The sequence below is a fragment of the Eschscholzia californica genome, unplaced genomic scaffold (assembly GCF_041429995.1).
Source record: "Eschscholzia californica isolate CP2 unplaced genomic scaffold, dmEscCali1.0.p SCAF_2, whole genome shotgun sequence".
Classification (NCBI taxonomy): Eukaryota; Viridiplantae; Streptophyta; class Magnoliopsida; order Ranunculales; family Papaveraceae; genus Eschscholzia; species Eschscholzia californica.
The window spans coordinates 38,751,522-38,823,610 of NW_028238309.1; the positions used below are offsets into that span (position 1 = coordinate 38,751,522).

Genomic DNA, 72,089 nt, shown 5'->3' on the forward strand with positions numbered 1-72,089 from the left:
TTTTAAGATGGTACTTCTATATTCTGAAAGCGGGCGAACCTTCTTAAATAATATGAGCTCTTGGACTGATGCGATTTGATCTTCTAGACGTTTTAACATTACAAATCACTCAAAACTTCTTTCTTCCTTTTTCTAGATATACTAGAATACTCCCCAATCAAATTTGTATTCTAGACACACGAGAATACTGATTGTTAGAAGAGAAGAAGAGAATGACTTGGATCTTCTAGACGCTTTAAGGTTATAACTTCACTCGAAACTTTTTTCTTCCTTTTTGTTAGATATACTAGAATACTTCCCAATCAGATTTATATTGCAGACACACCAGAATACTGATTGTTAGAAGAGAAGAAGGGAATGAATTGATGAGAATTGGAATGGTTTTGGGTTGTTTATATAGGAGTTGAATGGGTACATATGTTTGTTGGGTTTAAGGGACACAACTGTTCAAAAGTAAGGACTAAATATGAAGAGTAACTGATTATTGAAGTCCGTTGTTGATGAGACATGAAAATGCTTAATCTAGATCTCTTAATTTGGACTAGTTAGTCCATTTAGAGCAGTTACTCTGATGAATTACGTGTTTCTCTTGTCTAGGTGTTTTCTATAGAATTGAGCACGAAAAATAGTTACAAGATGGAGAAAGGCGCACAAAAGGGCAGTTTGGTTATTTGGGGATTCTGGTAATTTGGTCGATATTGATGATCGAGTGAAAAGTACAGTCCAATACGAGGCCTTGGGTGAAAACGGAGGTGAAATCGAAGTCCGGTAGAGGGAATTAGCAAGTCAAATTTTTGGTAATGAGTTAGTTGACCAGAATCAAAGAATGCCACATGTTGGCAGATGGACGGTCCTGATGTGCGCGAGGGATGATTTCAGGATAAGAGGGATGACGCTCCGGAATTTTCATTGAAATATGATCTAGTGCATCTCAAGTACAATATTCAGTGGACCCGCACAAATCTGAAGGACGCAATGCACTGTGCACGTGGACCGAGCGTAGGGATGGCCATCTTATCTAACCTTGATGCACCTGCCAAATTTCGCCATCCCAACAGTACACACGTGAAGGGTGGCAATCAGTTCTCATCCTTCCTTGGATTAATTTCAAATCTCTTTCTTTTAATTTCAAATATCTTTCAAATCTCATTGCCTCCTTAGATTATTTCTATCTTCAGGAATATATGATAGAGATTAGAGCATCTCCAATGCAAATCTCAATCTTAGAAACTCAGGGTGCCACGTAGGACTTTTAGAGTTTTTATCTTAAAATTCATCTCCAATGCAAAACTCAATTCAAATCTCCAACATGACGTGTCGAGGGTGGAATTGACATATCTCAAGAGGACACTCCATTTCTGGTCTTGAGATATCTCTAAATGCCAACTCAACATGTTCATATATTTTAATGAAAAATAAAATGCCACATAAGCAATTTTTTGAGTTTTAGAGTGTTGCATTGGAGAAGTCATTCAAATAGAGGATCTCAATCTTGACAAATAGGAAAGAGAAAAATTAGAGATTGACATTTGAATCTCGACACATAAGATTTTTTAGAGCTTCTTTTGAGTTTTGCATTGGAGATGCTCTTACAGACAGAAATGTTCAAAGAGGATTCGATTAATATTTGGTAAATAGAGAAAGAGGATCATCAAAAAAGAGAAACTATAAAAAAGAAGAAGAAAGGGCCAGATTAGTGGAGATTATCTTTCCTTCTTCATCTCTCTGTTGAGTTGTAACAGTAGAGAGAGGGAGGGAGAGAGCGGGACAGCCTACTATTATTTTCTTTCTCTCATCTCTCTAAAGAATTTTAAGAAACAATCTAGAGAGAATGAAGAAGGTGTTGTGCTCGGTTATAAATATATATATATATATATATTCAAAAATATATATATATATATATATTCTAGAGAGAGATAAGTTGAAGATTGAGTTAGAGCTGGATATTTCTGTAGATTGAGAAGGTTTTCAAATAAGGAATTTTAGAGAAGGTTAGAGATTTATCTTCTAAACAGTGAACAATATTCTTAGAAAGAGAATCGTGTTGAACAGGAGAATAAGAGAGACAAGAGTTATTTTCGTCCAGGAACTGAAAGTTTTCAACTGATTTGATTTTCTATCTACATAAAGGAAGAATTGGGACTTGAGGAGAGGATTCTCTTCTATAAGAAGAACAAAAGGAATAGCTGCAGGGGTATCTTCTCTTTGGAGGAGCCTCTCTGGCGCTTCAATGATACAACATTTATAGAGAGAGAGAGTGGAGTAGAACAGAGTTTTTAAAACAGTTTTCTTTTACTTTTTTTTTTAGAGTGTGTTAGAAACAGAGAGAGAGAAAAATTGAAAGAAACAGAGAGAGAGGGAGAGAGAGGGAAAGAGAAATTTGTTAAGAAAGAGAGAGAAAACAGAGAAATTGTAGAGAGAGAGAGAAAGAGAGCAATTTGTAGATAGGATTATCTATTTTGTTATCTAATATAATTTCCTTCAAGTTTTGATTCTCTGATTGAAATTAAATTCAATAATAGAGAGAGAGAGAGAGAGAGTAAGCAAGATTTTGTTGGAGAAGAAGGCATTGTTTGGTTAGAATATTCTGCAAGAAAATAATTTTCCACTTGACGCTGGAAAATTGTTTTCTCCAAAGGAGCGTTTGGTTACTGTGGGAAAATCAGCGAGAAAATTTCATTCTTCTTCCATTTTCTATTTTATTTTTTCATATTTATTATTGTTAAACTCCTTGATAATGATTAGCTAAGACTCTCCATCTAGGATTTTATGATGAAACTCATTTTTGATCTTTTAGAGATATATTTTTTGATTGATTATGCTTCATAGTTTAATTTGTTTTAGTTTGTTAAATAGATTTTCTATTCATTATCTATACTTTTAATTTGATGCATCATACTTAGGTTGAATCCTTTGATGATGTATACATACAGACTGATGGATAATAGTTTAGAGATTTATATTTCAAAATAAACACAATTACATTGTTATGATTTATCGGTTTTAACGAAAACATCTCCCGGAATTAGGTTAGTTCATTATCCAAAATTCTGAGTTATAAAAAGGAGAATTAATCATTTTAAATATTTGTTTGAAAAAGTGATTTTATTATGTAGATTCTAAAATCTTAGAGTTCTCCCCCATTGATTCCTTTACCGTTTTTATTCGTTTTAATATTTTTTTATCACCAAAAACCAATTTTGAAAAGAAAAACCGTGATACTTCCAAGTCTTATAATAGGGTTGACTAGTCTCTGCGGATCGACCCCGGTCTTACCGGGTTTTACAACTTGACGCCCGTATACTTGCGAGTGGTGACCTTTTAGGGTGACCTTTTAGGCCCATCAGTTGTAATCTGGACCGTCGGATTTCTCTCAAAACCTCGGGCTAAACGCGAACCGTTAGATGGATATTGACATAGCCCGAAATCTGCCCAACGATTAAGCGTGACAGCCGTTAGATTTAAATCTGGCGGAATCCCACTGTTGTCCCATCGCGGGGTTAACTCACGCCGTTGGATATCTCAGATCCAACGCTTCTGGACGCATCCCGAAGTCGTCCTGAGGACCTAAACACGCGACCGTCAGATCGTGCAAAATCCCGCATGTCGAACGCGAGCCGTCAAGATCTGGACGTGCTCGCTTCGCATAAATTCCCCCTAAACTAACTTGTCCAAATTAACGTTTTAGTCCCTGTTCCAATCGATCTTCATTCCCGACTTTAAACTTGAATTTCTCATTCATCCGGAATCGGATTTGAGTGATTCTTGGCTCTAAATTTAAAAGTTCAATGAGACGAACACAATCGTGCATTCCATTTATGAGTTTGACGAGTTGAGCCAAAATCGGCTCCGAGTCCTACAATCCCCCACATGAATGAAATTCGAGATTTACTATGATATATATAAACATACTATACTGACATATTGACACTGTAAGATCTCATATGCGGAACTTCGCTCCATCGGAAGAAGGTAGCCTTTCGACTTTGAACCTTTCCTAGTGAATAACTATAAGGTCACAAAGACGACAGTGAACTTTTCGTCTCGAACTAGGTTCTGGGAATTATAAATCAAAATAGTTATCACGCGACAAATCCCTTACTTAGGTTCTCGGTTTTGTTCATTTCAGCCTTGAACAATCCCGATTTCGTGTTTGTTTTAGAGAAGTCGGCATAGGCGACCTTCCCATAGAACCGACATCAATTCACACACATATAGGTTATTCGTAATAAGGTCTCCTGGTATACCTCACGAATCAAGTTCTAAGTTTACGAATTCATTAAAAGCGTAATGCATAGCCTCTCATTGCAGGCAACATTATTTTCATCCTAGGAATGGGTAAGAGATAGAAATCTCTTACAGTATTACTGCCGAGTCAGGACATAGCTTCAGTTGTTCTTTGAACCTAGATCGTGGGATCTACAGTCATCTAGGTAGGGTTTCACCATACCTATTGATGTAGACGCAGCGGAATAATTAAAGAACAATAAAATAAACTAAGAACAATTAAAGAAAACTGTAAGAAACGATAAAATAAACTTAAATTCTTAATAACTTCAATGGTTTTTCTCTTCAAGGTGAATAATAACATAGACAAGATCCCCTTTTATAAGATAATAAACCTTCCTAGATAGACTCAAACTAGGATTCCTAAAATAATAAACTACTCAAACATAGAAACTTTAAAATAAAGAAATATCAAATTAAAGTAACTTCTCTTCTACTAAATAAACTACTATTATGACTTAACAGGGTGTGGGCACGCGTGGACGTGGGCCCACACGCCTATGCGCCTGCATCAGCACCCTGTTCCCCAGAAGGTTCGTCCCGAACCGATTTCGATGAAGAAAACAAGTTGATGCACCCGCAGACGATGAACCTTGTCATGGCAATCCGTAATTCCCACTTCGAACGAAGTTTGCACTGGAATGGAAGGATACTAATGTGCAAGTAATCGTCAACCTCGTACCCAAACTTATATGCCAATGATTCTCGCAAAATTAACCTTAGTGAATAAATAATGTTCATCTCGCCATCTTCCCACGGTAGGCTCAACCACTTAATCTTCAAGAAAGTGTGAAGTACTATGAGCAAGTGTGAAGTAAGAGTAATTGTAACAAATTTCCAAAATACTTCATCAATAGCCAAAGTATAAGCATAACCATCGCTAACTAAGTGATCGATATGGAACCATGTAGTGTAGATATGCCACGCAAAATTGACTTTTCCACGTTCATCTTCATGAAGTTTATGAACTCTAACGTGATCAATACCTGGAGCCCACTGTTTGTTTTCTTCAATTGATATGTGAAACCTAGATGGAAGTTGTTCAATTGGTATGTGATCTTTGACCATTGAGTATAGGTTCATTGTAAGAATTGGGAAATTGATCCTCTTTTTCTTAATTGTTTGAAGAAAATTTTGTAGGAAGAGATTTGATAGAGAAAGCGGCGATGTGGGACATAATTGATTCAGAAAATTTTTATGATTCGAACCATCATAAGTAGGCACTTCCATGCGAATACGGTAGGAAGAAGATGAAGAAGAACCATCATAAGGTGGCAAAGCCTGATTTGAACCAGATGGAACTATCAAATCATCAAATTTAACAATATTTGACACATCCCAGTCACATGAATCCGAAAATCCATCATGAATCCCTCCACCGAATACTAAAGACTGATCATTCACATCATCAAACTTAGTGTGTGTAGTGACTAATGGGTGTTTCTCTTGTTGTTCTTCTTCTTGGTTTTGATGGGTTTTGATAATTTCTTTTTGTTCTTCTTTTCCTTCACTAAATTCTGGGTTTTGATTACTTGGGTGTGTTGATAACTGAGTTTCAACTTGATGAGAAGATTCAAAATTTTGTGGTAGAAGTGTTGGGGATATGGAATAATAAGGAGAGGTTTGTTGTGTTGGTGATGGTGTTTGACACCAAAAGATTGGGAGGGAACCAGGAACATGTTGGTGATATTGGGGTAGGGTTATTTTGGTGGTGGCTATAGATGGGATTTGAATATTATGTATAGGGAAACTAGGGGTGCCTATAGAATCCGGGTTGTAGCCTAGGTTTGGGTTACCTGAATCATGGAAAAATAAGGGAGTTGTAGTTGGTTGATTTGTGATTTGTGGTTGTAGTTGTAGTTGGTTGATTTGTGGTATGTGGCTGCCTAGGTTTGGGTTACCTGAATCATGGAAAAATAAGGGAGTTGTAGTTGGGTGGTGAGTGAGGTTTTCAATGATGATTGGTGGTGTAGTTGAAGTTGTATAAGGGGGTGAAGTAATGTGTATTGGTAGTCGGCTATTTTGTTGGTTTGTACCTGTTGAGGGTAGTGTGGTGGTGGAGAAGGTGATGTGAGATGGTGGTGTCACGGGACAAGGGTGGGAAATAGTATGGCCGAATAATGGTATCGTGGTGGATGTGGTGTTGGTTACGAAAGGTTGTTGTGGTTCGGTGGTGGTAGGGTTATGACCGAATATGGGTTTTGGGATTGGTGTGGTAATGCCAACGGTTGTGTTGGTGGTATTTGGAGGTGGTTGTTGTGATGAGGTGGTTGTTGTGTTTGGAAGTGATAATGATGCTTGAATGGAAGTAGGAGAAGAAGGAGTAGTGGTAAAAGAGGGAGACTTACATATGCCTTCGAGTTGTTTAGATAGCTTCATGATCGAATCATTGACTTGATCGAATTTGTCCATGGTTTCCTTCTTGTGATTGTCGAATTTTTCCATAGTTTCCTTCTTGTGATTTTCGAATTTTTCCATAGTTTCCTTCTTGTAATTTTCGAAAGCTTCTTCCAATTTTGTAACCGAGGATAACTTCTTGTTGATGTTGTCCCATTCGGAGGCAAAAGTTGGTGTCTTCTCTTTGATTGTTGGAGTAGGAACGGTAGGATTAACCATTGTGATTGGTTAAAAAAATGGCTCTGGTACCACTTGATGTAGACGCAGCGGAATAATTAAAGAACAATAAAATAAACTAAGAACAATTAAAGAAAACTGTAAGAAACGATAAAATAAACTTAAATTCTTAATAACTTCAATGGTTTTTCTCTTCAAGGTGAATAATAACATAGACTAGATCCCCTTTTATAAGATAATAAACCTTCCTAGATAGACTCAAACTAGGATTCCTAAAATAATAAACTACTCAAACATAGAAACTTTAAAATAAAGAAATATCAAATTAAAGTAACTTCTCTTCTACTAAATAAACTACTATTATGTTCTTCTTAAATTTTTCGATGCAAAGTCACTAATAATCGTCGAATAATCAAGACTGTTAGCCATATCCTTCTCAACAGATAATGTAGCTAACCCGTTTAACCCTTCTTCTAACATAGTAGATCGAATATAAGTTTTAATCAACTTCAACTTAGAAAAACTTCTTTCTGCAGAGGCAACAATAACGGGTATCTTTAACATAATTCTATATGAAACCCATGTGTCCGGTTAACAACCTTTCTTATCTTTCAAAAATCTAGCACTTCAGTTGGTCTTTTGATCTTATTTGGTAAAAGACGCTTCAACACTTTCAGTTCAGAAAATAAGTCTAGTCCGTCTATGTCATATGACTCATTATGCTTGAAAAAGGTTTCAAGGCGAACACATGAATATCTCAAATCACCATCATCTTGGGAGTTTAACATTTTTTACTCAAACAGAAAACTATATATTTCTTTGTATTTCTAGTTTGCTCGAATCTGCTCTTAAATGAAGAAAGAGCCTGATCTAATATATATGTAATAATTAACTCTAAATGCTTCTTAGGGTGACATTGATGGATCTTCACACGCATTCTCGTCAAACTGTTTCTTTCTTCGAATAATGCGGTTTTCCTGAAATGTTGTTTCAACTCCCATTCTAATAGCAATCTCTTTAGCTTCAATCATGCCTTCTTCAAATCTCACTTCTCTATAATCTTCAAGATAACGATTGAGTCCATTCAATTTTTCTAATGCAACATCAATATCTAAATCTTCAGTTTGAAGTGTTTTGCTAACAAAGTTTACCGCAAACAATATACTATGCCAAATAACCATGCTCAAAAGGAATTCAAAATTTTCAAAGTCTTGTTTTAATACATTTTCGGCATCATAAATTGTTTTTGAATCATCAATTGTCTCCACCAATTCTTCTAAAGCTTCTCGTAATTGTGGAGGTTGAAACCTAATGTCTTGGTGGCCCATTTTACTTAACATTTTTTAAATGGCTTAAGCTTGTCGTAATCATCACTTGTCTCCACCAGTTTTTGAATCAACACTTGCTACTCTACTTTCCCATAAATCAAACAAACTGTTGGACTCACCATTCATTTAAAGATCATCAAATTTTGTGGCCCTTTTTACTTAACATTTTTTAAATGGGGCCCTTGTAATTTTCTTAGAGTTGGACTTCTTATATACTTCTTACAGAAATAATGTCTCGGTGGCCCGTAAAAGCTGGTGGCCTGATTCGACACTTTGTTCGCTTTGGCCCAGGGGCACCCCTTTGAGGATTTTTGTGATATTGTAGCCACTACAAGAAAAATGAAGTTTAGCGACCAAATTTTTGGCGATAATATGAAATTCGTCGGTAAAAGTGAATTTTAGTGACAAAGTAGCAACTAATCGCGAATATTATTTTTTTTGCTACAACTTCAAAATTTCGTCGCCCCAATTTGTCACTAAAACTAAGGATGAAAATGTATAATTCCTTCCCTGTCCTAGAAACAAATTTATGACGTAATTTAGAGAGAAAATTGACGTTCGTTGCAATTAGATATGTTTGCGACAAAACAATTTCTCGCAGAAAAATATTTTCTGTGGCGAAATTAATAATTGATGCTAATAATACATTTTGCCACAAATTTTACTTCTGTCACCAAAAAATTTCTTTGCGAACAATAATATTTGGTCGATAACAATATTTTCCACGACAGTTGTAATAGTTGTCACTAAATTATTTTCGAAATTAAGGATTGGTCGCTGCCAGCAAAATTATAATTGTCACCGATAATAATTTTTGCAGACAACGGCTTTATTTGTCTCTGAAAATATTTTTTTGCGAAAAGATATATTTTTTTGCTAAACAATAAACCAAAATTAAATTGTCTAATCCAAAATAACTAAAATCGAACATGTCAAAATAGCCATATTATTACTATAATTGAGTCGCAGTTTTTATTTTATTAGGTGGTAATTGTTGTGGAAAGTGTTACTTGGAACATATTCAATCAAGTCTTAAGTATTTTTCTTCAACTTCAAATAATTATTAAGTTCAATTTCGAATTTCAATCTTGACATCCTCGAATTAATTATATAATTGAATATAAATTAATACTTTTCTTTCAAAGTCACTTATGTTATCCATTGTCTATCTGAACATCGAAATCCACTAGTACGTATATATTTAAAGCCGGTTAAGTAGATTTAAATGTATGATGACAATCGTCTGCATCATCTCTCTAATTATCATACTAGCGTAAATTCACTCGAATTTAAATAACTAAATTTTCGTCCATAAACTATGTACGCAATGGATTAGACATTTGTCACCTTAAAATATGCATTTTTATTAGACTCTTTCAAGAAACCAAATTCATACACATAGTTTTACAAACTAAATAAGATAACGTTATAAGAAGTATCATGATAATAAGGTATAGATGAGAATTATAGGAATCGACTGTAATTTCCCAATGGACCTCTAGCTTGATAAAGAAATTTTGTACAAACAAAATATATATATACATATATATATATATACACATTTGTATGTCATTGAGGAAAATAATTATTTTTCTTCAACTTAAAATAATTATTAAGTTCAATTTCGAATTTCAATCTTGACATCCTCGAATTAATTACTATATAATTGAATATAAATTAATACTTTTCTTTCAAAGTCACTTATGTTATCCATTGTCTATCTGAACATCGAAATCCACTAGTACGTATATATTTAAAGCCGGTTAAGTAGATTTAAATGTATGATGACAATCGTCTTCATCATCTCTCTAATTATCATACTAGGGTAAATTCACTCGAATTTAAATAACTAAATTTTCGTCCATAAACTATGTATGCAATGGATTAGACCTTTGTCACCTTAAAATATGCATTTTTATTAGACTCCTTTAAGAAACCAAATTCATACACATAGTTTTACAAACTAAATACGATAACGTTATAAGAAGTATCATGATAATAAGGTATACGAGAATTATAGGAATCGACTGTAATTTCCCAATGGACCTCTAGCTTGATAAAGAAATTTTGTACAAACAAAATATATATATACATACACATTTGTATGTCATTGAGGAAAATAACAAGGTCGCGGCTTTGGGGAATAAAGAAAAATCTCCGGGGAATAAAGACTTATTCAAACCAGATTGACTTATGGGGCATACTTATTTTTAGTCCAAAAATTTAGTAGATTGACTTTTGCTCCCTAATCATCATCATCCTCCATTCACCTCCACCACCACTACATTGCCATTCCGGATCACCACAATCAAACCACCATTTCATTTCTTTTTTCTCTTTATCTTCTTATTCTTCACTCTTTCTATTCCTACCATATCTTCCTCTCTCCCTCTAAAAATAAACATAGTGAAGAAGATAAAGGGAAAGGACTTCTTCCTGTCCTCTCTTGCTCTAAACATCAACACATCCAAGAAGATCGAAAGGGAAAGGGCTTCTTCTTCGTTCTTTAGGGAATATTAGGATTAGCAAAACAATCATCTTCTCTTATTGATGTTGTAGGAAATCTTATGGAATTCAGATGGTCCTCCTCAAGTCACACACTTGCCAGTTACCAAGAGATTTTTCTAGGTTTCACATAAACTTTCTGGTTTGAATAATTATTAGAGAGAAGAAGAAGCAGTAATGTTGGTTAAAAAGCAGAGAAAAACTATGCTCTATTAGATGATGATGACCACCACGACTAGGAGAATCAAATGATTGTTCTAGGATTTCACATAAACTTTCTAGGGTTTTGTTGTAATCTATCATCAGATTCCTTCTTCACCTAGTTCCAAAGCGACTTCCTGCAAAAAAAAAACGTTTTAGAAAGAAGATTGGAATCAAGAAGACGATGATGAAGAGAGATTTGTTGAACCAGAAAAGGGAAAACTAGTTCGCCAACATACTTCGACCCCAAGAGAAGTTTTTAGGCAACAGTATTTATAGAAAAGGGAGAAGAAGAATTAGAGGAAATCAAGGATGATATATACTAATCTGGTTGTTTATGTAGTACTCAATTTGAATTTGAATTGCCAATTTGTTTGTTCATCTAGAGAGAGAAACAACAGGAGATAGGAGATGAAGGATACGGGGTAAAAATCAATAGATTTAATTTTTGGACTCAAAATAAAATTGTTCTCTAGGTCATATCGAATTGACTGAAGTCTTTATTCCCCGGAGATTTTTCTTTATTCCCCAAAGCCGCAGCCAATAACAAATATATTGATGACTAGACATTTTTTTTTTATTTGTATTCGACTATATTTTACATTTTTTTTTATCAAATTCAAGTGTTTGCACGACTTGATTTACTTTCAATTTGAAAAAAAATCCAATAAAAACTGGTTAAGGGGCTCGAACTCATGACTTTTGAAGTACAAACAAGCAATCTCTCCATTGAGCTACAAAGCCATTCATGTTACTTTATTGTGTTTCATTGCAATTAATGCAGTTAGGAGTTGTTCTAAATTAGGGCACTAATGAAAGCAAACCCACTTCCCACTTTTCTTTTCTGAACTAAACCGTGAGAAATGGAGAGAGCTTCTCCAACACGATCAAGGCATCCCCACGTCGCACTTATCTTGGTTCCATTAACAAGGTGTCCATTTAATAACCCCAAATCTTCATCAAATCTCCATTCTATGAAGTTTAATCTTGGCATGGACAGATCAGCCCTGGGGTCTTCAAAGGAGTAAAGGGGGGTCCGCACAGGTTCGGCCAGTGTCTTACGCCCAGAATTGGGGAGGCAACAGCGCCAAGCGACCTACCGACTTAATCCCGAAACTTCTAGAAAGATCACAGTCGGCTACACATCTCGAAGTGTTTAAGCCAATTGGACTCCACGTATCTAAAGGAGGAAACTTCTCCTTTAGATTCTATCCCACTGGCAAGATATTTACGGAGAATCCCTGAACTTAGGAACTTCCACTTATCAAAGATCCGGGATAGACTCTGAGAGAAACCCTAGATACTCAAGAGAGGAAACTTTCCCTTCGGTTTGACGACAACCGCCTCACCACCACCACTAATCACAGTCGGCCTGACATCGCCTATAAAAGACCCCCCACATCGCCCTTCACAGGACACGATCTCTTTACCCCGAAAAAAATCCCAAGAAACTCAGAGTTCTCATAACTCGCCCCCCAAAAGGATCAATCAATATTCATTCTTTTACTGCAAAGAACACCCTGACTGGCTTGAGCGTCGGAGCAGTTTTCGAACCCTTTGCAGGTTTTTCCCCTCGGGAACAGACGAACAAAAGCAAAGGCAAGAAGCTGGAGCAAGGAGGAAGGAGCAGGAACAAGAAGCAGGAGCGAGGAGCTGGAATAAAGAGAAGTAGAGCAGGAAGCAGAGCTGGAAGCAGGAACAGTAGGTTGAATAACACCCAACATAACGGAGGAATCATACATAACGGAGGTTGTCATGCATCAACTCCCTTTTTCATGCTGATCTAACGGAAGGCCAATTCTCGACATCAGCAAAATCCCTCTTGTCTTGTAAACGAAATGCCCCATTTCTTTCGCAACATATATCTAACCGGGGTTTCTCTTCACCTTTCCTATTATCTGATTTGCCAATCAATACTAATAACTTATGCTTTCACTTAATTTGTTTAGCCCAACCGATTAACTCGTCTCGAGTTTGAAAAACATCTTCAGTCAAAAAATACTCACCAACATCTATATAATAAAACAGAAGGGAATGTTGACTGGGACAAACATCTTTTTTTAATAAAGGATATTGTCTAGCAACCCTTATTCATTCGCAATATGGTCCTTTTCTATTTTAACGATCCAGATTGAGATATGTTACTTTATCTTTTTATTTTAACCGTCAGATCTATAATTAAATATTTATTTCCTCATTAAATTTACATTAATCCTAACACTAAACCGTGATTTACATATAAAAGTAATTAATGAAGGAGTTGAAGGAGATGTCCTTCGACCAAGGTGACAATGCGAACAATTTGTCGGATAGGACAATTGATGTGGAAGATCATCAAGTCCGATTGATTTAGGGATCGTAGAGTTGTAGCTAGAGACCAACTACGATCGTCGAATTACGAAGTAATTCGCGGCTAACTTCGATCGGATCCTACAACGGGTTACACATAAGAGTGACAAATTGATCTAGGATATGACTAGTGGGAGTGAGATATAATCATGGGAGTGTCCCATAAACATATCTCATAGGCCTAAAAAGGAATTAGGCAAAGATAGTACAAAAAGGCCAAAAACAGGGTTTTTGGGCCTAGACCGGTTCGGGTACTTCTAGGACTCGGATTGGGCTGAATTTTGGAGGGTTAGTTGCTGATAAAATAAACATTATATCTGCCAATTTTCGTGGTGTTTGGACACCTCCTCCTGAGGGAATTGAGAAAATACCAATAGTTGCTATTTTCGACTATTTCCCTAAATCTTATTCTAAAGGGTGTTTTAGGAAACCTAAAAGGAGGTGGATTCTTATTAGGGTTCTATATAAACACTCTTAGGGCAGAGAATAAAGTGTGGAATTTCTCTCTAAGCTTTCTTACTCTACCACATCAAGTAGAGAGGAGAAAGTGAGCTAATTCCCATTAACTATCAATCTAGTCAAAGAAGAAGGTGTTCTTCTTTTCCAACCACCATTGGTGTGCTAGCTATACAACAAGGTGGGAGATCAAATTGATTGCTCGTGTCTCAAGTAGAGGAGCTACACTTGAAGCTCTTGGTCTTCTTCAATCAATTCAACTAGTTCGAGGGAAAAGCGATTAAGGTAATCTACTATCTCCATTAGATTAATTACTAGTTTTGCATGTGATCCTGGGAATACTAGTGTAGACATTAGATGTCATATTTCCGCTATAAACACTAGTAGAAGGGTATAAATCCCTACAGTGGCGTCAGAGCCTCTTGCCATTAACTAGTTTTTGCTAAGAATCGAACTAATTAATATGCTTAATAGTTTGAAAATTGAGTTTATAAAAGTATTTTAAAAGGTGTTTTAAAAGGTATTTTTAACTCATAATTTGATAGGATTCAATAAATTTTCAAATTGAGAATCACATTGATGATTAAAAGTGTTTTAAAAGTCTCAATTTGATTGAATTTCAAACTAATCCATGCTTGATTAAATTGATAGTTATGTTTAAAAAGATTTTAAAACATAAAATTTGATTAATTTTGAATTGGATTCAAAGATTTTTCAAAATTGATTTCAAAATTGTTCTTTGAAAAAATTTCAAAAACCTAGATTTTGATCCAAAATTGGTTTGATTAAGAGTTGTTTTTAAGTTTTGGAAACTTTTGAAAAACAAAATTTTGGAATTTTAGAATTTTAGAAGTGTTTTAAAAAGAGTAGTTTTGACTTAGGAAGCTCTCAAAACAAATTTGGAAAAATTTAAAAGTTTCTAAAAGTTTTAAAAAATTTTTTAGAAGTGTTCTAAAAGGAATTTCAAAAATTTAAGAAAAGTTTTAAAATTGGAAAATAGCAACTTAGAGTTGCATAAGAAAAAAAAAAAAAAAAAATTTCTTTTTGGAAACTAGGGTTTTGAAAAACCCTAGTGTCCGGCCAGGAAGCTTCCTGGCCGGACCAGAAGCTCCTGGATGCGTCCTCTGGACGCGTCCAGAGCAGCTGCTGAGACGCGTCTTGAAGACGCGACCAGCAGCTGCGACAGAAGCTTCTGGACGCGTCTTTGAGACGCGTCCAGAGCAGCTACTAAGGACGCGTCTTGAAGACGCGTCCAGGTCGCGTCTTGAATACGCGTCCAGGTCGCGTCTAAGACGCGACCAGCAGCTGCGAAGGAGCTTCCTGGACGCGTCCAGAGCACTCGACCAGACGCGTCTTGGAGACGCGTCTGGGAGGTTCTGGGTGTCTCGGACTAGTCCGAGACACCTAGTGCTGGTCCGGTCCAGTACCAGACACGTCTAGGACGCGTCTGGTACATGGACTAGCGTCCTGACTCCGGCCAGGACATGCCGGCCCTATGGGCCGTGCTATGTCCGGGCCTTGTCCGAGCCCTTTTTGGGCTTGGGCCGGGACTTGTCTAGGACTTGTCCCGGGCTTTTTCGAGGCTTTTCGGACCACGAAAAGGGACCATCATTCGAGTGGGAGTTTTTGCCAAAATTTTTTTCCGATTCCAACCAAATAATTCCAAAATCAATCCGGGCCATCCAATAGCCCAAAACTGATTTCTCTTTAAATTGATTTATGAAATCATTAAGAATCGAACCAATATTTTTTCCGAAATTGACCCGGGCTTTCTCGAGCCCAAAACGGAGTTTTTCTTAAAGATGATTTTAGAAATCATAAAAGATAAAACCGGAAAGCACCACTAGTAGAATTCTTCGAATTTAGACTTAAGGTCCGTAATGTGACATGTGATGTCAACAAAAGTATCTCCCAAGATAATCATGCATATATAATTCTTAGCCTTGATATATTATATGATTGCATGTGATGTGAATGCGGGAAACTAGTATGGCCATAGATTTATTTCTTTATTCTTGTTTTAAGCACGGATGGGTGCATGCTTTGTAATTAATTTTAATTTCAAGTTTATACGATCTGCGAATCGTTAGAGTCTTGTAATTAGAGTTTAGGGTCTATGAGTCCATTGAAGAAACTCGAGGATGAAATCCAAAGGCGAGTGGGAGAAATCAATGGAGGTTCAAAGATGGCAATCTAAGACGAACCAAAAGGCGAAACAAGAAGAAAACCAAGGGTGATTAGATCTTCTAGGTCAGGGGCCATACTAGGATCCATGTCTGCTTGATTTACTTTCTCGCGCGCATTTACTTACTTATTTACGCTTTATGTCGTGGATGTTAGTTAGGCTAAATAGTTCACTATAACAAACGCCAGACTAGTAAAAGTCCCCAAAAGTAATCTTGAGTAATCGCCTATCCAGATTAAGACACTCGTTGCGCCCTTGTTCGAGGAAGGTGGGTCGGCCTTCGCAGAGTACCTCCTCTACCTTGGGACAATGCGGGTAGGTCTATAGAAGAGGCCTACACGTCTAAATGGTTCTACTCAACGAGATCAGCAAGAGAGTCTTGGATACTCGAGGCAAAAGGATAGATTAGTCATTCATTAATGAAATCTATCAACCAAGAGTCATAAGGTATGATCAGTGAAGAAGTTCGCTCACCCGGAACGACGGAGTCAAAGGGTAGGGCCTTCGTCCGCTTTACTTCGAAGAACTGGGGTCTTGGAATCACTTATTCAATCGGGGACGATTTTATATTGAATAATGTGGGAAAACTAATGTTTTTCAAAAACGATAACGAGTTTTAAAATTTTGCCATTTCTTTTATGTAGTTCAAAGATGACAAAAGATATTTTCAACTTCCGCTCACTTCTCGACAAGGAGAAGCTGAATGAGCACAACTTCCTTTACTGGGAAAGGAACCTAGGAATAGTTCTCAGGATGGAAGGAAAGCAACATGTACTAGAAACTCCAATTCCTGTATTGGATGATAATTCGACTAAAGAAGAGATAGATGAAGAAAGGAGTGTGCGGAAAAAGGCAGAGCCCGTAACTTGCTTAATGCTAGCAACCATGGAACCGACTCTGCAAGAGCAGTTCATAGACATGGATGCTTACTCCATGATGCGACAACTTCGGGAAATGTTCCAGAAACAGTCGAGATTGGAGAGGTTTGAAACCTCTAAAGCAATTATGGACATGCGCCTTGAAAAGGGAAAACCAGTTGGGCCTCATGTTCGCCAAATGATCAGGCTCATAGGCAAGCTGGCTAAACTAGGTTTCCCTTATAGCCAACAAACGGCTACCGACACTATCCTTCACTCCCTCTATAGTGGTTTTAATCAGTTTAAGATGAACTACAACATGAATGGATGGGATAAAACGTTGGAGGAACTTCATTCTATGCTTCTAACAGCCGAAAAGGACGTCGCTATAGTGGAAACTAAGAAGGACGTTCTTATGGTACAAAAGGACAAAGGGTTCAAGAAAGGTGGAAAACAGAAGAAGAAAACCGCGTTAAAAGGTAAAAGCAAACGAATTGCCAAACCTAAAGACAAAGGTCCTCCTCCTGACACCAAATGTTTCTACTGTGATGGCAAGGGCCACTGGAAAAGAAACTGCCCTAAGTTCTTGGAAGACAAAAAGAATGGAACAGTAGCTTCCAATTCAGGTATAAACAGTTAACTTATCAAATACTGTAAAATTCCCAAATTATGGTATGTAATACCTAAAATTGCCCTTTCATTGTGAATGAACAGGTGCAGCTGGGAACTGAGTATTTGGCTAAGGAAGACAAGATCCAAGAGGGAGCAGAAGCCTCGACTGCTAAGGATGCTGAAAGGGATCGAAGTCTACTTTAGGCACTATTCTAGATTAATCGTTTTTCTAGTTTTTTAACATCATCTCTGTACTAAGTATTATGGAGAATCAATAAAGAATTTTATTTCTAAATTGAGATGTTAATAAGTGCTAAGTTTAACAAACTATACCAAAAGATTCTAAACTTGGTCAAAAACCTATAAGATAGGTTCATCCCAATCGAAAGGGATGAGGACAACAAGTCCACTATAACCAAAACATGAATCAAACTGACAAGAAAGAAAGCCTTGAGTCAAAAACAGAGATTGATCTTCAAACGTACTTCTAACCTATCCATATTTGGAGTGTCCAAAAGGATTAAGATGAAGAACACGAATCAAACTCTATCCTCCAAAATCCATTTAGTCTAGACATAGCTTCTCACAAAACTACCAAAATTCCGTCTAACAGCTAAGCTTGTAAAAGCATTACAAAACTAGCTAATATCTGACGCAATTTCTTTTAAAAGAAATTTGGGCTTCTTCCATAACTAATCAAGAGAACAAAGTGTTTGTTGCTCATGATAGTATTCTTCTAATAATTAGCACACCTAGTAGTCTGGGAGAAAACACTAATTATTAAAAGAATAAGTGGGAGAAAAGTACAAGTCGATTTAATTCGATCATGAGAAAAATCATGGAGGGTCATGAAGAACAATCATGAAACTTGTACAAGACGATTAAAGTCGACCAAGAGCAACAAACTGCAGCTCCTCGGAAAAGGAAAGGTTAAAGACATGATCTTATAAACCCACCGCACAAAAGCGAATGTCATTCGCCGGAGAACTCTCAAAACAAGTGAAAGTATCTCTAAAGGAATATCTTAAAGTAATTGAGAAAATTCCAAATTGTTGTTCAAAAGCCCTAAAAGGTCAAATCTCAAAGACACAGAAAATAAAGGTTATTTCTGAAGAGATAAAAGACCTGCGCAGAAACGGAAACTGACTCTAGATTTTGGCTAGAACCCAAAATCATCGTGGAATCCATATCTCGTCAAGACATGAAGCTTGATAATTTAAGTCAACAAAAGACCTAAATTGGTTTTCCAAAATAGAAAACTGAGAAGGATGGAAACATTCGTGTTTCCCGAAACGAGACAAGAAGAATAAAGATTCTTCCAATCAAGTTATGTCCACAAGCATGCTTCAGAAATCTATCGACGGATTAAAAGCACGCAAGAGTTAGAATCTTCGATTCAAAAGGCAATCAGAGAAATTTGATTCCTGGAGAATGAAGAAAATCTTAAATCACGAGTTTCAAGAAGGTAAGTGGGAGTAAACAAACCTTCCGGGTCCGTATGCAGAGTACATACAAAAGATTGAGTACGACATAAGGTGTTGTATAACAGTAACGAACTGACTCAATAAAGGACCACACACAAAAGGATAAAATGCCATTTTGGGCATCTGAAGATCTATAAGCATAGATCAAAAGGATGATAGGATTAGAGAGACTCAGTACGCTGAGATGCTTGAGATCCGAAACAGAAAATCTAAGACTCGGAAAGTCTAAAAGAATTTCGACCCAAAAACTCATGACAGAGGGCGTTGCAAAACTCGGAGTCTAAAAGACACCGATGAGCTAGCACGCATGAGAGAGACATTTATGTTCGAAAACATAAAGTCAATCATGTTGGACATGATTAGCATTTAAACATCCGAATTCGGATTGGAAAACCGAAACACTACTTAGTACATCCTAGAAGGCTAAAGGATGAAGTAGTACAAAGTTGAACATGTCATCGTAGCAAACTTCCAGACATGGAAGGAAAGTAGGCTAAAAGTGTTTTAAGCCGGGAACTGTTGCAAATACTACACAAAGAATTAAAGGCCTTAACTCTAGTAAAGATTACTAGATATTATCAAGGTTGAAGATAGTAATCTTCAAATTAATTGATAATAAGCAAAATTTAAAACCGACTACCACGGTAGTCAAACTAAACTGTCACCTAAGACATAGTATGAGATTCATACACAGTCTAAGGCATGAGGTATAAATTTTAAACCTCGACAAGTAAAACTGAGTGGGTAAAAGGAGTTTTACGGAAGAGGCTCAGATTTACAACTCTCGTTATCAGAAATAATAAGAATTATTTCACCAGTCGTCTAAACTTGGTTTAGTGTTTAAACGACAGTCCATCGATAATAAAACGTTCCGAATAGGTTTGTCAGATACGTGATCTGATGAATGAAACCCTATTAAGTGAACTTGGAATATTTATTATCAAAAATCCCTGGTCCAGGTCATTGCATGGACAACAATGACTCACGAAGACTAGCACGGGAGTCGATGGGTTAGCGCAGTTTCATGGGCTATAGGAATAGTATATTCTATTCGACTACGTGGGTGTATAAAAGGTTTATACACTGGATAACCCTCAAATGAGAAGTACATCATTCGTGATGAACGTCAATACTTCTCATAAAGACAATTGGAGAGATTCCTCAAAACATGAGTGCTCCACTCATCTTATGTAAGGAATGTCCGACTTTGGTTCCGTTAAACGCCGCGCCGTAAAAGGAGGTTATAAAGACGGATACTGGGAAGGACAGGATAGACATGAAGTTAAGTGGGAGCGCAAGAATGGATTGTGTCACCCTAATCACATTAGGTACAAAGTGTCTCAAGGCCACTTGATGAGTAGCAACTGAAAATGCGTGGCCGCGCTCAAACGGATTAAAGTTAATCGTTTGTCTTTTACAGTTGTACTCGGATATCAAGAAAGTCTGAATGACGTGACGTATCAGATGGGATACTAAATTGACACGGGAATCGAGGCATTGCACTTGTTCTAAGTCCAAGTGGGAGTCTGAAGGAGTTGAAGGAGATGTCCTTCGACCAAGGTGACAATGCGAACAATTTGTCGGATAGGACAATTGATGTGGAAGATCATCAAGTCCGATTGATTTAGGGATCGTAGAGTTGTAGCTAGAGACCAACTACGATCGTCGAATTACGAAGTAATTCGCGGCTAACTTCGATCGGATCCTACAACGGGTTACACATAAGAGTGACAAATTGATCTAGGATATGACTAGTGGGAGTGAGATATAATCATGGGAGTGTCCCATAAACATACCTCATAGGCCTAAAAAGGAATTAGGCAAAGATAGTACAAAAAGGCCAAAAACAGGGTTTTTGGGCCTAGACCGGTTCGGGTACTTCTAGGACTCGGATTGGGCTGAATTTTGGAGGGTTAGTTGATGATATAATAAACATTATATCTGCCAATTTTCGTGGTGTTTGGACACCTCCTCCTTAGGGAATTGAGAAAATACCAATAGTTGCTATTTCGACTATATCCCTAAATCTTATTCTAAAGGGTGTTTTAGGAAACCTAAAAGGAGGTGGATTCTTATTAGGGTTCTATATAAACACTCTTAGGACAGAGAATAAGGTGTGGAATTTCTCTCTAAGCTTTCTTACTCTACCACATCAAGTAGAGAGGAGAAAGTGAGCTAATTCCCATTAACTATCAATCTAGTCAAAGAAGAAGGTGTTCTTCTTTTCCAACCACCATTGGTGTGCTAGCTATACAACAAGGTGGGAGATCAAATTGATTGCTCGTGTCCCAAGTAGAGGAGCTACACTTGAAGCTCTTGGTCTTCTTCAATCAATTCAACTAGTTCGAGGGAAAAGCGATTAAGGTAATCTACTATCTCCATTAGATTAATTACTAGTTTTGCATGTGATCCTGGGAATACTAGTGTAGACATTAGATGTCATATTTCCGCTATAAACACTAGTAGAAGGGTATAAATCCCTACAATTAATAGCCTATATCCGTTTTTTAATAAGGTTTTATTTCCTAACAATTTAATTTTTATTTATTTGATTCTCTCTCTAATAGGGTTTCAGTTGCCCTTTATTGAGCCGTTCGCATCCTCTCACTCCATTGGATCATGAGAGTTTCTTCTTCTCAATGTTTTTTTTTTGAAGATCTACTTTCAGTTTCAATTGTGATTTTTCATCTAGATTACTGATATAGATTTTCTCTTCTCAATTAGATATTTAATTCTTAATTTGATTTTCAAAAAATTTCTTATTTTTATTTTCAATTGGAGCATTTACTCTACCTGACAGTGTAGCTTAGACAAGGATGAAGATAAATGTGGTTGCTTTTCTTCTACAGCCTTTCAAGCTTCTTCATCTTAGTAAGTTTCATCACTTTTTTATTTTCCTCCACCCAAGTTATCTAAGTTCACCCACCAATTCTTTACGTTTTTTGATTTGTTTGGTTCCTTTGATTTTCAGTCACACTTTTTTTATTTGTAATCTGACTTAACGAGTACTCTTCCATGAGCTTAACTCCTCTAAAAGACCTTCGTGTTTCTTCATCTCCATGTTTTAATCCAACCTTATTCATCTTTAACTTTAAGATGAGGTAAGTAATTTGATCTACCACTTTTAACATCTTCTTATTGCTCCTTGTATGTCCCACCGAATTTTATTTAGGTAGGAATTGAATTGAAATTATGGTTGCATTTTAGGTTCTTTTTAAGTTCATGTTCATTTTGTAATCCTTCTTGGAATATTAGTAATCAAATTAGGTTAGGTTGTTTTTATCTAAAGAAAACAAGTATTTGGACTAATAAAAAAAAAAAATACTTTTTTTTTTTGTTGAAAAGCAAATACATTAACTTAAGAGTATTACAATATCCAAATTAAAAAACAAAATATAACAGTAAATAAAGTAATACAACAAAATACAGAATTGAAGAATTGCGTAAAATAGCTTCTAGTAGTGGAGCTTCTAGTAGTGGAGCTTCCTTCATTCTGTAGCGTATACGTCTGACAGCTCTTCAAAAGGTTGATGTGAAAGTTGGTCTTGAGATTCCCTTCGATAGAATGAGAAATGAAACTAGTACCTGCCTTCCTGTAACATTGTAGATGGATTAAACAAACACCCGAAGTTCCAGAACGAAACAAGGGTGTCTGTAAGGTGGAACCAAAAAACGGATCCGAGTTATCCCGCCAGTATTCTCCATATGCAGAGACCATATCCGTTCGAGTTCCACAAAGTAGAATCTGATCAGACACCTGGAAATTGGGATCGCCATCATAGCCCGAGTATGGATACTCTGCTAATCCGACATAAGATCGCAAATAAGTTGCGAAGAGGGGTGGAAGTGAGCATGTTAAGGACCTAGGATAACTTGTTAAATCTATTCGAACATCAAAGACGAAAGAATTCGACAGAGATTGAGCTGAAACGTATGAAACAAAAGATGGGGTATCAAGATGGACATAACTATTTGAATCAACGGGTCTACCTGGGTCGAAAGGTAAGTTAATACTAATGTTAAATCTCTTATAAGACAGACGATATGAGCTCATGATCCATAAGGTTAAGCGATGGATCCAAATTAACATGAATTGATCCCATACATTAAAAACTTTCTGGGTGATGAAATGTAAGATGATAGAAGACGGACTGAGGTTCAAGTTATATTCAGTCAAAATAGAAGCGATATTTGAACCTAAAGAATAATCATCGGTTAACCGGAGGGGGATGAAAACAACCAAACGTTGTTGAGATGCACATCTAAAAGCTAGGAGATGCAGAAAAATAGCCATGTCTGTGCATGTACTGTTACCGACAGATCTAAAGATCATAAAATTCAACCAGAAAATGCAATAAACCATTCAAGACACTAAATAAGGGTGAGAAGAAATTAAAACCAATCTAGTAGACTCTAGGTTAAGGGTATGGGTTGGTTGATCTTGGTGTTATACGTTGTGTGGGTGAGAAAGGGGTGAAAGGTACAAAGTATATCAAAGGTTATTGGGATCTAAGTTGCTATACGAGGACATGCAAAAAATGAATCAGAGAGAAACCAAAGCTGAAGCATAATCCAGCAGCCTATATCAGTAGTAAAAAGCTAAAATAAGATCAGGAGATAGAATAAAGATAAAGGGAGTAGATGATCTTCCCTGATTTCGCTATTCTTCAATGAGTACTATCTCGATGGGTTGCCCTCACTATTTCTCTGCAACTTTCTGATCATGATGAAGCAGACGAACTATCTGAGCATGATGAAGATTATCCCCCTAATCCAAGCCGAGATTTCTCTTTTTGCGCCAAAAAAAGAGAAAACAACCTAAATCTAGGGTTATGAAAATAAGTTATGGAACAACAACTTCTAAATCTAGGGTATGAGTAGTGAGTTGTTCGTTATTAGTATAAGAAAGATTGTTAGATAAGGAAGGAAACTCTGATTCAAAGATGTTTCAAGTGGATTGTTGTTCAAAAAAAAAAAAATACTTAGTTTCTCATTTTCAACTTCAATGTAAAGTTATCTTAAGTTTCTTGAACTTCATTATTTTATGTTATATTTTGTTACAGGTTGAATACCGTGATAACTTATTCAATTTGAAGTGTTTCTAAAGTAAACATTCTTCATAGTCGTTTGTTTATAGTTTCATTTCTTATTTTTGTAGCTTTAAGTCTTGAAAATAAGAATTTCTTCTACATAATTTTTACGGTATTAGGTTAAGAGCAGATTTGCGACTATGGTTATGATTGCTGTGTTTGGATGTTCTACTGGAAAGACCCTACCACTACAAATAGCACGGTACGTTATTCTTAGTTTCTAGAGTTTATATTTGTGTTTTTTTTGTAAACTAGCAGTGACGACATTGATTATATTGATATCATCACGTGGTTGTATACTGTAATGAGCTTACAAGATAGTGAGATACATACGTAAAATATTTTAATTGCAAATTTCGCATAGAAATGAACATGTTATTTTTATGTCAGTTGCTACCATTTTTTCTTTCATGGAGTTAATATCAATTTTGTAACAGGTGAAAAACGAGTTTCGAATTGAGAGTTGAAAAATAGTGATTTACTTTTAATGGTAGTACAATGAAAGCATTTCATATGTTGTTCACAATAAAATAGCTTAATTATCCTGCTTAATTAGCTAGACTTACCACATCATAGATTACAGTTTCTAACGTAATCTCATATTTAATGATGATTACAGTTTCTCTTCCATTGGATTGTTCATACGCTAGGTAAGATTAAACAAGTATGTGGCTCTTACTAATTTCTTATCTTTTTAACTAACATAAGGGTCTCTTCTCTTCCTTTGTATTGTACAAATGCCAAGTTAAGATTTTATTAGTTGGGTTTTTTCAACTAATTATAATTGTTTTGAGATTTAAAGTCATAGTTTGAATAATGTTTATCACAAGTTTAGGATTTGGTAACATATCGTAAGTTTAAATTGTTAGATCAGATGAATTCAGTTATCATTCTTGCCTACTCTTTTGGTAATTACGTAGGTTTAACGAAGTTGATTAAAAGAATAGAGATAAAAGCGTGGAGTCAAGAAGTGATAATAAACACGCACAATTAATGTCAACTTCTACCTTTTGTTTTCTCCATTACGGTGCTTCTAACACAAAATAAACTGCACTTGGATCCTAAATATACAAATTTCTTATGAAAACATATGGATGATGGGAAGTAAACACACAACATATATTAAAGATAAATATCAATTAAGAAAAAATATTACATGAGAAAAAGAGATTGAACACTTTTAAAAGAAACCAAAAGAAATAACTTGAGCGGGAGTCATTCATTCATTTCAAAGACGACGAAAACATAGAACTTTACAGAAAGAGAATTAATTTACAGATCATAAAACTTTGAAAAAATCGTTTCAGACAAAAATAATTTACAATGGGGTGTTAGTTTAAATAGTTGGCACTTGGAGAGAGATATTGGTTTAAGCGTAAAGGAACAAAAACAAATAACCTTAGAGAAAGATATAAATTTAATCTTAAAAAACAGACAACAAATAACTTTACATAGAAGGTGACGCTCTAAAAAGAAAATATGTGAGAAAGTGATTAATTCAAGTATTCAACTAAAAAATTACATGAAATAAATAAGTAGTACAAAAACTATAGAAAAAAATTGTAATTAAATTGTATTATTCTTTCCATATCGAAATGTCAAAATATAAACTACAAAAGGAATATTTCTTTTGTCGATATCTGTTCCTTTGAAATTATAATACCTGTAAAACGAAATGAAAATTAATTAATAGAAGAAACTTTCATAATATTCAAGCATATTGAAGAAAAATGAACCTATCAAAATATAGGAAGAAATTGCTAAAGAGAGAAATAGAGTTAGTTTTGGACCAAAAGGAAAGATAAACAGTGCCTCTCCATCCCTTTCATAACATACAAACCCAACAAAAAGAAAGAAAATTATCATGGAAGCTAGATAGAAACTTATATGAATAGAAATAAACCAAAAAAAGAGTTACAGAATGAGTGAAGTGGAGAGCTTTTTACCGGGTTGATGTTTGTTAAAACTTCAGTAATAAATGGTAGATAATAAAAGAAAATTAAACAACAATAAGAAGCAAACTTCAGATGAAATGGTCATATATAATGGAGATTAACATGGAGAAAAAGAGATAAAGAGAGATCTAAAAATTACATCAACTTCAACTTCTCTGAATAGGAGAAAACCTACCTTGAATATCGAAGTTTTTCAATTTGTTGATTCAATAGGAGCAAACTATTAACATGTTCACTGAGAGAAACATAAAATCACCCCAATACATGAAGAAAACTATTAACATGTACACCCACAGAAACATAAAATCGAAGTTTTTTCAATTTGTTGATTTAATAGGAGCAAACAGGTAATGTACAAAAACTACTAAAACGTAGAATCTTCTCTCCTCTTCTCCATTAAATCAGTTGAAACATAAAATCACCCCAGTACAGGAAGATAAAAAAAAGTTCAAACATAAAATAGAATGTCATGAAGACCTTTTGGCAAACAGGTAATGTACAAAAACTACTAAAATGTAAAATCTTCTCTCCTCTTCTCCATTAAATCAGTTTTCTTTAATGTAGAATCTTCTCTCCTCTTCTCCCTAGGAAAAACATGAGAAAATTTTAAATTATTCAAAAACCAAATAAATTATTATCATTCAATCACATAGTACAAAAACAAAAAAGACAAACTTCAGATCAAGGGGTGAGATATAATGGAGATTAACATGGAGCAAAAGAGATAAAGAGAGATCTAAAAATTACATCCACTTCAACTTCTCTGAATTCTGAAGATAACAAACCAAACAAAAGAAAACAATTTATTAGCAAAAAACCTTTGAGTATTAGTTCCCTCGCATTTACTATGTCAATTGTAAACCTTTGAGTATTAGTTCCAAAAGAAAAAATCTTAAATGGTTGAGATTTTTAGGGTAGTTTTTTTACATGAATTAGGATATGGGTAGTTTTTTAAACTTGGAATGTGTCTTACCAGATTCGTGGGGTATAGTTTTTTTAGGGAGACTTAACCGAATATTCAAAAAAAATTATTTGTTGACACTAATATCCTTCTTTTTTTTAGCCTATTTACAAAAAAAATATTTTATATCATCCGTTGGATGTGATCCCAATCAAATCTCTAAAATAAAATGGACGATCAGACTTATCTCCTAGATAACTGACTGAGCTGTTTTAATATAATAGATTGTGCGATTACAAACATTTATAATATGGTTGATACATTTCTCATAATGTTTTGCACATAAATAGAAATGCAATACACATAGAATTAAATGCATATTGCATTTAACGTACGAAATAACATATTTATTACGTTGCAGTTATGAACATTTTATATTATGTTTGGACACATTCTTCATAATGCTTTGCTACTAAACAACAAGGGTGCTTCTAAAAACACCGGGTCAAACAGCTGTTAGCATCCATCTCTGTTAGCACCAGTCCCAACCGCTCTATTATCTGTTAGCACCAATCAACTATGTAGGCACCGGCCTTTATCTGTTGACCCTAACCCCTCCATCTATCTCTCACAAAATCCATCTAAAATTGGGAATTTGAAACTTTCTCTCTCTAAGCTCTTAAAAAACCGAATTCTACTCTCACCAAATCGCTCATAATCTCACGAATCTCCCTCAAATTTTGCTGAGAATAAGTCATTCGACTCTCTAAGTCTTAGAATCAAGCATCATTTGGTGGAGACGAAGTTGAAATCAAGCTACAATTGCTCCTTCAAGGTTGGTTTTAAAACCCTAACTTTTTTAATTTTTTTGAATAAATTTGTTGTTTGATTGATTGGGGATGTTAATAGTGTGTTGTAACATGTTTAGATTTTTGTATTATATCATTTCGAACATATTTACAGACATTTGTGTGAGTGTTTGATGTCCAAAGAAACTGCCCTAGATTTATACCTAAGCTGCTGGAACGACTCGGACGGCCTGGTCCAGTCCGTCCGTGTCTTCCTAGTCACGGATCAGCTAATCCGTGGGTTAGTACAAAGAAACAGACTCATCTTCTAGTCCGTGACGAACTGGGTAATCCGTTTCCGACTGAAAGGCTCCGGATTACCTGATCCGGGACCTGAGGTTTTTTTTTTTTTAATCTTTCATATTTTTCCTTCTTTATTTTTCTCATCATTTTTCCTTCATTATTTGAATGACCTTTTATGTAGCGATACGTGCCTATAAAAAGTTATTATTTGAATGACTTTTTTTGTAGCGATACGCCCGATTTTTCCTTCATTAATTTAGAGTAGGAAAACATATTTTGATTATTTATTGTTTGTGCATCACGTATCCGCGTATTATTCAAAAGTTATTATGGAACCACGTAAGCAACGACGAACGCAAGGAGATGAGAACGAAACAGAGCCTCCTATTTCGACAGGAGAAACAGAAGTAGGGGGTCATCTTCATTTTCAGCCCCGTACTCTGGAGGTCCGATAGATCGTGCGCTTCTACCTTGTTTCAAGAATCATGTTGCTTATACGATTTGGAACAAACCGGTAAGCAAATATTATTTTCTAATTTTAGTAGTTATGATAAAATTTTGTTAATCATCAATCTAAAACAATATCTTTTTTATTTTCAGAAGAGGTCGGTGTTAAAGTTACACAACCATGCGTCTGCCGTAGTTGTGGATACTGTTTTGGAGAAGAAGAATGGGTGGGACCTGGAAACTGAGTGTCAAATTGTTCGAGAGAGAGTCCGGAACACGGGATTGGCCCACATCGCCAAATATTCATACATCAAACTAGATCGTGTTCTACTCTCGGCATTTACAGAGCGGTGGTACGAGGACACAAATACTTTCCACATGCCGTTCGGGGAGATGACAATCACGTTAGAGGATGTGCATCGCATATGTGGTCTTCCAATTGAAGGTAAACCCGTTGTTCTGTCCAAGACAGATGATGAAGATGTGAACGATGATGATGATGATGACGACGACGATGATACAAAAGATCCAGATGCATTACTAGTCTCTCGTTATTTACAATTAGATTACGAAGGTGTAAAACTGCACTTAGGTAAATCTAAGTCTGTGGAGCTTAAGTGGTTGAGGAAGCAATGCAGAGGGTCGGAAGAGGATGACACCGACCTTGTCAAAGATGCTGTTGCACGGGCATACCTCTTGCATCTTTTTGGTTGTACTTTTTTTGCTGATAAGAGTGCAACTAAGGTTCCTATTGTCTATCTACGTTATCTGAAGAACTTAGATGATATTTCGACTTACTCGTGGGGAACAACGGTGCTTGCCTATCTTTATCGGTAGATTGATTTTGCTTCGAGGGGAGGAAATCAATTGGCTGGTTATCTTACTTTATTTCAGGTAATTTCATATTTATTTCTGTCTCTCAATTATTTCTTTATTATGTTAGAGTAGGGAATAATAAATGTGTATTTAACATTACATTTGTAGGTGTGGATTGATGAACACTTCAACCTTGGGGTGTATGTTCACAACCCAAAATATGATCCTACATCTAACGTGCCCCGGATGTATAGATGGGAGGAACACATTTTGAAAGGAAACAAGGCATGTGCTCTAGGAAGCACTCGTGAGCAATTGGACGGTCTGACCGAGAGAGATGTATGTATTTTATTTATTAATTTTTTCTTGTGTTCTATAATACCTGACGTATGTTATAGGAATCACTCGTTAAACGTCTGTATCATGTAGGTCATTTGGGACCCATATCGTCCCTTATTGTCTGGTGTTGCACTACCACTTCCTGAATACTCTTTTTACACTGGTTGCATCGCGGTTAACGATATTGCCGAGCCCTATCACCCTGATAGGGTGTTAAGGCAACTTGGGTTGGTTCAAGTCATCCCTAAAGAACCGATTCGACCAAAAAAGGTGTCGAAGGATGGAGATTCTAAAAACTTTGGTAATGTGGCTTCTTATTGGGGGCGTTGGGAAGATCACCTACTAAACATGAGTGATAGACCAAAGGAGGTATCTTTGGCTCCGTGGGAGGCAAGCGCTCAGTATAACAATTGGTTCAAGAGAGTATCTCACCCGTTTGTACAAAACCCTGCTTTACACAAATCCAATAGCCCAGAACAGTACTTAGGTTCGGTATCGTACTACGTGAGTATTCGATTTATCATTCTTTTGTTTTTTTACTTTTGAATTTGTAGCTCTAATTTGTTACCTAATTTTTTATTAATCCATTGTTGTTTTTTTTAGAGAGATGGAATTGATCGTGCAATTGTAGTAATTCAAGCGTATGACGTTCCGTTAGGGCTTGAAATCCTAATTAATGCGAGGGTTGAAATGCCGCTTCCCGAATGTCCTCATCAACCTCAACCAGAACCCGAACCAAGAAGATCGTCTAGAAAAACTACGGTGAAGAAATCGAGGAAATCACAAAGGGAATGAAGTAATATAGTATGGTTTAGAATCTCAAGGGTAGTCTCCCTATTTTGAATTGCTTTTGTGAACAACGGTTACTTTTTTTTAACTTCTTTTGTGAACGATGTGTATCGTACATTTTGATCGATGTTTGAACATCGTTACTCTAGTTTTAACAAGTTTTAATATCTATCGTACATTTTGATCGATGTTTGAACATCGTTACTCTTGTTTTAACAAGTTTTAATATCTATCGAACTGTAATGACTCTAAGATCTACCGAAACGAAAGGTTTAGAAAACGCCACCTTAAGTACCAAGGTTTGGAAAAAAAAAAGTCCGTACGGATCGGATCCGTGCCTTCCCTCCTCTGGTCTCGGATTTCTGGATCCGTTCTATGCAACAAAGTGACGGATCTATAGATCTGTCACTTTCTAACAGGAAAACAGTAACCCCTGTTAGAAAGTAACGGATCTCTGGATCCGTGACATTGTTATAAGAAACGGATCCATAGATCCGTTTCTTTCAAACAGGGGTTCCTGTTAGAAATTGACGGATCGCCGGATCCGTAACTGTGTGAAGAAAAACGGATTCAAGGATCCGTGACCTGTATGAAATTCCTGTTTTTCTGTTTCTTTTCGATTATAAACCCAAAGAAAAAAAAGTTAAATAACGAAGACAATTAATCATCTAAATTTATTCAAATATTAAATAAAAAAGTTTGTAACTCGGTATTTCAGTACACCTTAATCATCACTAAATTTATCACATTACTACTTGGCTCATTCGAATTATCATGAGAATAAAATTTCTTTCCATCCTCGATTCTATCTCTAACAAGTTCAAGCCAACCCGTTGCCTCTAGCGATGCATACCTAGACCATTACGCTGCAATAGGAGGGAGTATAAAATCTTTTTTGAGTTTAACTTTCATAAAGTGACCACCACTATATGTAATGCATGCAGTTTTATAACCCTCAGAAGGTGGACCACTAAGTAATGGGTAAGAAAGTTGTCGAACAACCGTAAGACAAATGAACTAATATGCAGTTGAAGCTACTCGCCACAACTATACTAGTGTACGGGTGAATGTAGAACCAATCTTCCGGACATGTAAAATTGAAGTTGTTCGCGGCACTTAATGTGTGAGTGTATTCTCTTGGTCCAAACATCTCTTTGTAGAGTGTGTTACGTATCTCAAGTTCTTTTATGACATTTTTGCGAACTTGTTTCCAACCATCTTCTAGTGAAAACCCAAGTCCTTTACCAACGACATGAACCCACAATGACCATCGCCTGACACATCTATAATGTCATCCAAGAATGGATCCATAACTGACGGAATCTGTCATTTGTATCTTTCAAAATTGGGTATGGTTGCTTTCGGTGCTTTGATTTCTTTGTTAACTTTAGGTACTGTCTGAGTGGAGGGAACACAATCATCAACACACTTTGCATATTCGAAAGCAGATGGGTTCCTCTTAGTAGATTTTGCAGCTTCTTTTTCTTTTTTGCTCATTCTTCTTTGTTTCGGAGCCCCTTTGGTCTTTGTTTGCAATGGCTCACACAAGTTTGTGATGACCATAAAAGAAATTTATCTCAACTTCTCAAGTATTGAGGTCCTCTCAGGATCACTGGATTTATCCCACATTAAATAAAGGTGCTCCATCTCATGTGATGCATCAAGATCATTATGAATCGGCGGAGTCAGGTTAATGGATAGCTTGGTCCACTGAGGGTGAAGGATGTCCTTTGGACATACCTTATCTTGATTCATCAAAGATACCATCTCATGAGCACAAGGGAGACCATAGACATACCTTAGAACACATCTGCAAATTTGAACGTTAATATCAATCCCATTTGCACGGTCGATCTCATCTACCATAAGATCTAATGCCGCGTGCGAGACATAACCACGTAGCTCCTTAAAAAACTTGGTTTGATGCCCTTCCTTCACCTTAATACGACTGTGCTCAAAAGATGCAATAATTTCACATGTCTCGGTTTCCGTCATGATATGAATAAATTCCCAGCACGTAACATAGTTACCTTCGAAGCTACATAGATATCTCTTCAATTTGGAATGAGCACCTTCCACACGATTTGTTGTAGTATTTCCCATGTGAATAACCCCGTTAGTACATGCAATCACAAATCTCTCTTTCAATCCCAACCAGGTATCTTGAACATAACTAACATCTTTATGATGTGTGTTTGACCAAAACTTCACAAAAGTTTCCACCGCCTCATTATAACCACTTTCAGTCTCAGCATACATGATAGCTCGAAACATTGTCATAAACACATTGAATTGTTCTTGTTTGAAATGACCTTTGACTTTGGCTACCACACACTTGTCGATGTGAAAAGTACATAGCAACCTTTGAGCATTTGGAAAGACTTCGTCAATGGCGTTAATCAATGCAAGTTCACGATCGGTTATAAACACGATTGGCATTGAGTTGGGAGGAAACAACGTCCGCAAACGATTAAGGGCCCATGTGTACTGATTAGTTGTCTCCCCATCCATAAATGTAAAGGCCGCGGTGAAGGATTTCAACGTAGAAGTTACCCCGACAATCTCAAGCAATGGCTTGTTAAATAGGTTAGTTTTATACGTACAATCGAGCAATAACACGGTATGGGAACTCTGTAATAATAGAATACAATCAGGATGTGCCCAAAATAGATTTGTTACCTCAACAGTGTCTTCGTTCTTTGAAAAATGGTAGACGTAATGGTGTTCCACCAACAACTTAATGAGTTGTTGCATCGGACTCCTTCCTTCTTGTTTTTCCATACGTATGTTCGCACGTGCATTGTAAATGGTTTTCAACGTTGATGTGTTATCCTTGAATTATTCATGAATTTGAGAAAGAATTTCAGCTGGCTTCGAACCAATTTCTAATAGATGTTTCATAACAGCTTTTTCATCGGGTTTCAACCTATTCACATATGCGTGATCTAGAAGACTTTCAGCTAACTCGTGGTTATGGATTCCAGACACAACTGACACTTTCCACGTGTCATTAACCCCCGGTATTCCTTTGAGCTTGAACGGACATTGACATTTTTTGGTACTCGATTTCCTTTTCTTTATAGGTGGTTGATGGGATTTTGGAACTAAATCCTTCTTCTCATGTGAACGAAATACTCCACTTCTTTCGCAACATAATTCTAACCGGGGTTTCTCTCCACCTCTTCTATTACCTGACCTGGAGGTCAGTACTACAAACTTATGTTTTCTCCCAATTTCTTTAGCCCAACCGATTAACTCCTCTTTAGTTTGAAAAACATCTTCAGTCACAAAATACTGACCAACATCAATACTAATAAATTGACACCCATCATTTGAAGGTCGATTTTCTTCTTCGGCATGGTACTCCCCTTCAATAGGAACAATATTAAGGTCCGGAATCTGTCAAAAGGTGAAAAAATCATAAAAATAACTTGAAGAAAAAAATATCTTCAAGATGGAACGGACTGAAAGAGTCCGGGATTTATCAGCTAAGGACGGATCCGTATGTCCATCTCAATCTACAAGGTCACTGACTGTCTAGTCCATGACATTTCATTACTAAACGGATAGTCTGATCCGTTAAAGGCTAAAAAGTCCCGGATTGGTTCAGTCCGTTCACGTCACCAAAGTTTCACTTTTGTTTTTTCAAAAACTCACACAACACGTATTGAAACATATAAAAAAGGGTCGGGGAATGGTTGTATACCTCATGAGAAACTTCTCCTTGTTCGGAAATAGGTGAAAGAGTTGGAATTGATGTAGTTGTAAAAATTTTAGAACTCTCTTCTTCTTCAATGGTCAACTTCCTAATTTCTTTTGAAAAGATGATATAAAGAAGCTATAAATGAGATGTAACACAGTTTAATGATGAACAAATCACCCGGATTGATTGTTTTGAATAAAAGAATAGTCGCCGGTAGGTGCCGGAGACGTTGCCGTCGCCGGAGAATGTTGCACTCTTTTCTAGGGTTTTGTTTTGGAAGAAAAATTGATTAGGATTCCTTTTTTGTTGGAAGAAGAAGATGGAAGAAGTAAACTAAGGTGAACGTCACCCACATTAAAAACCGGTGCTTATAGAGACCTTGGGTAAAAAAACCATTGACTCGAGTCAACAATATTTCTGGATGCTAACAGCTGTTTGGCCAGGTGCCTTTAGAAGCACCCAAACAACAATGTATTATACATATAATTAAATGGTAATTACATTTAACGTAAGAAATATCATAAATGTTATGGTGAATTTATGATTATTTTTCTTATGTTTGATATAATGCTAGTAAGAGTATCAAAAATAATTATATTTAGTATACGTAGAAGAAAATACTCGTTGCAGGTAGAATTTAAAATAGTATAAAAGTATACCATACAGGGTTTGCTCTAGAAAAAGAATCAAATTTAATCTTCCTCTGAAGTGTGGTCATTATCATTTCTTCTTGTTCGTTGTTGCTTACGACCCCTTTCACTCGCGGTTGGAGGAACACGTCATGCCATAATATCTGTTGAATAATATGCGATGCAACGACTAAACGTTAAATAATCAATATGCTTTCTTAGTCTAAATACATCACAATCTAATGTCCGAGCAATCATATAAATTTAGATTCCAATAAATGCATGTGTCACTCGTAAAGGTTATTTGAAATAAAAAAGAAAATATATGTCATAGATAGGGTAATCCGTGACTTTTCAGTCAGTCACAGATTACCCAATCTGTGACGGACTGGAAAACTAATTTGTTACTGTCTTAAAGGTAACTGATAACCCTACCCGTGACCATGAAGACTCGGACGGACTGGACCCGATCTGTCCGAGTCGTAAGAACAACATTTAGGGCAGACTCATGGGGGTCAATTCATCATACAAAACTATCTAAATGTGTTCGAAATTATAGTAAGCAACATTCTGAACATGTTATAAGATGCTATTGACGACCCCAATCATTCAAACAACAAATCAATTAAAAACATCATAAAAGTTTAGGGTTTTTTAACCAACCTTACAGGAGCAAATCTAACTTGATTTCTACTTCGTCTTCATCAAATGATTGTTGATTCTGACTCTTAGAGAGTGTAAAGACTGATTGAGAGAAAGATTTAAGAAAAACGAGTGAGATTATGAGAGATTTAGTGAGGAGAAGTTCGATTCTTCCCAAACTTAGAGAGAGAAAATCTCGATTTGATCTGGTGAGTGAGAAATAGACGGAGGAGTTAGGATTAAGTCGAGTAAGCCGGGTGCTTACAGATTGGCCTGATGCTTATAGAGAAAATAGTTGTTGGGCCCGGAGCTTATAGAGCCACCCGCATACAACCAGCCATTTGACCCGGTGCCTATAGAAGCACCCTCAAATAAATTGTAGAGTCAGACAAGAGAGAGGTAAGTAAATTTGCTTTTTATTGTTCACCAGGCCAAATTCCAAGAAAAAAGAGAAAGAAACCTCAGTTTTTCCCAAAATCGTTTTTCCCTTGGGTTGTTTTTTGTTGTTCTTCTTCTTCTTCTTCTCTGTGTATATTTCTTTACTGCCGCCACTGCTCCGACCCTCTTCCTCCGGCTCTCTTAATCTCTTCAGCGACTCAGATGAGTTTAGTATTTCTGAATGTTATTCCGACCTGAATTGATTGGTAACCCTTTTCCCTTTTCACCAAACCAGCTTAAGTTATACTTCCCGATCCTAATTCTAACAAGGAAAAATTCTCGTTCCTCATCTTGATATTATTTTATTTGGTTATTTATGGTAACGAAATTAGGTCAAGTTTGAACCTTTTTTTGGGGAAGAAGGTTTTATGGCATTAGGTGATCTAATGGCCTCTAGATTCTCACAATCTTCAGCTTCTGTTTCTAATCTAGAGGAGTTTCCTAGTTCTGAAAATGGTCATTTCAGGAGAGATTCTGAGACCGCAAGTAGCAGCGGTGCTGCCAATGGGCACCCAACTGCTACAACTAGTATGGCTTATTTGCCCCAAACTATTGTATTATGTGAACTTCGGCACGAGGCTTTCGAAGCTTGTGTTCCTTCTGGTCCATCCGAAAGTGGTCTCGTTTCCAAGTGGCGCCCGAAGGACCGTGTAAGTACTCTTGAGCTTCTCTTTTTTGCTTATGAATTTGACACATTCTTTTGGAAAATGAAATGTTTGAGACTTGTTCGTGCTTATTAGTTCTTCATTATAGCACATATGTAACATAAATGACTATATCAACACCAATTAATAGGGGTAGCATATGCTAGATCAGGTAGTTGGATTGATTGACTTATTAGTTGCTTTATCTTGTAGCCGTATTCAACGAGTAGTTTCGGCTAGTTGTTTCATTGCATCAAAACTGGGATGCTAGTCAATGATCATTTAAATGTGCACCTAGATGCTTGTAATCACAAATGAAACATCAATTCTTCCCTCAATAGAAAGAGATGTAAAAGATCTTTTTTTTTGTTGAAATGCCGAGTAGTCATGATTGGAAGTTGAGACTTTTTATAGAATCTGAAGTGTTCTTTAGTTTGCCAGGTCTGTCACGATAAGCTTTCTCCTTTAGAAATAATTTAAATGTCCGAGTAGTTTAGCCACGACAAATATTCGGTTCTGCAAGGAATAATGGTGCTCTTATTAACAATGCTGGAAAAAATCGGAAACCGGGACTAGGCGGCCAACCGGGGCCTAGCGACCAGTCGGATTTCATTGGGACCAGTCGGATTTAATCGGATAATAAAATTATGTATGATATTAAATATATATATATATAGATATATAATATAATATATATAAATACATGTATAACATTCATTTGTAGTGCTAAAAATAATAAATTGGAGAGGTTACTTAAAATTCAATCATAAACATTATTGAACTTAAAAATTTCTATTATGAAACTATCGATAAAGATTAGATACTTCGTCATAAATCATAATGTTAAATAAAAAGTATAAACAAAAGTGAGCAACTAAGCAAAAAATATTTATGAATAACATAAAAATATCAGTGACGTGTAAAAGAATAAAGATCTAGTAGGAAGAAGAAGAGGAAGAAAGATTATCAAGTGTGATGTAACTTAGGACTTTTAAGATCTATAGTGAGAAAACCGAGTGAGAAGATCTAGAGAGAGAAAACCGAGTGGGACTGTCGGCTGAGAAGATCTAGAGAGAGAACAGCGAGTGGGTGAAAAGGGGTAGAGAGAGAAAACAAGTGGAGCTCCAATGGTGGCAACACTCCTTCCTTCTTCAGCTGCTCTTGGAGTTCGATGGGAGAATAAGGGGATAAAACCCTAAAAAACACGGGTTGCTGAAAAAAAAGGTCAGTTCTGCTGAACCGAGTTAGTCGGCGCCTAGCTTGACTCGGTCCAGTCTGCTCTCTAGGCGCCGGCTAACTTGTTTCCAGAACCGACTACAGCTCCTGTTGGTAGGCCCATCGGCTCAGCTGCGCCTAGCGATTTAATAGCGCCTACGCCCGACTAGTCGGCGATTTTTACTGCATAGCTTATTAAACAGAAGCTGTTTCAGATTCTTTTATTGAAATGACAATATGTGATTTAGTCTTATTTACGCGATTACTGCAAAGATGTAGCTACCTACTTACATCTTTTGTGGCTTTTGTGATCATTCAGTATCTACGTCAGTTGCTATATTCCTTTCTGGTCAAATTATTCTTGCATGTTGCTCTTTTTTTCATGCTATTTTAAAGTCTTTTTGTGGGTAACTTATGGCGTAGCTTATGTTTCGTGACTGTTATATTATTATGTTTGTTTGACAAGAAATGTTAGTGCAGATGAAGACTGGTTGTGTAGCATTGGTATTATGTTTAAACATTAGTGTTGATCCACCAGATGTAATCAAAATCTCTCCTTGTGCCAGAATGGAGTGCTGGATAGGTAAACACTGTTTGGTACTTCTCTTATTACTATCATTTCATTGGCGTGCTCATTCCAAGGAATGAAATTTCGGATTTGGTGAAAATTTTGGTAGGCATGGAAATGGAAATATTGCTGTCATTTTGGACGAAATATTTCGAATCTTAATTCCTTGATCACGCATTGTTAAGAGAAAGTAATTAAATTTCGGTTTCGGTAGACACGAAATGGAAATATTTCGGTCATTTCGGGTTAAATATTTCGACATTTAATTCCTTATCACGTTCTTTGTTTCTCGTATACCTACATTCTCTGATCTTTTAATATTTGTTCACTTCCATATTGTTACTAGCTTAAATCTTCGGACTTCCCATTTATATTTTCTTGTTTGCAATTTGGGAACTCAAAAGAGCTGGTGTTTCTATGGTTTTCTTGCAGTCATTTGTTTTTATTCTTATATCGAAGGCTCTAGATGATGAATTATCATGTTGTAAAACATTTTTGCTATTTTATGTTGAGTTGGAAAACTTCATATTTTTTTCATTCTTTGCAGCAGAAAGTTGGCACACTTCCTGTGCTTATTTTTTACATTTTCTTTGATTTTCTGGTAACCAGGGCAGTCTGAAATAATAGTTGAATTCTACTGCCACAATTTTCTTGGGTCAGCGCAAAAACTGAAACTGAAATCGATGAATCAAACACTTGAAGTTGTCTTATGGTTATTACTGACGTGGTTGAATATCTTTTTTTTTGTTAACCATGTAAGTGAACATAAAACAGGATTTCATGACATGTGATTTACATCATAGAATAGTGATCAATATTGGTCTGGAGTGAGGCGAGGAGGGGCAAGGAGAAGGGGTTCCTCGCTTTTGCCTAACTCATCTAAGTGGCAACCCCTTCCTCTGCCATTGTTTTGGTCGCCTAGGTGAGATCTCAACTCTCCCATCACCTTGGTCGCCCAGGCGAGACCTCAACTCCCCTTTATGAACATAGTAACTTACGGATGGGGGATTAGGGAAATGTTTTATTTGGCACCCTACTTGTGCATATTCCAGCTAGGATATGACTATATCTATCTTGTGAATTGTGATATGCACTATTATGTTCTTTACCTTTGGTTCTGTATCCGGGAGCAAATTACTTTCTCATGTTTTCCTCTGAACTTTTTTGTGGTGAGCAGATCCATTTTCTATGGCAGCTCCAAAAGCACTTGACGCAATTGGTAAAACTCTGCTTGGTCAATATGAAAGATGGCAGCCTCGGGTAAGGACGTTTGTTCTTCACTCGTACCTCGGTATGTCCTTCTAGCAATTTCATTTGGAACTTCATGATCCTTGCAGGCTCGGTATAAGCTTCAACTTGATCCTACTGTGGATGAAGTAAAAAAACTCTGTCTTGCCTGTCGCAAACATGCCAAGACTGAGAGAGTACTATTCCATTATAATGGGCATGGAGTACCAAAACCAACTGCAAATGGTGAAATCTGGCTCTTTAATAAGGTTTGATGCCTTGTAGTTTTTTGTTTTGTTTGAGTTTTAACTCGTGATTGGATTTCGTTTCTGGTTCTAATCATCATCTATTTGGCCAGAGCTATACACAATACATTCCTCTGCCCATCAGTGACCTGGATTCCTGGCTGAAGACACCCTCCATATATGTATTCGACTGCTCTGCTGCAGGGATGATTGTGAATGCTTTTATTGATCTTAGCCTTAATGTACATATTCCATTTTACCTCTTCTTCATTTGTCAATACGCAGTTTAATGTGTGACTTGTGGAGCAATGGTTCTTCGCCTGATGACAATATCTCTTACTTTTGGTTAGCGCCAAGACTGGAGCTCTTCTAGTTTCTCTGAGAATTCGTCGAAGGACTTCATTCTGCTTGCAGCCTGTGAAGCACATGAGACTCTTCCTCAGAGCGCTGAGTTTCCTGCCGATATATTTACATCATGCCTCACAACGCCAATTAAGATGGCATTAAGATGGTAGTTTTCATTCCCTTGCTCAATTTGTCCTTTATCCAACTGTGTCTCTAGTCAGGTACTGTTGTATTATCTGAATTCTGAACTTCTAAAGAAAGCCAGATTTCACCATTTTATTCTGTAGATCTGCTTGACCTATGCTTAAAAGAAACGGGCTTCCCTAGAAGAAAGTTCAGCATGAGATACAGTGAGCCCTCCGAAAAGTTTGAGTGCAACCTGACCAACAACTTGGGTCATAAAGAGCCTCACAGGAATACCTAAATCCGTTGGACTTTAAAATAGAAATAACGAAGAGAAAGGGTTGCTTTGCTCATGAAGAGCAAGCTTTCCAGTTTGGAACTTTTGTAGCTCAGTACACTTACAGTTTTACAGATATTAGGTGAGTAGTTAAGTAAGCTGTTGAAGGAGTCCTGTTACATATTAGGTGCATCAGGTAGCACTCAAATATAGTACCAGAGTATTTAAAATTTGGGAGATTTTTACACGTTTTGTATTGTAAATTTGTAATATTCTTATGCATTCATTCTCATGTATCTTGTTTATGTGATCATATTTTATTTTTTTTCCTGCTACAGAACCTTGTTACTTATTATCTGCATACTGGTAGGGATTGCATTATCTCTAGTGCTGTCCTACCTAGCATCTTTTGAACGATTTCTGAGGAATCTATGTAGAAATTTGACTTGCTAATGTATAACATTTTTTCCTTCTTTATGCTAGGTTCTGTTCACGTTCATTACTTCGGGATACCCTTGACCATTCTCTTATAGATAGGATTCCTGGCCGCCAAAATGATCGGAAAACTCTCCTGGGGGAGTTAAATTGGATTTTTACAGCTGTCACTGACACAATTGCATGGAATGTCCTTCCACACGGTACCATTTCAATAACTTAATGCCTTAGGTTTTGTTTGCGTCTTCTATTTCGTTTACCATTTGTTGATATTTCTGGGTTTAATGTCAATTTGCACTCAACAGATCTTTTTCAGAGGTTGTTCAGGCAAGACTTGTTAGTTGCTAGTTTGTTCAGGAACTTTTTACTTGCTGAGCGAATTATGCGATCTGCAAATTGTTCTCCAATTTCACATCCTATGTTGCCTTCAACTCATCAACATCATATGTGGTGAAGAATTTGGAGATACTTCTCGTTGTGTATTATGTGTCTGTTTCATTAGTTTATCTGTTTGTCTGTTTAACTCCTACAACCTTATGCATTACAGGGATGAATGGGATATGGCAGCAGAGATCTGCCTATCACAGCTTCCGGCATTGATTGAAGATCCTAATGCAGAATTTCAGGTGGCTGAGTATTTAAATGAACTTAATTGATGTGCAAATCATGCTGGATTGCTTGAGCGTTGTATTTGTAGATCATAAGAAAGCATTCTAGGCAAACTAATATTTTCTGGCCTTACTTTCTTCAGCCGAGCCCATTCTTCACGGAACAACTTACAGCATTTGAGGTATGGCTAGACCATGGATCCGAGGATAAAAAGCCACCAGAGCAATTACCCATTGTTCTTCAGGTGATTCAGTTTCTGATTTATTCTAGGATTAAAGATGGGTTAGACCTAGTGGACAAATTGTACACAAGAAAAAGCGTGATGCATTTAGTTTCAAATTTCTATGCGGGCAACTTGTTCAGTACCAAAACTGGTATTCGCATTGTATAGTTTCGTGAAAGGGAGTTTTGGGTGCATACAAGTACTCTGACAATCATTTCACACCATACATTATTTCTAATGGACACCTCTTCTAGAAAAGTACATATTTACCTTGTTTGCTTTGTCAAATCTGTCTTGCATGTGATCTCATTTCTGATTGTCTGATTCCATTTCTGTAGTCGACGATGATATATTGTGATAATCAATTATGAAGAGGATAGTTCGGGGAACACTAGATTACTTTGATATACACTAGTGAACTAATGAAGTAGGAAAGGCCAAAGAATTACCAATAATTACCACTGGTTTTGCATTGGTTGAATTATTAATTTGGTATGTCCTATCATCACATTTTTCAAAATGTCTAAAACAAATTTGTATTGACTTATGGTTGAATCTATACAGGCAGCGGACACTCAAAAGTTCAATGTCTTACACCTATACTAATATTTTTCCAATGTGTTCACTGTTCAACGTGATTTCTAATTCAAAGGATTCATTGCTAGCATCAATCTTTCTGCCATTTTTATCCTTATTATTCTTGTTTTTTGTTAAATTAATCGGGCATGGTTTTCTTCTCAGTTTAAACATTTTGTGGTCTTAGAACTCTCCTATAAATACTAAGCTGCCATTAATTGTAGGTTTTGCTTAGTCAATGTCATCGCTTTCGTGCTCTGGTACTTCTAGGAAGATTCCTTGATATGGGATCTTGGGCCGTGGATTTGGTACTGTCTTGACTCTCTGTTCATTCGCTGCTTGAGCTTGTTTTGTTGTGGAGCTTACAGTCCAGAAATATTATTTTGTAGGCATTATCTGTAGGAATCTTTCCTTACGTTCTCAAATTATTGCAAACAACAGCAGTGGAGTTGAGGCAAATTCTTGTATTCATATGGACCAAAATACTTGCACTTGATAAGGTATCTTCAGATAAACACAACAATATGCCTTGCATATCTTACATAATAACATAATATAACAGGTCAGTCGGTTATCTAAGAGATAAGTCTGACTACATTTTGTTGAGAGTTTAATAATAGATTCAACAGACTAAAATATCTTAACAAACTTTTTAAAAATCTTTTGAGTAATTATACCAACAATTAAAGGATAATTTGGTCTTTTAGTCCCTACATTTTTAGTTGAGAGAAAACATGGAAGGTAGTTTTAACCATCATCGTCCTCATCTTCTTCCTTCAGAATTAAATGTTATCTACCGGCCTTAGCCAAGTGGGATCTTCCGCGTCCTACAGATGCGGCGGAAACCTAGTATATATGTACATGATGTGTCTAATCAAGATATGGCTAAGTTTGTCTGTTAGAAGGTTGCATATAACTATTTGGTAGTTACATCTTGTGGTCTGAAGCATCAAATTCATCATCATTGTTATCACTTCTAGGTGATTGAACTATTCCCCATTACACATTTAGTTGCATACTGTGGATTCAGATTATAATGATAGGTATCTTTTACGTGCTATCTTTAATTTGTTATTCTGCTGCTCTTTTTTGGTTTCCGTTTGGGCATTTTATACCTGTCAATTTTCAATTTTCTTTATGATGTGCCAGTTCTGTTAGTGTAACTACAGAATCTGTCTTTTTCTGGTGTGATCTCAGTCATGTCAGGTTGATCTGGTGAAAGACGGGGGGCATGAATATTTCATTAAGTTTCTTGATAGCATGGATGCGTACCCTGAGCAGCGCGCAATGGCTGCTTTTGTTTTGGCTGTAATTACGGATGGGCATAGACGAGGACAGGAGGCATGCGTTAAAGCAGATTTAATACATGTGTGCTTGAAGCATCTTCAACCTACAAATCCACATGATGCGCAAACTGAGCCCTTACTTCCTCAATGGCTTTGTCTCTGCCTGGGAAAGCTTTGGGAAGATTTCCCGGAAGCGCAGAGTATAGGTTTGCAAGCAGATGCACCTGCAGTATATGGGCCACTTTTATCAGCCCCACAACCTGAGGTGCTTCCATTAATGTTTTCTATTGAACTAGTTACCTTCACTAATTCTGCATTCTCGTATCCATAAAATAAATGCGTGTTTCAGGTTAGGGCTTCTGCTGTTTTTGCTTTGGGTACCCTTCTAGATGTCGGATCCGACTCGTTCAGAGATGGTATTGGTGGGGTTGAAGACTATGATGATGATGAAAAGATTAAAGCTGAAATAAAAATTGTCAAAAGCCTTCTGAATGTTGTTTCAGACGGAAGTCCAGTGGTTAGAGCAGAGGTTGCTATTGGTAAGTGAATTAAATGCCTTCATCTTTTTTCATTTGTTATGAAGTTGCATGGAAATTTGGCAAAATAGAGAAATAATAAAATATATGCCTCATTAACTATTTGTTACAAAGTTGCATGGAAATTAGGCAATGCATCCAATATTTTAACTTTCTACGTATTGTGTTCTAATTTACACATGTTATGTGATCTATAGATGTTGGTATTTATAAGTAATTGTTTGCAGTTTTGCACCTTCACATGTACTTGTTGTATGGATGCTCACATGCGGATAACAAAATGATGGGGTTCTGCAATATTGTAGTTGTTGCTTTTTTTTTTTTTTGTAACAAATTCCTTAAATTTTGAAGGAAAAAAGAGTTATAAATAAATAAGCACTCTCTCGTCTGCATTTTGAATTTTGATGCGTATTAGCCACTTATTACGCATTTACTGAAATTTTGACAGCTCTTGCACGTTTTGCCTTTGGCCACAATCAGTATATGAAGTCAACTGCTGCTGCGTACCTGAGACCACATTCGAACTCTCTGCTGGGCTCATTACCATCTTTGGCTAATATTAATGGCTCAAGTAGTGGGTATCCTACCACCAACCAGTATATGCAGCCTGGGAGCATAGTTCCTTCTCAAATTGGTCATGTTTTGAGGATTGGAAGCGATAATACAGCAGTCGGTCGAGATGCGAGAGTCTCCAGCAGTAGTCCTATTGCCACTTCTGGAGTTATTCACGGATCTCCATTATCAGATTATTCATCTCAACATTCTGACTCTGGGATATTGTTAAATGATGACGGTAGCAATAGGGTTACTGATAATTCAAGGTTGAGGCCTCTGGAGAGTGGAACATATTCGCAGTGTGTTCTAGCTGTTTTTTCTCTATCAAAGGATCCATCACCTCGAGTAGCAGAACTTGGGAGAAAAATTCTTTCCATTATTGGGGTGGAGCAAGTGGTCACAAAGACCTTAAGGTTCGGTGGAGGCAGCTTTCGTCAGGGTGATTCCGCAGCATCTGCTCGTACTCCTAACCTTGCTGGCCTAGCACGATCAAGTTCATGGTTTGATATGAGTGCAGGTGAACTCAAGATAGTGATTTCCATTGATGATATTATGATTTCTTAGCCTTTGTGATGCTATCTCCTAGGATCTCGTAATTAACAAACAATTTGACTCGGTTATAATGTCAATTTGTGTCTCAAATTGCCTAAAAATCAACATTCTGCTTATTGGTTTCGAAGTGACTCCTTAATTATTGTATTTGCTTTTACTGACAGGTCATCTACCCTTGACATTTCGAACTCCCCCTGTTAGCCCCCCTCGACAAAGTTTACTCACAGGAATGAGAAGGGTTTGCTCTTTAGAGTTCAGGCCTCACCTGTTTAACTCCCCTGACTCAGGATTAGCTGATCCTTTATTAGGATCTGGTGGATCTACTGGTGTTCCGGAACACAGTTTGCTTCCACAATCTACCATCTACAATTGGAGTTGTGGTCATTTTTCAAGACCGCTACTTACTGGAGCAGATGATAATGATGAATTATTGGCTCGCAGGGAAGAGAGGGAAAGATTTGCTCTGGATCGCATAGCTAAATGCCAACACTCTTGTGGGTGATTTCTTTAAGATTTGTCTGCACATACGTCTCCTTCAACTCCTCTATATTTATAATTGATATGAATAAAAGTGTGTACCTTATTTTTGTTTCTGTTTGTTTCGGTTATGGTTCAGCACTAAGCAAGCTAAATAACCAAATAGCTAGTTGGGATACCAAGTTTGAAATGGGTACAAAAACTGCTCTGCTCCATCCATTCTCTCCTGTTGTAATTGCTGCAGATGACACGGAAAGAATTAGGTACTTGTTACTGGACTCCTATATCTTGTCCAAATCTTGTTTTTTTCCTTTAATCCATTGGCATCTAACCTGTAAAATTCTACAGTGTGCAACAGTTTGTAAATAATTTAGAAGTCGGAACACAATCCTGCTTATAAGTTACCTAATCCCCATATTCTATTTAAAATAGAAATTCCTAATTTACCTAAATACTAAAAATCTGCTCTTGACAGTTCTATAAGTTGCATATGACAACCCTGGATGTACAACTATCTGTATTTGGGTGAGGGGACATACCGGTTCATGTTGCTGAATTAGTTTTGCCCCAATACTAGTTCCTGGGTAAAGTTCCCCGAACCATCAGACACCCCCAAAATAATAATCTTTAGTCTTGGTCGACTTCTGATTCAGTTCTACTATGCAACTACTGACTAGCAAAACGATGACGTGGTACCCATCTATGGCTGGGTAAGTGTCTGTGGATTAGACCAGAAGCTCCATGTGTATAGGGATCATTAATTTATCAGACATTGTTAAAGTAGTATGGAATTTTATTATCTGGTCACTACATCGTATAGAAGCTTGTCGCTAAAGGTGTTCTTTTTTGCTCATTACTAGTAATCTTATGTGAACTGGTCTCTATGTTACTTTGTCATATATAAACGTTTAACTTCCCTACTCTGTTAACATGGAGTACTGCTCTTTCCGAACTCTTCTTTTGCCGTTGGTTTATGGTAACCATTCATGTGATTCGAATAATTGAGTTTGGCTTCTGATTGTTTTACCTCTCCCAGGATATGGGATTACGAGAAAGCGACCCTCCTCAACAGCTTTGACAACCACAACTCTATTGACAAAGGGGTCTCCAAGCTTTGTCTGGTGAACGAGCTTGATGATAGCTTGCTTCTTGTTGCTTCATGTAAGGTTCATCATTGGAGTGTAATGAGTGTTTGATAAGTGGTGCAGTGGTTGCGACTGGCTGCTTCTGTACGCACAACTGTTTTTTAAATTTAGTCTGAAGTCACTTTCTTATATGCAGGTGATGGGAATATCCGTATTTGGAAAAACTACATGTCAAGGGGTAAACAAGAGCTTGTGACTGCATTCTCATCTACTCAGGGTCATAGACCTGGTATGCGAAGTTTGAATGCTGTTGTGGATTGGCAGCAACAGTCTGGATATTTGGTATACTCTGCAGACTTTTGCAGACTAGATGAAGACCTATTGTTGTGGTTCATGACTTGAATTTTCTCTTCGTTGTTCTAATTTATATGCATTTTCTCTGACGTTTGGGCACAAACAGTATGCTTCAGGGGAAACATCATCCATCATGGCGTGGGATCTGGATAAGGAGCAGCTTGTTCATACTATTTCGTCTTCATCAGATTGTAGCATCTCAGCATTGGTGAGTTTACAGCTGTATTAAGTGTTCCAGCCTAACAAGTCCAGAATTGTCTCATGTGTTTCTTTTTTCTAATTGCATTAGTATCTTCCCCATGTATTTACATCTGTGTACAACTAAGTAACATGGCAATGTTACTGGTATCAATATTCAATACCTGTCTGAGATGTTGTACAAGCAAACATAAAAGGACTCCAAAAAGCGCACACTGACCTACACATTATTTTGTATTAGTTACTAGATCCGTAATTTTTTTTACTTTTAGAACGATCATTTTTAAAATTAGTAAAACAAGTAGTAGCCCATGCCCCAGAGTGATCTTTTATTTCCTATCTAATTGACTGCAATAATCAGAGTAATAAATACTTGTATGTGTGTTCGACACGGCAAGATATATTGAGATTTTTACATTAGGTGTTTAACTTTTCATATGTTTTTCTAGTCTGCATCTCAAGTTCATGGCGGTCAGCTTGCAGCTGGGTATGTGGATGGGTCTGTCAGGTTATTTGACATCCGTACTCCTGAAATGTAAGTTATTGTTTCCAAATGTTTTTTTTTCATTCAGCGGACATGACAGTACAAGCTAGGTTTTGTGCCCTCTGATCGCTTCCTGTGAAATGTTGTAGGTTGGTTTGTACAACCCGGCCACACAAACAAAGAATAGAAAAAGTAGTGGGGATTGGTTTTCAACCAGGATTAGATCCAGCCAAGGTATGTTTACCATGTGGTTCTTCCGTAAATTGTGCCGACACATGCTATTAATACTATTTAGTTCCGCGCACTGGTGCAAATTATGATCAAATTGTGCTTCTTGGGTATCAACAGTTTTAGGTTAGTGACGGATTAGTATGTTACTGTAATGCTTTGTGTAAATTTCTTTGATTTCCATGTAGATAATCAGCGCGTCTCAAGCTGGTGACATACAGTTTCTGGATATCAGAAATGAAAGTGACGCATACCTGACAATTGATGCTCACCGGGGGTCACTTACTGCATTGGCGATTCATCGGCATGCTCCTATTATTGCGAGCGGATCAGCTAAGCAGCTGATCAAAGTGTTTAGCCTTGACGGAGAACAACTTGGGACGATCAGATACTACCCCACGTTCATGGCCCAAAAGATTGGGTCTGTAAGCTGTCTGGCCTTCCACCCTTATTGTTCCTTACTTGCAGCTGGTACTGCTGGTGTCTCTGATGCTTGTGTCTCCATATATACAGACGACAGTCCACAAGCAAAATAAGAAACTTGTAAATCTGCAATAATGAGCTTTCCCCTCCCCTCCTAGAAGTTGTTGTTTTACCTAGTTTGATATGTTGTGTACAGAGAGGGCATGTTTAGTAGTGTATCCGGGGAAGTATTTTCTCTGGTTAGGCACACGTGTGAAAATTGTATCTTATTACATTCATTAGCCTCCACAGCAAGAGGGTACGTGTGTGCATGCTGGGGTTGAATAGATCATATTTTTCCCTGGGAGGCTTTTGCAAATAATTTCATATAAAAGGTAAAAACTGTAAATATTTCCCTTTTTTATCCTTCAATCTTTCAATTTGTAAAAGCCTTGGGTAAATTAATGGTGTGTTTTTTTTCCATTATGATTTTTTTATACTCTCCATTCCGCAGATTAACCCCATGAGAATGGCTTTGGCTTCTCCTTCCTTGATGCTTCGTGCCCAATCCAATCTAAATACGAGGACCTACTTTATGGTTACCTTCAAAATAAGAAGCGTCAGTGTTAATTTATCGAAATCTGGAAGAGTATCTAAGGACAAGATGAAATCAAATGGTTTTTTGGAATTTGTAAGTAATCAGTAGAAAGCTTTAGGTGAGAATTGATTTGAACTGTTATGGAATTCAAATCCTCTGGCTGGTGAGATCTAAATATGTAATTAATTACATCTAGTTTTCCAGATAAACTACATTATCGTGATGACTAAGTTAAGTTCATGTAAGGCGTTAGATTTACTATTAAAATCAAACCAAACAGCTTGAGAGTACAAGAACAAATGAGAAGCCATTTGGAGAAAGGAAAAAAATAGGGTAAATTTTATTCAGAGAAACATTTTTGTTGAGAATCAGTTTCTTTGTGGGCATTTTCATGTTTTCCATTGTTTGGTTGCCCAAAGAAGTAGTTTTTTTTTTTTAATTCATATTTTAAAGCTAAGCTCGCAAGGAAATCACGTTAAATAGATTAATAACATAATTAGAGAAGTTAATGGGTTCAATATCCTGAATCATAAAAAAAGTTATATAATTGTAACAAAAATAATAAAATTATACAAACATAGCAGATTAATTTGATCTCCCCAAGAACTTTTGACCTAAAAATATCTGGACATGGTGATGATTGTTGATTAGTTATATGATCTCCACAAGAACTCGAGATGGATTTATGATCTTCCAAAGCTGAATTGATGTGATGAAATCCATTCACCTTTATCTTTCTATCTAACCTAAATCCATCCCAATTTTTTGATGAAGTCAAGTTATTTAACCTATCCTTAACAAAAAAAAAAGTTATTTAACCTGATTTAACAGGTCATCTTCATAACTCCGTACCCAACTCACTTTACAAATTATTTAGTGAAGTTTTTGTTATTGTGATTATGACCAATAACCCATCTCAAAATACACGACTAATCACAATTAAACATAAACAAACAAGATCATAATCATCATTATTGTTATTGTGAAAGGATAGGTCTTAGCTGTTGAATTTGGTCTATCAGGGATCATAATATTTAGTAGAGAATGTTTAGAACTAAGAAGAGATGTTTCTGAAATCCAATAAATTTTTGTCTTTGAACTAGTTAGGGCATTTCCAACCTACAGAAGTTGGGGTCAAATTTGGGGCTCCCATCCTCAGCCGCTCCAACCCGGAAGCCATGGGGCTGGGGGGCTCCCAACCCCCATATATTATTGTTGGGAGTTCCCTTCGAGGACCACCCCATCTAACTTTTTTTTTTTGTTTTTTTTTTATTTTTTTTTAATTTTAATCTTTATATATTTTTATTTTCAATTTTTTTATTTTTTTTTGAATTTTCGAGGCTAAGGTCAAAAAATAGGGGGTAGTTAGTCATATATCTACAACTAAATCAATAAATAATATAAGACCAAAATAAACAAAAAATGGAAAATAAATCCAAAAATTCTCTTTTTGGTGGGTCCCATGCATTAAGTCAATTATTTTTTTCCATTATTGCCCTTTTGTAAATATATTCTAACAAAGTAAACCAAACGTTTCTTGTGGTTGAGTTAAGAAATTTATTCTTTCCATAAATTTTAAGAAAAAAATATTTATTGTCAATATTTATTTCCAAAATAAATATTTGTCAAATTCATTCTCAATATTTATTTCCAAAATTTTATAGTTGTCAAGACCAACATAGCAAATCAGTAGTTTTGGTCTTAAAAACGAGATTCTATTGCCTCCATCTTTTTTTTTACAACGTTTTTATCTCTACAAACTTTTTCATACAACATAGGAAGAAGAAGAATATGACAATAATGAATCGATTCATTCCAAACTTGACAATAATTAAGAGATATATGAACCAAAAAGAAAACATGAAGTAGAGAGAAACAACTAAAAAAGAGAAGAAGAATGCAAAAGTTCACTTGACCTTTCCCTTTCTTAGAGGTCGTAAGGAACAACTTGTGAGAAAGAACTAACTCCATTATAAATTACGGCTAATCAGATGAACCTTACTGCTCTTTACATTTCATAATTGATGTGTGCATGGATAGAAGAAGATCACAAACTCATGGAAAGATATACCATGACAAACTAAACGCTTCATGACACATCGTTACGCTTCATGACACATCGTATATAACGATGTGTCAAAAGCAATAAGCTAATACATCGTTGAAGTGGCAAGTCTCGCTCAAGAAACCAAATATTCCGCCCTGCATACAAGATACTACAACTTCATTGAATAATGTCTCTTAAAATTAGTGGGCAAAACTTTCAGCCAACTATCTCAATTAGTTCGATGTAGAATGACCTTTATAATAAAATTGTTTGGCTTTGTCCATGTCATTATGTGAATCTCATTCCTCTCCATGATCCATTTGGAAAAAACTCAGGCCATTATTTCTCTTTAAATATTTAATTGCCACCAATTCAAATTCCAAGCTTTAGATAGACAGAATTATCTTATATAGAATTTTATAAATGGCAGGACGCATGCAAGAAAAGGTTTCCAAATCCTACTAAACACCATATCATCATTATCTTCAAGCTGTAACGAAAAGGAACTTACTTGTGTAGTTTTGCCTCATAGACGATCAACAGTTTGTTGGGTAGAAAATTTTCTAGAAATGGCCTAAAAAGGTTTGAACATGAATAAGGTAATATTTAGTTTATACTTAAGAAATTCTTAAAATTTAGTACAATGTGCTAATTCCGAGATTGGAAATCCAATGGTGGGGATATACCTTCGAACATCAAGAAAATATCTAAGCTCAACATCAGTGATCTATATGATTGCACGGGTGAACATATATACTAAGCTTGAGGCCATGGTCTTTCATTATCATCAAACAGCTTCACATTTCATTCCATATTATCATATCTTTCTTGAACACACATTTCAAATATTTCAAACCCTAAAAGATTTAATCTTTTGGTTATTTACAAGTTCAACGATTATTAGTACTAAACTTGAGTTTATATGAAAGTTCATGTTCCTACCTTTTGGCTGTCATTCCTTTTCCGTTCCTCTCTATATGATTCTACTAAATTTCCCTCTTTCTTCTATATATTTGAAATTAGATAGAAAAATTAATATTATCCCGAGATAAAGAACATAGAATTCATAAAACTAATCAGAAATTAAATCTAGGAGAATAAAAAATGGAACAGAGATTACTAAACAAGAAAAAACTGTTGGATTCGGGTTTACGGATTCGGATTCTTGACAATTAAATAACACTATTATACTATAATATAAATATAAAAACGAAAAACTTATCTTGTTTGATCGAGGCGAGTGGTCACTCTTTCCTTAAGACAATCATGTCCCCGCATTGGTGCTAACGGTTCTATGGACATTTGTCTCCCAAGATACAACGATCTCTTCGTATAGAAAGAAGCACTACAATTCTATACGCTCCATCGAACTTTCCCATTACTATGCTCTCATTGACGACTCTAGACGACTCAACTTTTGTCTTCACAATATACTAAAGGCTGTCCAAAACTTATCTAAAAAACAAACCAAACTAGAGTATTTATAGAGTTACTCACGACTCTACAAGATAACTCTCCATTTGGTTGTGACCATCCATGAAACTTGTGTCTTTTCACAAGTATCTATAAAATATAATTTTACTAAAACAAAAACTTATTTATAGAATAAATAATTTCCAACAGTCCCCCACATGAGTGAAATTACCAACAAAAGACAGACGACATACAAAGATATGACAGACAGACAAAGAAACATACATACATATAAGAGCATAACAGCAGGTACCATGCATCGGGAAAGATAGCTTTTGACTTTGAATCTTCCGTAGTGAATAGATACCGGGTTTACAAGGACCTTAGTGAACTATGTCTTGAACTGGGTCCTACGAACTGTAAACCGATGCAGTAACTATCACACACGACACTCCTTGTAACCTTCGGTTCTCGGTTGTGTTCATTTCGGCCTTGGACATTCTCGGGTTTCATGAGCGTTTTAGAGAAGTCGGCCATTACGACCTTCTCACGGAACCGGCCCCAGTTCACACTCATATAGGCGATCTCCTATTAAAGGTATCCTGTTATACCCCACTTAGAAAAATAAAATTCTAAACTATAGGAATCATTAAAAGATAATCTTATCCTCACTTATTACAGGCAACACTGATTCATCATAGGAACGGGTAAGAGATTATTCTCTTTCAGTGTTACTGGCGAGTCAGTATATAACTTCAGTTTCCCGTTGAACCTAGATCTTGGGATCTCCAGTCAACTAGGTTGGGTTTCCGTTATGACTTTACTCATTTACTTTAGGCCATAATCTCATTCCCCTTGATGACAATTGCTCTTTCGACATACCTATACTAACTGGATCTGGGTTAGGTTGTCATTTGCATGCATATTCATTTCAAATCCTCAAATTAGAGAGCAATTGTTTAGTGGTAATATCATATCGATGCATATAGCATGAGTTACCATCCATTTTTTAAGATCCTAACAGAAATTCATTTTTCTTATGTTATCTATGTTTTTTTTTTCCGTTATGTGGATTTCGAGAAACCGATCAGACATTCATATTAATTATAATATGTAGATATATCTATTGTTTGCAATCTGCAACTAAACAAGATATATGTCTTGTATACCATTTTTCGAATTAATCAAAATCGGCTCCAATTCCAACACATAAATCCTCAACATTCATAGGAAAACAACTATGATATATCGTATCTCCACACTTCCCCCACATATCATGACTAAAACTAAGTTGTCATGAAACAAAATGCCGAGAACTAAAATTTAGTCTATCCCACTAGAAAGTTATGTTGGAAGATAGTGGTACTAGGATTTCATCTCCTGTGAGATAACTTCAACCAATTCCTCTTTCAAAGATCCGCTTCTCATTGAATTTCTAGTAGTGTTCAATGGAAATTCTGATTTTCTATATCATTTATGAGCGTAATCACAATTGAATTCGTCAAAGACGAAATTTGGTTGTATGAAGACTTCATGAATTCTCACATCCAAAGCCTCTCACACTTGGACATCACCAAGGAGTGGATCTTCATATGTAACCAAAATAACATTGGAAGGTCCGTTAAGCCTCATCTCCATCGACCTGGAGCTCAAGGAAACATCAGGTCCATTTTGTTGATGGTCAGCACAGGCCTAATTGTTTCTCCAAGAGCCTGACTGAAGACAGTCTCAATGTGGACAGAAATACCTTCTATACAGTCCACCACGATGAGGGTGTCATCAATTAGTACTTAGTAGTAATGCGGCGGTGACCTGAGATGAAAAGTCAATGTGCCCTGGAGAAGCAATAAGATTGATGAGGTACTCATTTCCTCATCCTTCACCCCTGTATCTCTTCAGAGATTCATCAGTCATCTCATAATAGAGAAATATCCTAGTAGATTTAATTGTGATACCATGTTTCACCTTACCAACACGGGTATCAGTCATTGGAACATCACCAACAACTTGTTGAGTGGTATATATGATACCCGCATCAGCCACAAGAGAGTTCGACAAGAGTGGATTTCCCGTGATAAACATGGGCAATAACTGGCATGTTACAGACATTATATGAACTGAATATAAATATCTTCATCTACCCCTTGTTCTTAACATAAGAACAAATATGTCCCCTCTTCCTTCCCATGATAGAAATGCTCCAAGGCCAACATCAATTGTATTGAACCAAATAGGCACATATAGATAGAAGAAATATGACTCTACCTTCCATTTCATACACTGAGACAAGGGGAAGGTGCAGATGGGTCTTCAACAAGTAAATTCCATCACAATCTCTTTTGGGGAGACCTGCCATTCTTGCTGATGAGACCTATACCACCCAAAGTGTTGCCTCAGATTAAGTAATTTATGAAAGCATACTTTAGGGATTAAACCCTTACATTAAATATGAAAAATAATGTGTTTTTTTTTTTCTTTCGAGGGAAACTCCCCCACATTTCCTGATTGTTCCAAGTCATAAAATCGAACTTGAGTGACACTTGGATATCCAGTGAAGGTTCTTCGTTTTTCCCCTACTAGGGAGGCAGCAACCTTTTTCTTGCACACCAAGTCATTGTAGCCAATATGCAATTGGCCTTGCTAAATGAACAACAATAACTTCTTAACCATGATCAGTGATAAGAGTGGATACCCTTAATTTGATTATTGTAAGCAAGAAATAACACTTGTACTGAAGATTAGTCTCTCTTTACCACATTCTCAAGTGATGATCCACTATTTGTAGGAGAGAAACCATTATACAGTGTCTTACCAATCTCTCCAACGAAACTCACGTCACTCGTGTTCACAGAAACATCGAAACTCGACGAAACTCCTCTTATTCTGTGACTATCTCCATGCAAAACGTTGATTATCATAGTCCACCAACTTGTCGGCAGAAATTTAGATTTCTTCTAAGCCTATAAAAGTATGTACTAGGCATATTCATTTGAGATCAAATACTTACCATATTTGTACTGTCACCCATCATCACAATCTTTTGTACCTAATTTAAATTCCTTGTGATGCACTAATTGACACCTTCAAACAATATCTTTTCACATTACATTTGAGATAACTCTGGTAAGAAATTCCACTTGACTCTAATTTTATTTTCCAATCAATATCTTTTCACATTACATTTTTCCTTTATATAGAGTTTAGAGAGAAAGGAAAACAGAAAACTGTTTTCATGACAGAATAGCAGAAAGACTAACTAATAACAGAAAGATTAACTAATCTTTATTTGTTGTGGCTGCCTTTAGCAGGTGATGAAGTGGTAGGACTTGAGCTTGGGATGGGTTCACGGGCCTTTGACATCTTGACTGACTTCTTGAGACTTGACTTGACTAGTCTTTGATGTTGACCATATAAGTGATTAGAGTTTGCCCTAATCTTCTCATTTCTCTTACTGCCGAACCCTAGTTCTCTCAGTCGAAACCCTAGTTCTCACAGCCCCCCTCAAACCGATGGTGATGAGGAACGAAAAACCATCAGTTTGTCTCAAAATTTCTTGAAGATATCTTCTGATAATCCTTTTGTGAAGATATCTGCTAACTGTTCTGTGGTGGAAATATGAGTTATCTTCACCGATCCATTCGAAACCAAGTCACGAACATAATGAAAATCCACCTCTATATGTTTTGTGCGAGCGTGATAAACAGGATTTGAGGCTAGGTATTTCGCACTGATATTGTCGCAGAAGAGTTGAAAAGGACGAGAGAGAGCACAACCGAGTTCATCCATAAGGTATGATATCCAAACTAGTTCAGTGGCTGCATTTGATAGAGATTTATACTCTGCTTCTGTTGATGATTTGGCCACTGTTGCCTGTTTCTTTGAGCTCCATGAGATAAGACTTGAGCCTAAGAAAATACAATATCCCCCAGTCGACTTTCTTGAGTCAGGGCATCCAGCCCAATCCGAGTCAGAATAGGCTGTAAGAACAGACAAATCACCTGAAGAAAGGTTGATTCCAGACCCCATTGACCCTTTTAAGTATCTTAATATCTTCTTTACAATGACCAAATGTACTGTTGATGGTTGATGCATGAACTGAGCTGAATAATTAACGACAAAGGAGATATATGGTCGAGTCAGAGTGAGGTACTGAAGTGCTCCTACCAGACTTCTATACTCAGTGGGATTAGAAAGTGCATCCCCCTCTGTAAGTGAAACCCTTTTCCCACTTGATACTGGCAATTTTGAGGGTTTTGAATCTAAGAGATTTGCTTTCTGTAGAAGTTGTAATGTGTACTTGTTCTGTGTGAGTAGTAATGTACCCATGGATTGATCATGTGTAACTTCAATCCCTAGAAAATAAGCCAAGGGACCCAAGTCTTTCATCTTAAAGTTGTTGCCTAGATCCTTTATGAGACTTGATAGTTGGGACAGTGAGTTGCCTGTGAGGATGATATCATCCACATATAGAAGTAGGACCATTTTGGTTGTCTCTGTATGATAGACAAGCATGGAATGATCTGACCTACTTTTCTTAAATCCATACTCCAACAGAAAAGTTGCAAATTTGTTGAACCAGGCTCTTGGAGCCTGCTTTAGGCCATACAAAGCCTTATGAAGATGACAAACATGGCTGTCCTTCCCTGGTTGAACAAAACCTGGTGGTTGTATCATATAGACAGCCTCATCAAGAGTTCCATGTAGGAAAGCATTTGATACATCAAGCTGTTTAATATGCCATGAATTTGTGACTGCAATAGTGAGAACCATCCTTATTGTATTTGCCTTTACCACTGGGCTAAAAGTTTCTTTATAGTCAACCCCTTCTTGTTGATGAAAACCTTTGGCTACTAATCTTGCTTTATATCTCTCTATAGAGCCATCACTTTTCTGCTTTATCTTGAATACCCACTTACACCCAAGTATATTCATATGATTTGCATAAGGAACTAGAGACCATGTCTTATTATCAAGTAAAGCTTGATATTCTTCATTCATGGCCTTTACCCATTCAGTATGCTTTGCTGCCTCCTTATAAGATGTGGGTTCAATTGGTAGTTGCAAAATTGATAGAAAAGCAACATTTAAAATGTGAGGTGATGAATAATGTGCCACAAAATCACTAGGTAATTGTTTACTCTTGATAATACCATTCCTGCTCCTTGTTGTTATCTGATCAGATGGTATAGGATGTCTTTGTACTTGTGAATTTGCTGGTGTGCTAACATTTGTAATGCCCAAATTATGTGTAGAAGGATACCTAGTTTCTGAATTTGCTGGTGAACTAGTATGCATACTAGGTGTCCCAAATTCAGTACTATCCTGATAATGACATATAGGTGGCAGGGGTAATGAAATATGTGGTTTCATTATCTGATCACTACTAGGCTGTTTTTGAGAGAGGTTGACATATGGAAAGTTGTCTTCTTCAAAAATAACATGCCTAGAAATATAAAGTCTCTTGGATATAGGGTCATAGCACCTATAACCTTTATGTTCATTACTATATCCTAAAAACACACATTGTATACTCTTGGGACTTAGTTTATCTGTTCTAAGCTCACCAAGGTGAGGATAGCATGCACAACCAAACACTTTGAGATTGGAATAATCAAGAGACACATGAAATAAGGTTTCAAATGGTGATGTTCCTTGTAAAGTTTTTGTGGGTAGTCTATTTATGATATAAACTGCAGTGCTAAATGCATCAAACCATAAACTTTTTGGTAAAGAACAATGAAAAGATAGTGTATTACCTAGCTCAGTGATGTGTCTATGCTTCCTTTCAGCTTTTCCATTTTGCTGAGGGGTATATGGACAGGAACATCTGAAAATGATTCCATTCTTGTCTAGAAAAGCCCTGAAGACTCCTTGTTTTAGTTCAGGAGCTCCATCAGATTGAAAATAGACAATCTTCTCCTTTAAGAGATTTTCATTTGTTGCCTTAAAATGAGTAAAACACTTAATGCTGTCAGATCTGACTTTCATTGCATATATCCAGCTGAATTTGCTATAGTCATCTAGAAATAGAATGTAGTATTTTGCTCCATTAGGTGTAGATATAGGGCCTGGTCCCCAAATATCACAATGAATTAAGTATAGAGGAGTAGTTGTTGTAGTAGAGGAACTCTCAAAAGGTAAACATTTACTTTTACCTAATTCACAAGATTGGCAGAAGGTATTCTCAAATTTGTTTGATATAGCAATCTTATTTTCATGAGATAGTTGTTTGATTACTCCACTATGTGTATGACCTAATCTTGCATGCCAAGTTTCATATGTTGTTCCTGTTTGGGCTAAATTAGCAGAGATAGTTCTTTGTTGTAACATAGGAACATGAACTTCAATGGGATATAGATTGTTTTTGATAGGTCCTTCAGCTAGTATTTTCTGAGAATGAATATCCTTGATGTTGTAACCCCAAGGTAGAAATTCTACTGAACAGGAATTGTCCATTGTGAACTTTGATATAGACAATAGATTTCTCTTTAGATGAGGAACACAGAGAACCTTACTTAAACCAAATTCATGTGTGGAAGTTGCAAGTTTAGAAGTACCTGTACTAGTTATAGGTAAGAATTTACCACTTCCAACCATAACAGCCTCTTTACCTATATAAGGCTGAACAAAACTAAGGTTTTCCTCACTATGAGTCATATGACTACTTGCCCCTGTATCAGCAAGCCATGATTTATCTTTGATATTTGTTGTATTTGAGACTGTAGACACATAGCACTGTTCATAATCTGATAAACAGTCATAAAAGATATCATCTTCTCCTTCATTCTCAATAACTATTGCAGTATGACATTCCTGAAAATCATCATTATCATCATTGTGCTCATGTGGTAGTAGAATTGCATTATTGCATTCTAACATAGATTCTTCTTCATATAGATAGGACTTGAAAGCTGTATTATCATTATCATTTTCTATTATTTCTTCTTGTTGATCATGTGACTCAGTGTGATATCCTGATTGAAACTTATTTGGTCTATATCTGAAATAATACACACTTGGAACATGTCCCCATCTTTTACACAGACCACAGGGAACAGATGAGAAATCAAAATCATCAGCTCTCTTACCCTTTTGCTGATTATTCATGAAATTACTTCCTTGATTTGTCAGAGAACTACTATTACCCTGATTATTCATAGAAGGCCCATTGTTGTTTGTATAAGTTTGATTCCTATAGTAAGAAGGTGCAGGCTTATTTGGTGGTCTATTATACTGTTTTGGATTTAATCTTCTAACATAATAGGCTTCTTGATCAGTTTCCTTTTGAAGTAACCACTGTTCATGCTGAATTAGTCTTGATTTGAGATGAGCTAGTGTTAAATGTTCATTGTTGGTTCTAATTGCTATGATAAACTGATCATAATCAGACCCTAGACCCTGAATAGCTAGTCTTACCAATTCAGACTCACTTATTCTATCATGAACAGAGATTAAAGCATCAGCAATCTGCTTTAATTCTCTGAGATATTCAGCAATAGAAGCATTACCTTTCTTTATAGTCTGCAATTTCCTTCTTAATTGATCCTTTTTTGACTCAAGACCCTCATTGTTTGTGAGGTCTAAATAGTCCCACATATCTTTAGCAGTTCTTAAACCATATGTGTCATAATACACAGATTTGGATAAGGTACTCTTAAGATATGATTTTACAAAACTTTCTTTTGATCTCCAAAGTTGATAGTCTGGGTTTACTTGTTCTATACCTTGAATTATTCTAAGTTGAGGAGGTTCTTCTATAGAACCAGTGACAAACCCTAAGAGATCATAAGTTGCTAGCAAGGTCTCAACTTGATCTCTCCACATCAAATAGTTGGAGTCATCAAGTTTTTCAGTGATAAAGCTAGTAACAGATGAAATTGGAGGGAGATTACCTTGTATTTGTGCTGCCATGATGAAAAGAGAAAACCAAATTTGAAGAACAGCACGAAAAAAACAGTAAGTAATTCTTAATCTTTCTTGAATATTGTTATCTGAATTCCTTGAATTTGTAATGTTGAGAAATCTTTGATCTTTAATCTTCTTGAATATTAATCTTCTTCATGTTTTTGGTGTTTCAATGTTATGAATGAGATGGTGATGATTGTTCTTGAGCTCAAGAGGAGAAAACCCTAGCTTGTTGGATCTTTCTTAACCTATCTGATACCATGTAAGAAATTCCACTTGACTCTAATTTTATTTTCCAATCAATATCTTTTCACATTACATTTTTCCTTTATATAGAGTTCATAGAGAAGAGAAAACAGAAAACTGTTTTCATAACAGAATAACAGAAAGACTAACTAATAACAGAAAGATTAACTAATAACAGAAAGATAAACTAATCTTTATTTGTTGTGGCTGCCTTTAGCAGGTGATGAAGTGGTGGGACTTGAGCTTGGGCTGGGTTCACGGGCCTTTGACATCTTGACTGACTTCTTGAGACTTGACTTGACTAGTCTTTGATGTTGACCATATAAGTGATTAGAGTTTGCCCTAATCTTCTCATTTCTCTTACTGCCGAACCCTAGTTCTCTCAGTCGAAACCCTAGTTCTCACAACTCTCCATTTGGTTGTGACCATCCATGAAACTTGTGTCTTTTCACAAGTATCTATAAAATATAATTTTACTCAAACAAAAACTTATTTATAGAATAAATATTTTCCAACAAAAACAACATTGAAAGCCCTAGATAAGATTTACCTTTTAGATGGGACTTCAATGTTACTGTCTCAATAGTTGAAAAGAACAGAAAAAAATATGAATCTAGTTGAAAAGGGTGTACAATATATTGGAAGAGTAGACCAGTCGCCGGAGGCACTCATCGAAGAATATCAACCCACACAGATCATTCGAGTTCCTGCTTGATCTGATTTTAGTCTCAAGAATGTGATCATTCGAGTCTCCTTCATCATGAGTCTCCTACTTGATCATTTGAGTCTCCGTGATCTGAATTAAGTTGCAAGGAAGAGATAGGAAGCAACTGAACCGTTGAAGAGAGATAGAAGGATAGCATTCAAGAAAAATATATAACCTTCTAATTTCTTTCTGACATTTTATCAAACAACTGAGAGATAACATCTACTTCCAAAGCAAAAGAAGGCACAAAAAATTAAAGACAGAAGAATTACCAACACTGAAAAATGAGTTCTTCACACACTTCTTTAACATCAGGTTCGACACTCGAACTTGTACCTCCATTATCATGGTCAAAAGATTATGAGATTGAAACTTACCAATAGATAAGAGAAGAAAAAAATGAGAAAATGAATTTGGATTTCTTCCTCACTGAACGTGGAAGAAGTCGGGGAAAGTAGTGAAGCAACAATTAAAGAATGGTGATTTTCATCAACCACCAGGATTAGCGCCGGAAGAAAGGGGCGTCGATGAACGCTCGGATTTATATAGACAGTAATGGTGAACTTCATTAGTAATGTGAAGTTCGACGTTTTAAGGAAAGTTGGGAGATGAAGAACTGATTCGGGGAAGATGAAATAGGATTGAAGTAATCTGGGTGTCCATATACTACCCATAAATGAGAAGATATGTCCGGTGGAAGTGAGAAGATATGCCCATTCGTTTGCTATAGGCGCCCGGGTGCCAACCTGATTGATTTTATTCAATCCCACGATTGGGATTAGCGATGATGTGGGACGGAGGGCTGGATTTATCCAGAGGTTTGTCCCAGTCAGCACCCATCCACCTATTTTATTATATAGATTTTCACACTATCTTATTTTTCTTTGAAAAATGAGGGAGGAAAACCATCTGGTCTTGGGGTTCAGTCAGATTTTAAAGAAAATATATTTCTTTTTTGACGAAGAAGAAAAAACCGAAAAACAAAGAAACAACAACTAGGTACGAAGGAAGTAGGGGAAGGTGCTCCAAGTACGAGTACAATTCTGGAGACGTGCACATTTGGTCAGTTTGTCAGCTTTGAGATTTCATTTGCGGGCAAGGACAGAGCCAGGGGTGGTGACCCCTAGCTGCAGTCAGGGTCAAAATTTTGATAAGTAAAGAAGAATACCCATTAAAAGCAAGGTAGCCGAGTTTGTCGTGTAATTTGCCTAGCGCTCAACCCATCTCAGTTTCGAAACCTCTTGCCATCAATTCCAATTTTTTAATTTCTAATTGTTAAAGTAATTTTATATTGCCCCTTGTGTTATATTTATTTTCACTTTTAGTCCCTAGTTATGTCTCCTATCTCTAGATCTAATTCTTTTTTGACCTTTTTTTTGTGCTAAGTCAAGTTTTACCCCTTTTGTTAGATTTCATCCAAGTTATGTTTTAGTTATTTCATTATCCCCAAATTATCAATGATCTCTTACATTACAAGTTGTTAAAGTTAATTTCTCTTAATTCTTTTTTTGTTTGAACTATTAACGAAATTTTACATATTGGACAAAAATTAATTTTCAAATACTACTTGCTAATGCGCATACGTTAGAAATGCAATTTCTGTTTCTAACTAATTTTAGACTAGTCTGGGGTAACTCTGAGTCCTAGCTCCGGCCTTGTTTGCGAGAGGTATAAGAGAAGATGATGCCTTTAAAGGGCGAGGTGTGCTTCCGGATCGCCTCGATGTGATCTCAGTAGATAGTTAGTGGGGTATCTTCCTGGGTTCTTTCCATCTGAGGGAGAGATCCCTAGCCTATTGAGCGTATTTTTTCGATCTTTGTTAGACGTCCACATAATAGTCGACCCTCTGACTATGGTGAGGATTGTTCCTCTGTTTGAGGGAGGTGTTCCAGTTGCGCCATTGTCATTTGCTTTAAGCTTCCACTTCTTCCGCGACATGAGGGTCGGGCAATTATCATAGCGGTCAGGCTCAGCCTTGCACCTTTTTGGATGAATTTATCCCTCTTTCTGTTCCTGATAGATGTATCAATCACATCCTTTAGATGCTTGCAGTCTTCGGTCCTATATTTGATAGTGCTTTTATGAAAACTACATCAGGTAGAGGTTTCTCGAGGGTTTTTTTGGTCGACTTGTTGGGTTCGGCCTTGGGAGTTGCATCGTATTCTGTGTAACTAGAACTTCTAAGAGCTCTTTTTTTGTTGGGTCCACCTCCCTGTTGGCTCGGTCAGTGTCTCCCTCGTGTGTACTCAAGGATCTGACACGTGTCGCTTAAGACAATAAATTGGCTTATTTGACTTAGTGCTACATATCTAAGAAAGGTGTTCCTCTCTATCCTTAGAGTTAGTGTAAGACTTTTGGGCATCATAGAGTTGGGAAATCATTATAGACCTCAAATATATATTCTAAAATTGAAATTATGACTACCAATGGAGGAGTTCGACTTGCTTAAAGTTCTAGCTAACTAATTGGCGGTGATCCTGATTCGAGCTCGTGTGTCTCAAGTAGAGTACCTACAATTGGAGATTTTAGATCTTTATTGGAGCTATCCAATTTATAATCTAAGGAGCGTGGAATTTCTTATCATAGTAACATATTAAGAAAGCGTCCAAGGCATATGTTTCTCAACCTCCAAGTTAATTCATATTAGATTTGTGCAGGCGATCCTAAGTAGTTAATCCTAGATGTTAAACATCTAAAATTCCTCTCATAGTATTAGACTACTAGAAAATCCCAACATCATTAGCACCGACAATGAGACCAAGAAAATTCTTCCCCCTCGGCTTCGTCTCGAGAAACGTTTTTTTCTTAAAAAGTTGCGTCGTCTTCAATATTTCCTTGGCCTTGAGGTTTGCCGATCTCCAAAAGGTGTTTTCCTCTGACAACGTGGATATTTTATGCGTTTTGGGCCTTCTAGGCGCCAAACCTAGTTCCTTCCCTATGGAACATTGCTTAAAACTTCTACATGTTGAAGGTACCCAATTGGATGACCCAACTCCTTCCCGTGATCTCATATGGCGCATTCTTTACATTACCGTCACTCGACTGGACTTTCTCCTTGAACTATTTAAGTCAGCTCCTGTAGCATCCCTGTTGAGTTCATATGGATGCTACTATTCGAGTTTTACGCTATCTTAAAGGTAATCTCGATTATAGGATCTTCCTTTCTGAAACTAGTTCTTTGTCTCTTTAGTGTTTTACTGACTCTGATTGGGCAAGTTGCCTTGTTACCCATCTTGGCACGACTGGTTTTTTCACCACGCTTGGTAAGGAACCTTTTCGTGGCGTTCTAAGAAACAACAAACCGTTCCCAGTCTCTCATTGTGGATCTCGATTGATTAAAATACCTCTTTTAGAATCTCCGAGTTTCTATCCTACCACTATTTCAGGTTATCAGTGACAACAAAGCGTCTATGCATATCGTTGCAAACCCTGTCTTTCATGAAAGAACCAAGCATATCAAGCTCGATTGCCACTTTGTTCGTGAGAGGCTTGATTGAGTTTCATTCAAATTCACTACCTGCGTTCTACTAATCATGTAGCTGATATCTTCACCAAGCCACTCAGTTTCGACCCGTTCCAATGGCTTCTATCCAACGACTTCTATCAAGTTGGGCTTGATTCAGATTTCTTCCCATGCTCCAACTTGAGGGGGCACTGACGTATGAAACAGTGGTGGGTGCCTCAACCAATAGGCACCAACATTGTGCATGTTAAGGAAGGAAATCAGGGACGAAGATCCCGATTGATTTGATTTTATTACTTTCTATATTTGTAGTTATTCCACATATCTTCTTGTAACCCCAATGTAAATCCTATAGTGAAACTTGTTCAAAATAAAAAAAATAAAAAATCACCTTATTGGTCCAAATTGTCCTCTACTAGTTCTAACATTCTGCTTGCAAGATTGTTAGTTTCGGAAGTGATGGAAGCACTGTATCATTGGAGTATTTTTTTTTTCATGCATTCCAATCTGTGAAAATAATTTAACAACTATTCCAGTTCAAATTAATCTCCATTATTGAACTCAACATGTAATGGAAATTTTCCATTTTCTAGGGTCCCAGGGTGAATTAGTCTTTCCGATTTGTAATTGGAAGGCAGGCGCCGGCTATGTTGCAAAGGGTAAAGTCAATGGGAGGTAGTATTATTTACTGTAACTAGAAATGCAAGTTGGGGACATTAACTGTTCTCCTTCAATAAAAAGAAACCCATCTTTCCATTTCTAATATTAAACACATATCAGAATCCATAAGCATAGTTTGATGATAGGGAAATGCTAAACTTACAAAAGATTTTGACAAAAGATAGTTCCCAGCTGATGTGGCGGTTGTGGTTTGAAACTTTGACCAAATCTAGGTCGTTGAGAGGTGAATATCACAACCGCCACATCAGCTGGGAACTTTCTTTTGTCAAAATCCTTTGTAACTCTAGCATCTCCCTTGATGATATTACCTTGGGAAGAATCAATCCTTTCCTGTACCCTAGCTATGTGCATATGGAGAAATGCAACTGATTTTTATGAGTGTTGACTGCTGATTGTTGTTGAAACAAGATAGAGTGGGCAAAATGGAAAAGATGGGCACATGAATAACTACCTATTCACCCTAAACTCATTCATGTTTCACTAACATCTCTTTCTATCTCTAGACCCTCATATCATCTGCATAGACAGAGAAAGAGAGAGAGGGAGAATGAAGTGCAAGTGTGTGTGTGTTTGTGTAGGTAGTAATGCACGTGCCCTGCTTCTCCATCTTGCACTTCAAACACCTTAGTTCTATAGTTGTAGCTCATTGGCTTCATAGCTCACTATACTCTCCGATCAAGAAATCCTTACACTAAATTTGCATTTCTTGATGCTTCTTAACGTTCCATCCTTTCTTCCTCTTTTATAATAAAACCCAAAGATGTCAGAAAGTGAAAATAAGAAGTTAATATTAGGGACCACCATAGAAATTGTAATTCATTTACATAAATTCATAATATTTTGCCGAGAAATTTACCGAGAGGATTGTAGTATAACTACGAAATGATATGGCTCTCTTGTTTTCGAATACCTTAAATTGAAGATGTTCCAATGTGGTCTGGTAACAGATCTTTGGGTAAGCTCTTCAATTAAAGCACCAAAATGCCGAAGTAGGTGGTAGGTTTCCAGTCTCCATGTCCAAAAAGTTGCTAGAAAAAATCACAAACATCTTGTGTTTAGATGATTGCTAAGTGTCTCTTCATCAAATTGAACTCTATCTATCTACTTGTCCTTGGAGATTTTATTCGGGAAAGTGCAACACTTGTTAAATCATTATAGTCCGGCAAGTTAGTAGTTAGGCACATATCTACCGTTTCATTAGGTTTAGTCTAGACGCTACAGTTAAGTTTGTAGTCATCTAACTCAAAACCAGACATTTTATTCTTGGTTGCTAGATCGCTCTTGTCCCATGTAGAACTATTCTCATAGTTACCTTTACACTTAATATCACTCGAAGATGTTTTATATTTTCCATAAAAGAATTCTTTTTTTAATCTAAAATCGTTTTCTTCTATCATTTCTGCATCATGTAATTTTTCTTAGCAGAAGTAATTCGATTTACTTTAAAGACAATATTCGTGATTGTTTTGTTCATCATAAATCAAACAGTGGATATAACACACATGTATTTGGCTTGTACACTGTCACCCCAAGCAATTAAGTTAGATCTGATCATCAAGGTTTATCTCTCACATGATATAATAAGTTGATAGGGTGGCCCTCAACAATGGGTGCGTTAGGTGTGGGGAAAGAGATCAGTGGGAGGTGGGTCCTTTTTGGTTCTTAATATGTAAAGAGTAAACTCATTTTAGCATAGAAAGATTCTTCTGAATCTATTATCAGTTTTAGAAAACAAAATTGACCATTCAAATTAAAATACCTGATGCTCTGGCTTATTGTTGCTCAAGGACTTGTTTGTGTGGTGCACAAACCAGAAGTACTCTCTCTCTTTCTCTATCTTGATCTTTGTCTTTGTCAGTCTGTTTTTGTTTATAGGTATGTAAATAAAGTAGATTGAGATGTAATTAGAAGCTGAACCAATTGAATGAATGATATGGAAGCCACCAACTTCTATACCCTACAAAATAAATGTAGCTACCTAGCAGCTAATAGCTAGTAGGAAAGTGAAATGAGTAACAATCAACTTACTACTGATATATGTTCCTGCATATTGATTACTTCATCTCCATATTTCTAGATAATTGAAATTGTCTCCCCTGGATTGGGTAGCAAGATTGTGTGTATCCCATACTTAATTGACTCTAACGTCTCAACTACCTTCTTGCTTTTATCAATCACATAATCAACATAGTTGAGAAGATGGTGTCTAGAATAAAGAGAATTGTTGCCAAAGATTAATAATCTATCCCTAAAAGATGTCTTAATAGATTTATTAACACTTTCATACAGGGTGTTTGATTTTTGTCAGGGGTGGCCCTGGGCCAAAGCGAACAAAGCGTCGTTTCGGGCCACCAACTTTTAGGGGCCACCGATACATTAATTTCTGTTAGAAATATATAAGAAGTCCGACTCTCTAAGAAAATTATAAGGGACCCATTTGAAAAATGCTAAGTAAAAAGGGCCACCAAATTCGATGATCTTTAAATGAATGGTGGGCCCAACAATTTAATTGATTTATGAGAAAGTAGAGTAGAAAGTGTTGATTCAAAAACTGGTGGAGACAAATGATGATTACGAGAAGCTCAACCCATTTAAAAAATGCTAAATAAAAAGGACCACCAAGACATTAGGTTTCAAGCTCCACAATTACGAGAAGCTTTAGAAGAATTGGTGGAGACAAGTGATGATTTAAAAACACTTTATGATGCCGAAAATATATTAAAACAAGACTTTGAAAATTTTGAATTCCTTTTGAGCATGTGTTAAACGAACACATGGGTTTCTTATAGAATTATGTTAACGATACCAGTTATTGTTGCCTCTGCAGAAACAAGTTTTTATAAGTTGAAGTTGATTAAGTCTTATATTCGATCTACTATGTCAGATTAAAGGTTAAACGGGTTAGCTACATTATCTATTGAGAAGAATATGGTTGGCAGTCTTGATTATTCGACGATTATTAGTGACTTTGCATCGAAAAATTTAAGAAGAACAAAATTTCAGTGATTGTAATTGTCAAAAAAATTATTTTGTTATATAAATATGAGAAAATATTTTGCGGTACTTATTGTTTTCATGTAAATACATTTATACGTTTTACAATTTGATAGAAAGGGCCTCATTTTCAGACCTCGCTTCGGGCCACCGAAAAGTCAGGGCCGCCCCTGATTTTTGTCTTTAGTAAGTGATACCAAAGTGTAAGTTTTATGAAAATGAGTAATTATCTATTGTGACCTTAAAGTATTTAAATATTAGCATTTCATACTAATTTATTTAAGTCATGAATTTTAGTTAGAAACTAACGAAAATTTATCAATAGTTTGTGTCGAAACATAAACCACAAAGAATTAAGAATTATGAAAAGAAAGAGATCACGTTGCATCATATTGTTGTGGTGGTCCGTGAAGGAGGAGAGATTAAAAGAATTTAGGAAAAATGATGAGTGGTGAAGGGGAATAGTCTTTGCTAAAGTAATAAAATTTTTGTAGTTATCATATATTTAAGGTTTTGTTTTGTAGTTATGTTATATAGGAAAACAAACAACTTCAAATCCCCCACTTTTTTTTTTTGATGAGAGTTCAAAAATCACACAAATTCTTAATATTAATTTATACAGCTTTGCTTTATGCAGATAATTACAAGACTATCAAACCTAAATTATAATACAACATAGACCGTCGGATGTGGGGAACTGTGTATCCTTTGATGAGGCCAGTTGATCAAAGATCTTGGGGATATTTGTTTCCTTATCGTGCCCACGGTATTTACTTCCATATACCCTCAAGTTGGAGCACGGGAAGTGGCACTCCACATAGAAAGTGACTAGTGAAATTGGTCAGATCCAAGGCTTGGTAAAAAAAAAAGTGTACAATTTGATACAGAGAATGGATGAGACGTCCTGATCAAGTTGGATTTGATTAATCCAGTTTGATAATTGTTGCTCAAAGTTTCAATAGACAAGTGTATAAACCAAGCGAAACCCTCATTATGGGTTATAAATGATGAACAAACCTTGGAGAGAATCATATATAGTTTAAGCTTTTTGAACAGTATGTCAACACTAGGCGTTCTCAAAAAATGTGCAACCTAAAATAAGTTGGGAGATGCTAGAGTTACAAAGGATTTTGACAAAAGAAAGTTCACAGCTGATGTGGCGGTTGTGATATTCATCTCTCAACGGTCTAGATTTGGTCAAAGTTTCAAACCACAACCGCCACATCAGCTGGGAACTATTTTTTGTCAAAATTTTTTGTAATTTTAGCATTTCCCAAATAAGTTTTGGTAAAGAGAAAGATCAACTAAATAACCTCTAAGTCATATCAAAGTCAAAGTGACAGTGCATAATATTTATACTTGTACAATTACAATAAGTGAGAGAAGGAAACTAGACTATTTCATGTCACATGAATTGAGCCAAATATTGGCCATCTTTGACAAGTAAAGAAGTCAGACAACTTTGCCCAGTAAAGAAATCAACCAATTGACTTGGGGGACATGTGTAGGAACCCTGAACACGCATGAGCGAGACTTGACGAAACCAACAGAGAGGTGAAGCTGAAAGAGCACTGCCACCTGAACCCAGAACATGAATAGATAGGAGTCTCTTAGGACCCTTAATCTCTGTCATGACTTAAAGACGAGAAGAAGGGTTATCTGAGTTAACTCTACAACCTGAGTCCTATAACGGAAGGTCCGCAGAAGTAAGCTCTACTGATCTAATAATGGTCAATTTTCACCAAGTCAAGAAGTCAACAAAAGGCTAACAAAACGAACGTGTCAATCTGTGTCCGACTCATCAGGAAGACAAATTCGAAAGGAGTCTACCGCTTAAGCCTAGATCTAGGAGGTCAATATGAGTTTCCTAGGAATCTTAAGCCATGGCATGACTCTAATGTTAACTAAGTCAGGCTTGATAAGCGCTCCACTTTTGCTTCTAGAGCAGTAAGGGAGATATGTAGAAAACAGTTCGACCCTTAAGTAGTCTTGCCTCTAGGCAGGCCAGGGTTTACCCAGCCTAAGCCTTGACCTGGTCTGAGATCAAGAAAAGATAAAAAATGATTAACTAAACAAGCGAGGTCCGTCCGAGCTTTTTGGAAGGCCCAAATGGAGCTAAGTGGCCTTTAAATTCGCAAATTATTGAAGAAGGTCTATCAAATCCGTAAGATATGCAATCAAAGAAAGTATCCTTTTGACGGTCATTAAAGCGTAGTTTCATCTAAGTCGGTGCTTCATCACCACATCATCTTAGTCGATCATCCTAGTTGGTTAATCGAGCTTATATAAACATATCAAGTTCACCTTAATCATTCATCGAAGTTTCAACTTTCAAAATAATGCTTTGAATTTAATTCCTTAACTGCAAAAATACCCTACGGTCTTGAGCGCCAGAGAGGTTTCTGAGTTTTTTGTAGGTTGTCTCTCAAATCACAAGGAAAAGTTCATTATTTGATTGATTGATTCTTCCTTATCTGAGTGATATCCTAAAGCCATTTTTTGCCATCACCATGCTCGGGACCTTGTGCTCTGCTATGCTTTAGAGAAACTCAGTTACACGGAAGGTCAGATTGCATCAAATATTTGTTGGCCATATTCTGAGATATGATCATATGACCATGGTTACGAAGATTCCATTAACGAATCTGCCACGTGTCGGTGATCGACTTTTAACTTGTAACACTAAGCTAACTTTTAAGCTGCAACCTTGAACTAACTTGAGTATGAGATGTATTTGCATATACCTTACCCCCATTAATCATCGAGACAAGAAGGAATAATTGAATCGGAGGTAACAAAGATGATTTTTGGTAAGATTTCCAGGAAGCCACTTTTCGACATCATTACTTTGGCGCTAGAAGAACAAATTGTTGCTTCAGCAACCCCAGACATTCTTATCACAATTCGGCAATCTTTCAAACATTTGAGCAATCGAATCCTCAATTTTATGTCAAGATGCGGAGATCTAGTAAAATAAATAACTCGTTTGAGAAAACAAAAGAGAAGAAATGTTGATACACTGACTAGGATGCTAATAGCCGCTGAATGCCTCATAAGCTCGGGGTGTTTGTTAAGGGAGTTACCAAAGCTTAATGCACAAGTTTCTCTTTCTGGAGAAAAAGAAAATTAACGGAGATTCATATGACCGAAGTTAAATCGAATCCGGCTACTAAAGATGTGATTCCAAAGGACGAGGCATATTCCATCATGATAGATGGAGAGATGGGTTAGCCTAGTAACGGGCTAGTAAAAATTAAAGCAGAGAAGATGATAGATTGAACCACATCAAATGATATGACGGTCCCAGTATAGATCAGGTTATCGAAAATGGAGGTCACCTACATGAATAACACTCTGATAGAAGCCGAGAGAAAAGAATTGACATAGTTCTTCTGAAATCACATGTGCATCTTTTGTTAGAAAATTAAATCTAAATATATGCGGAAGTACATACCTTTAGCCATTGTTGATTAAGTTATAAATTGAAGCAGAATGATAAATGGAGAATTCTGAAAATCACCCCAATCCTCTTCGTAAGTTGTTGTGTTAATGATGGAGAGACACAAGCAGTATATTAGGAGGGGTTAGGGACCTTCAGTTATTGTAACTACTCCCACTTCTTTTCCATCGAAGAAGGGTGTAGTGGGTTGGTTATTGTAGCCAACTTTATCTCCCAAGTCTTTATTCCCAATACCCATGTACGTATTTACTTAT

The 72,089-nt window shown here is 36.5% G+C and overlaps 2 protein-coding genes and 1 long non-coding RNA gene across 3 annotated transcripts; 1 reads left to right on the forward strand and 2 right to left on the reverse strand.

The window, feature by feature from the left end:
- Positions 1-31,838: 31,838 nt before the first annotated feature.
- Positions 31,839-33,047, reverse strand: LOC147557770 (PKS-NRPS hybrid synthetase cheA-like). The gene has a single exon (XM_086658933.1). It carries the CDS (start codon positions 33,045-33,047, stop codon positions 31,839-31,841), a length of 1,209 nt encoding a protein of 402 aa, XP_086515059.1.
- Positions 33,048-35,515: 2,468 nt separating this feature from the next.
- Positions 35,516-48,783, forward strand: LOC147557771 (regulatory-associated protein of TOR 1-like). The gene is made up of 23 exons (XM_086659366.1): positions 35,516-36,328; positions 38,018-38,120; positions 39,283-39,365; positions 39,443-39,601; positions 39,691-39,819; positions 39,928-40,088; positions 40,806-40,960; positions 41,063-41,207; positions 41,305-41,383; positions 41,509-41,610; positions 42,390-42,473; positions 42,555-42,665; positions 43,363-43,716; positions 43,801-43,990; positions 44,436-45,059; positions 45,259-45,588; positions 45,711-45,834; positions 46,608-46,732; positions 46,853-46,998; positions 47,117-47,218; positions 47,658-47,743; positions 47,842-47,926; positions 48,109-48,783. The coding sequence occupies exons 1-23, from the start codon at positions 36,047-36,049 to the stop codon at positions 48,454-48,456; spliced, it is 4,107 nt and encodes a 1,368-aa protein (XP_086515492.1). The 5' UTR covers positions 35,516-36,046; the 3' UTR covers positions 48,457-48,783.
- Positions 48,784-63,852: 15,069 nt separating this feature from the next.
- Positions 63,853-66,493, reverse strand: LOC147557772 (uncharacterized). The gene is made up of 2 exons (XR_015234186.1): positions 65,690-66,493; positions 63,853-65,513 (listed from the first exon to the last, which is right to left on the reverse strand). It is a non-coding gene; the product is annotated as an uncharacterized LOC147557772 (long non-coding RNA).
- Positions 66,494-72,089: the final 5,596 nt, after the last annotated feature.

Bases quoted from the DNA above. Each gene is read 5' to 3' on its own strand.
- LOC147557770 (XM_086658933.1), bottom strand. From the start codon at position 33,047: ATGGAAAAACAAGAAGGAAGGAGTCCGATGCAACAACTCATTAAGTTG.
- LOC147557771 (XM_086659366.1), top strand. From the start codon at position 36,047: ATGGCATTAGGTGATCTAATGGCCTCTAGATTCTCACAATCTTCAGCT. The intron at 42,474-42,554 runs GTACTGTCTTGA...ATTATTTTGTAG, and splicing joins GATCTTGGGCCGTGGATTTG to GCATTATCTGTAGGAATCTT. The intron at 42,666-43,362 runs GTATCTTCAGAT...GTGTGATCTCAG, and splicing joins AAATACTTGCACTTGATAAG to TCATGTCAGGTTGATCTGGT.